Genomic DNA, 69,091 nt, shown 5'->3' with positions numbered 1-69,091 from the left:
TCCCTCCCATGACCCTGAGATCATGACCTGAGCCAAAATCATGAGTCAGACACTTAACCAACTGAACCACCCAGGCGCCCCAAGGCAGCTCTAATTTTTTAAAGCCAAATAATCAAGAACCCAATAGATTCATCTCCCATTTGGCCTAGAAGTGGCCGGTTCCCTTTCTGTTCCTCCGGGTGGTCCTCACAGCACAACTGGATACGATCAGAAGGGGATCAAAGGTGACAGGACCAAGCCCCACCTTCAAAGAGCACCTTATCACTTCTCGTGCCCAATCTGTGCCAACCCCGTGCATCAGGGTGAAGATGGTGATAAGAGTCGCTATCATGATGAAGAGACCAGTGGCCCAACAGGCACAGAACTGGCCACTGTGTGGGGTGTCCTGCCTGGGTGGGGACCAGTCTAGCAGGTGAGGGAAGAATTCACCCAAGGCAGAACTAAAGAGATAGAAGTTTTTTTTTTTTTAAGATATATTTTTATTTTTTCATTATTATTTTTTTTAAATTTTATTTATTTATTTGACAGACAGAGATCAGGAGTAGGCAGAGAGGCAGGCAGAGAGAGCGGGGAAGCAGGCTCCCTGCTGAGCAGAGAGCCGGATGTGGGGCTCGATCCCAAGACCCTGAGATCATGACCTGAGCTGAGCCACCCAGGCGCCCCAAGAGATACAAGTTTACTGAATTCGCTGCAAGGGAACAGGAGGCAGGACAGCAAAGGGGAGACGGCCACGGGTGGTGGGGACACAGTCACAGGGTGGAGGGAGGGAGTATGGGGATGTATGGAATTTTCCCTTTATTGGTAACTGTGCCTGCTCATCCATAGCATTGACCGGTTAGGACCTATGGCTTAATGCACCTGTTCGCATTCATCTCCGTGGTCACCTGTGCGCCTTTGCCTTGTTCAAGTTTCCACTGCTCAAGCCTGTTGCCTAAAAGCGACCTCTACAACAGGGTTTGGTGGGAGCTCTAATGGGGTGAGGTAAGACACACAGGAGGGAACTCTGAGGCCAGTCATGGGAGCAGTGAGCAGTGGGCAGAAACAGCATGCAGGGTGAGCCTGGGTCCTAACAAGCCCGAAGATGACGAGTTTGGCAGGTGTGAAAAACACCAGTCAGACAGCCCCAATGTCCCTGAAGGGCGTGAGTGCTCTTTGCCCTGGAGGGCTGGGTCAGACAAAGGGGTAGACTGGGTTGAACAAGGTGCTGCCCAGGGTGAAGCCGCCAAGGCAAGATGTACCATGACCGAGAGTGAAAACCGGAGGTCAACTCCAAGGGACAGTGCCACCTGGTCGATCTAAAGGGGCGGGTGTGAGTCTGTGCAGGAGATACAAGCCCAGGGGCCAGGCACCTAGAAGGCTGGTGTTACGGACTGGAGTGCATCGTGTCCTCTCCAGATTCCTCTGTTGAAGCCTTAAACCCCAGAGTGACTGTATTTCGAGACCTGGCCTTTTGGGAAGTAATTAAGGTTAAATAAGGTTGTAAGGGTGGGGCCCTAATCAGTTGGGGCTGGTTTCCTTATAAGAGGAAAAGACCGCAGAGAGCATTTCGTCTGTCCACAGGGCGCTTGAAAGTAAGAGGCCGTGTGAGGACAAAGTGGAAAGTGGCCCTCTACAAGCCGGGAAGAGAGCGCTCCCCAGAAACGGACTTTGCCAGCACCTTGATCTGGGACTTCCGACCTCGGTAACTATGAGAAACTCAATTACTGTTGTGTGAGCCGCCCAGCCTATAGTATTTTGTTATGGCAGCCCAAGCAGACTAGGCTGGTCCGGTTGGAAAGGAGATCTCAAGGGGAGGCAAGGAGAGGAGGAGAACCCGCTGCATAATGTGCAGGGCTTGATGCAAAATGTTAATGCAGACTTTTTTGAAAAATTACTGTGATTTGCAAGCCGGCAACAGCAGAGCATCAAACCATGCACAGGCTGTACACCCAGGAAGACAGGCCAGAAGACGGGTTAAGGTGGAGGCCTGCAACCAACACATGCACGGTGAGGGGGTCTGTCCCAACCCCATGCCGGGGTCCTCGCATGGGTTTGTGCGCAAAGACCAGCACACACGACCGACTCAGAATGCAAGTAAAGAAGGCGGTTGGACTTCAAACTGCACTGCCCAGGAAGGGCTGTCAACACACGCAGACAGAGATCAATTCTGCAGGAAGCTAAAGTTGAGAAAGGAGCACGCAGGCGGCCGGGACCCCTTTGCGGTGACGTCCACATCCCTTACTCCGCCCCTCCCCCCTCCAAGAGCAGGCCTGCGCAGCCCTGTCTGGACCACGTGACAGCACGCCTGGCCACACTGGATTGGAGCAGGGCCGATCACCTGACCCACGCCAGCCAATCAGAGCTCTCCCAGGGAAGGTGGCCCAGGTTGGGATTCTAGACGCTGTTACCCCGGGAGCTGGGGGTGGCCTTTCTCCCTGGCGAGGGGTCTGCAGAGCTTGGGGTGGCCTTTCTCCCTGGTGAGGGATCTGCAGAGCTTGGGGTGGCCTTTCTCCCTGGTGAGGGGTCTGCAGAGTGGGGGGAAGGGGGCGGGGCCACAGAGGGAAGCCATTAGGGTTCATGGCGGTCCCAGGTCCCTGATCCTTGTCGTTTGTGGACATCTGGCTGCCTTGGCGGGGCGCCTCGAGATGCAGAATGTGTTGGAGACGCCCCCCTCTTCGGCTTCAGCGAGCTTGAGTGGGATTCTGTTCCTTGCCGGGGTGGGACAAGGCTTCCCAGAGGAGGGGGAGGAAGCCGGGTTTCCAGGGATGAGCAGGAAATAGGAAGCGGATGACACGGTGTGAGAGCGGGGTTCCTGGTGGGTGCTCTGCCGAGAGCTTCCTTCACACTCCCTCGGGTTTGCTATTTTTACCCAGCGCGCTCCCAGTTCCCAAGTGAGAGGCAATGGTAAGAGGGAGTGGGAGAAGGCGGGATGGATTTATTAAAAGACTGGATATGAATCAAAGGGTTTCTCTTCATTTCTGAGGGGGAACATTTCCTTTCTGATCCTGAAGAAGTCCCTCTTCATTGGGTTTTCTCCTGTGCGTCCTTTTAGTCATCTGTTCATTCATCAACTCATTCCTCCTCCTCCTCCTCCTGTTTTTCCTCCTCCTCCTCACTGCTATTACTACTGCTACTACTCCGTAATCACTCGTTCGAATCCCACCGCAGCTACCTGCTAGTGGGTTTGCCCTTGGCCCCATTTCTTTCTTCCCCAACAAGCACCAAGCAGTATGATATGGGAACTTTCATGGTAGGAGTATTGGGAGTAGGGTTAGGGCTAGGGTTAGGAGTGTTGGGAGGCTTAAATGAGTCAAACTATATAAAACACTGAGAACTGGGGTACCTGGGTGGCTCCGTCGTTAAGCGTCTGCCTTCAGCTCAGGTCATGACCCAGGCTCCCCAATGAGCAGGGAGCCCCATGCAGGACTCTATCCCAGGATCCTAGGATCATGACCGGATCCAAAGGCGGACAATTAACCTACTGAGCCACCCAGGCGTCCCGTTGATTTTTAAAATATTGACAAAGCGCTAAGGGACTGAGAGATGTCTGAGAGATGGTACCTTCTCTTCAGCTTTCCAGCATCCCATAGAAACAGGCACAGAAAGAAATACGTCCAGGGTATTTGCTTGTCTCAGACAGTTAAGCCTTGGACTCTTGATTTCAGCTCAGGTTATGATCTCAGGGTCATGACATAGAGCCCTGTATCGGGCTCCATGCTGGACGTGGAGACTGCTTAAGAGTCTCTCTCTCCCTCTGCTCTCCCCGCCCAAAAAAGGAAGCAAGAAATACTTTCATGACAGACTTCATATGTTGTTACACTAAAAGGAAGGCCAAGTTCCTGTGGGAAAGGAGAATGACCTGTTGGAACAGTTCTGAAACGCATTGCAGGAGAGGGTTTTGAAGGATGAGGAGGAGTTTTATACAGAGGGAAGCATATAAAAAACATTCCAGGCAAAAGGAATTGCATTGAGCAAAAGCCTGGAGGGTAGAAAGGCTTGGTGTGTTTGGGGAATAGTAACGTATCTTGCTGAAGCTTAAAATGTATAGCCCTAAGGGACCGGGAGGGCTAGACAAGAAGTTGAAGATACAGGTGAGAAAAATACCGCAAAAATATCTGCCCTGATTTCTGGCTTCCCAAGACATTAAGAGAAAATATTTTGCCACCTCCCAGGCTAGAAAAAGAAGCAGAGTTTTAAGAATTACCTGGACGAAGAATCTTCAGTCATTCATTTCCCCCCTGTGAGAGTATCCAGGCCAACTCTACCCCAGGGGCCCTCGAGGGGGAGCGTGTGGCATGATTTCTGGAGCTAGCTGCCTTGCCCAAGTCCAGGTTCCATCCACCTCTGTTGTGCTGGGTCCCAAGGGGTGGGTAGGACAAAGGAGAGCCAAGATGGGTGTCAGAGCCTAGATTGTAGGCATCACAATTTAGCTGGACTTGTGCAGTGCTAACCCCCCTTCCAACCTGAGGTCCCCTAGCCCCCTCCCTGGGCTCATGCCCTTTTTCCTGCCAGGACCGTTCTGGCTCTGTGTTAGTTGCTTGCTTAGCACCGTGCCGCTGACACCACTTCCAAATGCTTTTCATGACTGCCCTGCCTCCTGCTGGTGCCTGTGAGGCCCTGACAGCTGTCCCTGGGCATTCTGGGGGAGGGCGGCCTCAGCTGTGACTTGGGCTCTGGGGAGAGGTCAGGAGGTGCTTTCCTGTGGTTCTTTTGCTTTATTTTTAGCAGGGGCTGTAGGCAGTGGTGCCACACTTTTTTGGTCTTACCCCAAATGTGCTGAGCCCAGGGAATTTCAGGCCTGGGGAAGTAGGGAAAGGATTTGGGGCCCAGGGTCATTTAAGACTTTCCTAAGGCCCCAGGTTCTCCTCCTGAAGGCCTCATCCCATAACACAGCACACGACATGTGTCCACGTGTCACGATGAAGAGGACTGATTCTTAATCACACCATACTGAAGTGCAGTTTACTAGTTGGCAAAATATTCCTGCATGATCAAATATTAACTTTGATTTTCTTTTCTTAGTTTGAAGGCAATAATTTCCCCAGTTTTTCGTGTTGTAGGCCCTTGCAAACTGGGTTGGAAGCACTGGGCTGTCTTTGAAGAGCCTCCCACAGAAGTACCCCAACCCCTTGGCCCTCTGGTGGCCTCCCGCTCTGAACCCCACAATGTCCCCTATCACAATCCCACCCTTTGTGATGAACCTCCCGCAAAATCAACGTTCTCGTTAGGTACGAGGGACTGGTCTCCCAGTCCAGCCCAGGCACACCGCAGGTGCTTAATAAATGGGCCTTGACTCTCTTCCCAGGGCCTGGAGATAGAGAGAGCCTAAGCCTGCAGGACAGACCTGACCTCGTGTCCCACCTTTCCCGGTGGCTAACCCCCATCTCACCGCTCTTCACAGCAAGACTGTGAGATAAAAAGGATGAAGAGTGCCCATTGTACAGGTGGGAAAACTGAGCTGCTTAGATGGGGTCCCTAGTGGTCCCTAGTGGCAAAAGGCAGAGGGAGCCCCAGGGGCTGGTTGCATTAGCAGCCAGACTAAGACTCAGACAAAGACTCAGACTCAGGCTGTGGTCAGGAGAAGGGTGCGGTGCCTGGGAGAGCACAGGCAGGGGTCAAGGGCAGGAGAAGTCAGGGGAAGGCCCAGGCCCAGGGAAGGAGGCCCTAGGGCTGGGTGGGTCAGCAGGCTGGAGCTTTGGAACTAAAGCCCAGGTATGGGTGCTGGGTGGCAGAAACTCCAGATCTGCCCCTCCCCCACTTACCCCTCTCATCCCAGCAGAAAATATTGCTCTGGATGTGCATTTAAGGCCTTGAGATAAAGTCCAGATCACCGGGACCCATGAGGCCCTGCATGGCCCCTCTCCACCTGCACAGCCCCATCTTGCTCCCTTCCCCTCTGCAAGTAAATATCACTCCCTTGGGAAATACTTACTGGGCACCTCCTAGTAAATATGGTGCTGGACATGCTGGGTTGATCAGGTCAGCCTGCCTCCCTGCTTTCATGGAGCTTATGGCGCAGTTTCCTCTGCTTGGAATGCCTTCTCCCACCGCTTCTGCCTAGCCCAATGCCTGGTCCTCTTTCAGGTCTTAGCTTAAAGGTCACCCCTTCCAGGAAGCCTTCTGGGAAGCCCTTCCCCCTCAGATTGGGCTAGTCATACTCCTTTGTGCTCCCACCACGCCCTGCACTCTGTCATCACATTGCTTGGTTACAAGTTAGCCTCCTCCGTCAGACTGTGGGCTTCGAGAGGGTAGGGCCTATCTCATTCATGGGCCCTAAGACCCGCCTTCATCTGAAAATGTACCTAAAATGCCAGCAGGTGAAAGGGGCAAAGGAGCCTTGAAATCAGCACCGGATCTGGTTTTCCCGTGGGCAGCAAAGTGGTGATAAGAGCCATCGCTCACAGAGCCACATTCCAGGTTCTCACCGGTCTGAGGAGGCGGCAGTTGCTTTGCAGTTTGGGCAAACTGAGGCATCGAGAAGGTAGGGAACTTACCCAAGCTCACGAAGTGACTCTGGTGCCCTGAACCACAGTCTGCTGCCTCTGAGGGTTGTGGAGAAGGTTCGAGGATGTCAGATACTTAGTGCAAAGTAGGCACGCGCTAGAAAGGGCCTACGGTGGTTTTCCCCGAGGAGAGGGGACTCTTGGGGCAGGAGTTGGGGCTCTGAGGTCCAAGAGAGTCAGCCTTTCCTTTGGGAATTAGAAGCAAGGATCTTAGCTGTTATTCCTGAGTTCTGGGCCTCGAGGGACGACACCCATGTCTTCACAGGTGATGGGCTGTAGAGTCTGGCCGGAAAGTGGGTGTGGGTGGCTTGAGGCAGGGTAATTCAAGGTAATCGAGTCACTGAGTGGGGAGGGGAGAAGGGCCCAGCCAGGCAATGTGTGGGGTGTCCCCGTGGAAAGACACCCTTAGGGACCACCTGGAACCAGCCATACCCAGTGCCGAGCTCTGTGCCCGGCACTCATGTTTCTGTTCTCCTTCGGTGGGGAGCTCGGTCCCTCTCTGGGATGCTTCCGATTTGGGGGACTCTGACCATGAGAAAGTTCTTGTTTATGCTGAGCTGACCTCTGCTTCCCAGCGTTCTTCTGACAGGTGGTGCTCAACGCCCACTTGGATCTCACCTCCCTTTTCTCCCTACCGCGCTTCCGGGAGCCGAGCAAGCCATCCAGACCTTTCTGGTTTTCAGCCAAGACTCCTACCTCTCTCCTCTTTGCCCCAACCCTGACATTCAAGGCCTCCAGGCCCTGCGTCCATCCCCTTCACGCCCCGCCCCCTGCCAGCTCCTGGCCCACGGCTTCCCTCCTTGGGCCAAGACCCCACCGGCCAGTTAGCAGGGTGCTGAGCACACCAGATGCTCCCGCTTTGGACCCTCCCCTGTGAGGTCCTCCCTTCTCTTCCCTGCGCGGTTCCAGGCTCCTGCCAAGTGTGGCCTTGGCTGGGAAGCGTCCTCTGACTTCCAGGTTAGGGCCTCTCTGCCCGCAGACTCCCAGGGCACTCTGCTCGGTGCTCTGGCCCGTCGGGGTTCATGCCATCTGTATGAGGTTCCCTCTGGAGGCTTGAGGGAGCGTCTCTTCCAGGCCTCTCTCCCAGCTTCGGGTGGTGACCAACCACCCTTGGCGTGCCTTGGCTTGGGCTCGTCTGCCCAGGGCCTTCTTCTCTCTGTGTCTCTGTGTCTGTGATCTTCCTCTCTCTTCTCTTGGAAGACCCCCAGCCACTGGATTTAGGGCTCCCTCAATATCCAAGGTGATCTCATCTTGAGATCCTTAATTATCTCAGCCAAGACCTGATTTCTTTTTTTTTTTTTTTAAGATTTTTTATTTATTTATTTGACAAGCAGAGATCACAAGTAGGCAGAGAGGCAGGCAGAGAAAGAGAGGAAGAAGCAGGCTCCCCGCTGAGCAGAGAGCCCGACGTGGGACTCGATCCCAGGACTCTGGGATCATGACCTGAGCCGAAGGCAGAGGCTTTAACCCACTGAACCACCCAGGCGCCCCAAGACCTGATTTCTAAATAAGGTTACATTCACAGGTACTGCAGGTTGAGACTCGGCCATATCTTTGTGGGGGGCCACAGTTCATCCGGCGACAACCCCCATCAGCCCAGGAGCATTCACGGGTCAGGAACAGCGTCTCCTCCTCCTCTCCATCACCACAGAAGATGCTTGTTGGGAGAAGACCATTGGCTGACACAGTGACTGAGAATCCAAACAGTGTGCGCAGGGCAGATGCCTGGGGAGGTATTGGGGGGAGGCTAGGGGGTGTGCGGATGGAATGGGGGGGGCCACAGACCCCATAGGCTAGCCTCCCTGCCTCCCCAGCACCAGCTTCTCTGGAGGGGGCTAGACCAGGGGTCCCTGCCGGCCTGCCCTCCGCCTGGACACTGAGGGGGGGCCATGAGGAAGGCACGTCCCCAGGGGCCTTGTGGGTAGAACCCAGGCTGGAGAAAAAAGGCTGAGCGTTTGCCACAGGGGGAGGGGAGGGGTGGGGTGGGTGCGGGGCTGATCGAACACCTGTTTTCACTTGAATGGAGGCAGCAACGTAGTTTGGCCTGAGGGTCTGAGGACACAGATGGGCCTAGGTGTCCCGTCCTGCCCTCCACAGGCCCCCGAGCCCCGTGTGGTCTCCCTCCTCCTACATAGGTGTTTTCTGGCAGCTGGGAATGCCAAAGACAGGGGCAGGAGTAATCCAAGGACATTCCCAGCCCGTGACCATGGGCCCTGAGAGCTGATGGGCGTGGGACGTGGGGAGGAGAGTCCCAGCCAACCTGGGCCTCTGAGCCACAGAGGCAGATGGACAGACACCCAACAGGAGAGAAGCGGTTGGCAGACAAGTCTCCCTGGGCACATCCTGGGCGGCTGGAAATCACCGCCCCCCCCCCAAGCCTGGCCTTACATCCAGAGCTGTAGCCTCCACTTGAATTCCCTCTGCCCTAATGCCAGTGGCAGCCCCCGCCCCCAGCCAAGGGCTCTGAGCTACCCATGACTGGGGCACACCGGGTGTCTTGTGGGTGCGGAGAGGCTGGGAGGGTTCCAACAGGGGAGCTGGGAGAATGAGTCCCTGCCCCCCCCAAAAGGCACTTGCATCCCCAGGCCCCCTCCAGGCTGCATCCCAGCCCCACATGCTGGAAGCGGCAGCTGGAGGAGCCCCTTCCCCACTGGGGTGTGGGGGAGGGAGGCACCCAGGGTCAGGCACGGTGGGTGCCCTCATGCGATGGTACAACGGGATCCCCAACTGGGCACAAAGGCAAGTTAAGCGGCTCCTTGGAGAGAGGGCGTTCAGGACTGGGGGCCTAGGCTCAGGGGCTCTACGTGGACGTGATTGCAGCTTCACTGGACTTGGGTTCTCTGTCAGCGACAAGAGTGAATTACAGCATCAACCTGCTGGGATTAACGAGATAATGAATATAAAGAGGGTTTGAAACCCGTCTGACAGATCGCAGCTGTTGTGGCCGTCGCTACTGGAATCCCTTCGTGTTTGGAGCTTTAGAAAATTCCTCCGTGTGTGTGACCAGAAAGAACTATGAACACGGGAGGGTCCAGTCGCTCCTTCCTACCTTCCTGGCTCTGGATCTCAAGGGGGTGGGGACGGGGGGAGGAGGGGGATTGGAGAAGCCGGCGGGGGGGGGGGGGGCGGGGGCGGGCTGGATTTCACTGGGAAGCTGGGAAGCTCACGCCTGGAGAGAGATAGCATCTCCCAAGAGGGGGCATGAGGACAGGCTGTGGGAGAGCCCCAACAGAATGCTCAGGCAGCTGGAGCCAGGTAAAATCTGGGAAACAGCAGGCAAGGGTAGGAGAAAACAGGAGGAAAGGGATTTTGCTGAGCATTATGAATGTGCTTCTTTGGCATTTTCTGGAGAGGCTTCTGGAAAAATGTAAATAACTTTTCAGCCATTTCAGATGCCAGACTAGTGTTTCTTTAAATGTGTAAGACAGCGTCTCCAAGTAGCATATATTATCAAAAAAGAGCATCACAAAACCTCCCCTAGGCAAGCTTGTTCTGGAACTACGCTCTAGTTTACGAGCCTCACGGATGGCATCACAGGAACGATAGTGTCTCCTCTTCTTAACTGGTTGTTGTGCCCCCAAGAGAGACCCTAAATCTATCTATCCCTCTTCCTGGTAAAACTCTGTTCCAAGCTCTCACCTGCTCTACCTGAATCCTGCGAGAGCTTCCAAACTCTCCTCCGTCCCTCTTCCACAGAGTGGCCAGAAAAGGAATCACGAAAACTGACCTCAGTGGTGGTCCCTGCTCCTGTCACCCCAGATCTGCCACGGCGCATCTTGCTGATCCGTCTCTCCTCACCACTGCCTAAAGCCACCGGGTTCTCGCCTGCACAGCTCACCACGCTCCCTGCTGCCTCAGGGCCTTGACACTGGCTGTTCCCTCTGCTTGGACTGCCCCTGAGTCCTACCATGGGAGGTGTAGCTCAAATGTCGCCTCCTTAGAAGCCTTCCTTGCCCACATAGCCCCTCTCTGTCGTGTCACCCTGCTTTATGGTCTCCATTAGAGTTACCAAAGTCTGTAAGCATCTCATTTCTTTATTGGTTTGCTTGTTTATCTCCTGTCTTCACCACCAGAGCGTAAGCCCAGGGCCCCATCTGCCTCCTTCATGGTTATGTCTGCCTCTTGGGACAGGAAGACCCTTGACTGGCTCTGTCCTTCCGCGGTCCACGAAGGCGGCAAGTAGAGGAGAAGGCGGGGAGCCCCCGGCCAGGGCACAGGCCACACTCATCTGTCACTATGCTGAGCAACACGATCCCAGGGTGGCCAGGTATGGAAGCATCAGAAATGAGGTTTCCGTCTTCCCGCTCCAAGATCTCCAGCTGCAAGCCGATGAGGAAGGAGGTAGACAAGAAAGAGGCCAGGCCTGGGGTCCCGGCCGCCCCAGAAAAGTATGTGTTGCAGGGAGAGGCCCGCAGCATCTTGGGGACTGATTCACACCGGAGCCAGCCCTCCTCCCAGACTCCTCCCCAGAGAGCATTGTGCCCCCATCCCCCACCCCTCTTTCTGGCCTTCCTGAAGCTGTTTACTGAAGACCCACCTGGGTGCTTTAGTTTCCTGATGCTGCTATGACAAATTACCACAGAATCGGGGCTGAAATTTATTCTCTTCCGGTTCTCGAGGTCAGGAACCTGAAATGAGTCTTACAGGGTGAGAATCAAGACCTCGGCAGGGTCGGTTCCTTCTGGAAGCTTGAGGGGAGAATCCATTTCCTTGCTTTTCCCCTGATGCTAGAGGCTGTCCTCATTCCTTGGCTCATGGCCCCGCATCCCGTGGTCTTTTGTCACTCCACTAGTCTCCAGCGTTGGCCCTCCCGCCTCCCCCGTGAAGACCCTTGTGATTACCCTGGGCTCACGGTGATAATCACGGACGCTGTCATCACAAGCCCCTTGACTTAATCACACAGGCAACATGTGCTTCCCTTTTACGGTGTGAGGAACCACTCATGGCCTGGGGTTGAGGATGTGGACATGTTTGGAGGGTCATTATTCAGCTGCAACCTGGGCACCCCAAAACACGGACCTCAATGGGTGGAACCTCACACTCTGTTTCCCAGAGCCCCAGCACTGGGGGGAAGTCCTGGCTTCAAGGGGAATGGATCCCTTTGATTTGTTTCATAGAGTAAAGAAAGACAGGATTTGGGGCATAAAGTTAGCAAATCACCAGAATGGCTGTGAGAGCCTTAGGACTCAACCTCCCACTTCAGGGGCCCGGCCTCCCCCTGCTGTTCCGCACCCCTCCCCTCCGCCAGCTCTGCCTCCTCCTCAGTTGCTTACTCTGCACACCTCCCATCCCCCAACGTCCTGGCCACTGTCTGTGTTGGCACCCACCCCCAGACCCAGGGGCTACTGGCGCTGAGGGGTCAAGGGGTCCGGGTCCAAGCACAGTGCTGACCGGGTCCCCGCACACCTCACCCAGCTCTGGGGGCTTGGGGTCCCTGCTGGTCTCCCCAGGTTCCCTTCTTCCCTTAGACCAGCCCCGTAGTTGGTCACAGCAAAGGTGAGGTTGAGATTGAAGAGGCCAGAGAAGGAAGAGAGTGTGGCCAAGAGGGAACCAGGGGTGGGTAGCCTGGGAAACGGTGTGAGGTATGCCAGGCACCCTAAAGGGCCTGAGCTTTGCAAGGTGGGGTGGGGACAGAGGGTGCCACATACCCCACCCGCTGTTCACTCACGGCGTGACTCCTCTCCTGCTCTCTGAGCCTGTTTCCCCATCTGCCTTGGGGTATGACAGAGTGAATAAGAAAATAGGAGGCATGAATCCGGCCAGCCAATTTGGGGGCTCTGGCAGGGAACCCAGCACCTCGCTCCCAAACCCTGGCTGGCTGATCTGTGCCCTTCGTTTGAGACCTGTTACCTCCGAGGGCCCAATGCCCCTGGGCGTGAGCTCTGAGGACAGGCAGATGTGAACCTAAATTCCCATCACGGGTGAGCAGCTTCCCTTCTCCGAGCTCAGTGTCTTCATCTATAAATTGGGGACGAACCTCACAAGGCTGGGGGGGGCATTAGAGGAGCACATGCACGACATGCAGCAAGCCTTCAGCAAACGGGAGCAGCTGCCACCACCTGCCCCTGCATTTTCTTTGAAATAATAACACAGAACCGGAATTCATATACTACTTGACATCGTGCAAAGTGTTTTCTTGGCTGTTACACCATGAAATCCTCCCAACAGTTGGTGATATTGGGGCAAATGATCCCAGTTTACGGAAGGGAGTGGGATAACTGAGACCGAGCCCAGAGAACTTTCCAGAACTCACAGGTAGAACTGGAAGGTTCTTCTGCGGTGGTCTTGGCTTCTAGAGTGGGGTGGGAAGGAGTCTGAAGAGCTCTGATTTACTCACATGAAGCCTCAACTTCTGCTTTTTGCTTCTCCCGTGGAAGCCCACAGCAGCGTTGCCCGTTTACGTGCTGATGGCGCTTACTGAGTACCTACGATGTGCCACGCACGGTCCCAGATAGGCTATAAGGATGAAGACAGGCAGAATTGTCCAAGCGGAGAATTAAAGCAGAGACTCTGGAGCCAGGCTGCCTGGGTTCAAACCCCGGCTTTGCTGCCTTCCAGCTGTGTGACCATGAGCAAGTTACATAACCTCTCTGAGCCCCAGCTGCCTCAATTGTAAAATTGGCCTAAGAATAGTATCTCCCCATGGGGTTGGGATGAGGACTCAATGCCTTAATATAATGTTAGAAGAGCGTTTGGCAAAAAGTAAGTGTGCCGTGTGTGTGTGCGATTATTAGTCTAGTGGGGGATGCAGAAAATTAACTGTAAACACATATATAAAATAATTGCGGATTATGGCTGGTGTTTTCAGGGAAATAAAGGACATGCTGTGGGGTGGAGAACTCCCTGTGGGGTTGTCAGGAGGGCCTCTCGGTGACTGCTTTAGGGCAATGTTTAGGGGATAGAGGAAGCAGCCTTGGCAAGAGCAAGAAAAGTGCTTTCCAGGCAGAGGGACCAGCAAGCGAGACTCCCTGAAGTGGAAAATGGTTTGGCAGGTGTCAGGAACACCAGAAGGCCTGAGACGTGGGAGATCAGTGGGTGAGGAGGAGGACGGCACGACAGGTCAACAGAGGCCAGCAAGGCCGTATGGACCACAGAAAGAAGTTTGGCTTTTTTTTCCAGGATGGTGGGCAGTCAAAGGAAGTACTTCTGTTTTTGTGCACAGAAGTGGATGGTGTGTGCAGAAACTCACACAATCTAAGCTTCCAGTGCTGGGAAGTTTCACAAAGTGAACACACCCAGGAGCCAACACCGAGGTCAAAGCCAGGATAGGAGAAGCACCCCAGATACCCCCTGGTCTCTTCCAGCCACGACCCCTGTGGTAACCGCCATCCCGACTGCTCACAACGGAGTAGTTTTGCCTGTTTTTGTTTTTTTTTTTTAAACTTTCTATAAATGGAATCATTCGGCTGTGTTTTCTGTGTCTGGCTTCTTTTGCTCGACATTATAAGCACCATTCGGCATCACCTGCCGGTGAAATTCACCCACCTCGTTGCAGGTGCCCAAAGTTTTTCTTTCCCTTTGCTGTGCACCTGCCACGTGACTATGCCCCCAGGCAATTACACACCTGGCTTTTGACAGGCACTCACAGACCCTGACATCAGAGCACAGTGAGTGTTCCCGCTCTTGTGTTCAGGGAGGAGCTTTCCCGCATGAAACCTGCAAGAGCTCCTTCCAAGCTCACTCCAGTTCCCGCATCAGCCCCCAGAACCCAACGAGCCTCAACTTCTGCTTTTTGCTTCTCCCATAAAAGCCCACATCAGGTGCTCGCTTCGGCAGCACACATACTAAAAAAAAAAGCCCACGTCAGCATTGCCCGTTTATGTGCTGATCACTCCCTCCCAAACCAGGAACCCTGTCATTCCCTCAGGCTTTGATGTCCTAAGAAGATACTATTCTTAGGCTGATGATGTTCCAGGGAAAATGGGCTCAATCATTCCAAAGCTGCAGGTGGCTGTGAAGAGTCAGTTAAACGAGAAATGGGGGCGCCTGGGTGGCTCAATGGGTTAAAGCCTCTGCCTTCCGCTCGGGTCATGATCCCAGAGTCCTGGGATCGAGCCCCGCATCGGGCTCTCTGCTCAGCAGGGAGCCTGCTTTCTCCTCTCTACCTGCCTCTCTGCCTACTTGTAATCTTTGTCTGTCAGATAAATAAATAAAATCTTAAAAAAAAAAAAAAAGAGAGAGAAATCGCAGTGAAAGCCCACAGTCCGGGCCCCAGGTCCTACCCAGAAAGCGAGCGGAAAACAAGGGCGCCTCCTGTGGGTACCGGTGAAGCTGCATCCCTGATTCCTCAGGGTCCTGCTTTCTAGGCTAAGTCCCCTCCCCACAAAGCCAACACAGACCCAGCTGCTGCTGCAGCTTCTTCTTTTTTAAAAGATTTTATTTATTTATTTGACAGAGAGAGATCACAAGTAGGCAGAGAGGCAGGCTGGGGGGGGGGGGGAAGCAGGCAACCTGCCGAGCAGAGATCCTGATGTCGGACTTGATCCCAGGATCTGAGATCATGACCTGAGCTGAAGGCAGAGGCTTAACTCACTGAACCCACCCCAGGGCCCTAGCACAGACCCGCCTTCTACTGAGCGGTCAGTGCCCACAGGTTACTCTCAGCCCCAAAGGCCCAGAGGATAGATGATCTGGGAACCACTGCTGCCTTTACACACCTATTTCCCACTGAGATCTTCTCCCCTCTTCTTCACCTTATACCACATCCTCCAGGTCTCCTGCAGGATTTCCCAGGTGCCCACCAGGCCTGCTCTCTTGGTCACTGTGCCCATGGCAGGTGGCATCTTCCCACACACACCCAGGCCCCTCCTGACGCGTGCGTGCCTCCCTGCCAGACTGCGAGGGTAGGGTGGGGACCTGTCCCCTGTTCTGGGAACAAGGAAGATCGCCCACACCTGGCACTCTGCCTAGAGTCCGGCGGGGGCGTCATAAATAGCTCCTGAATGATTCATTCATCCCTTTGGGAGGAAAGCACGACCTCTAAGAGGTTAAGATCATGGGCTTTGAAGTCACACAGATGTAGGTTCAAGTCTTGGCTCTGACCTTTGGCTCTGTGACCTTGGGAAGGTCACTGCACCTCTTTGAAGCTTGTCGGCTCATGTAAAAAATGGTGTGACCACGACCCCATTAGGTCACTGGGAGCACGGAGACGATGCTGGCCTGCCCCAAAGCCCAGTTACCTCCCGCTGTTGCACCTGTTTTCTCACCGGTGTCTAGGAGGCGCGCAATATCAGGCCGGTTTTACGGAAAAAGAAACTGAGGCCCAGAAAGGGAATAGGATAACCTGGGGCGCCGCAGGCTGGGGCTGGAACCCGGGCCTGCCCACTCTGCGTCCCGTACTCCGCCTGCCTCTCAAAGCCACTGGAAAGCGCATCCCCCACGCCACCCTCGTCCCCCGACCTGGGAAGTGAGGGGCTGCGCTCGGCCTCGGGCGACCTCCCGGGACTGCCGGGTGCGCTTGGGGATCTTGGGCTCAGACCCCGGAAGCGGCGCGTGGCTCCCGGGAGCGGAGAGAGCGCTCGGGGTTGTCACTTTAAATTAAAGAGGGAGCGGGAGGGGGGCGGGCGAGCGCGAGGGAGCGCGCGGCGGGCTCCTGGGAGCGTGCCCGGACTGCGGCGCAGCTCCCGTCCGCCGCCCCGGCCCGGCTGAGCCCCCGGCCCGCGCCGCGCTCCTCCGAGGGGGCCGCCGGGCGACACTGCAGGGGTGGCGTGGCGGGCGACGGCCGGGCCTGGCGCCGGTGCGTGCGCGCTGCAGGAGGCCGGCCGGGAGCCGGGAGCCGGGAGTCGGGAGCCGGGAGCAAGGAGCCCGAGCGGGAGCCGAGAGGCGGCCCCTCCGCGGAGCCGGGGTGAGTAGCACCCGGCCGCCCCCGCGCACCACCGGGAACCCGTCCGGCGCGGGGACGCACGCGGCGCCCCCTGCCAGCGCCGCGGACCCCGGCCTCCGCGCACTCTGCACACCCGCGCCGCGCCGCGCTTGCACACGCACGCCGGGCACAGAGCGCGCCGGGCGCCCTTCCCCGGCCCGGCCACTCCGCGCACTGCGCATCACATCGCGCCCGCACGCCCGTCCCGCGTATGCACACACGCGACTCACCCGGGCATTTACACGCCTCCCCGGCGCCCGCGCTGCGCGAGCGCCCCTCACTTTCACACTCAGCGTCCTGACTGGCCCCACTGCCCCCTGCCCCACCTCACACCCTCTCCCGACTCTGCCGGCTCAGTCCCCGGCTCTCGGGCCCCCGTATACCCTGGGGGGGTTCCCGCGGCAGGGGTGCTGGGTCTTCAGGAAACGCTCTGATCCGGAGAGGCAGGTCGCACCGCGTCGCCGGGAGGCCCGGGGAGCTCGGGAGAGGATCCTCAACCTCGTCCCGTGTCAACGGCCTGGGTCTGGGGCTTTCCGGGGGCGCTTGGGAACCTCTGATACCGCTGCTCTTTGCAAGAGGAAGCTTGCCGCGTCTCAGGGCCTCGGACTGTAGATTTGGCTGCTGAGGGGTGGGAGTGGGGCCCAGCCTGGGGACCTGGAGCCAGGCCTGTGGGTGGAGAGCCCTGAGCCAGCCCTCCTGGTGATTCCTCTTCCAGGACTGCATGACAGCGTGCCCCCCTCCCCCGTCAGTGGGGCCACCCCAGAGCGACTGGCAAACCTTCACCCAGGAATGTCCGCTCCTTCTCCAAGCTAGGGAGGGGGGCAGGTTTGGAGGGCAGCTTCTATTGTGCTTCTTACTAGAAATGGGGAAACTGAGGCTCAAAACAGACAGGCGTTCCAGCCAAGTTAACCCAGCCAGTCTGGAGAAGGGTCAAGACAAGCACCTAAGTTCCCTGCCTTCCCACTCTGAAATCCAGAACCTTCCTCTAGCTTGGGAGAGAGCAGGTTCCCAGTCTAGGGTTCAAGCTTGGATTCTGCGTCTTGTCGGCTCTGGTGACGCTGGGAAAGTCATTTCCCGCGGGTCAGTTTTCTTAGCAGTACAATGGGCAGAGTAGCACCCCCTCAGAGGGCAGCGGGGAGGGACTTGCTGAAATAAAACACCGTGAGTCTTGGTACGGTGCCTAGCACGTAGTAGGTACCCGGTAGATGCCAGCAGCTGCCAGCCTAGCCAGTCTGCCCTGCGGTTTCAGTAGGCTTTAGGGGGATGGTAGCAGGATGTGGTTATTTTGGGGGCGGGGGGGAGGGAAGCACTTGAAAAAGATTTCAAACCTAAAGATCCTAAAGAGGTTTACAGCCTGGGAGGCGAGGACTGCCCTGTGCCCACATCGGAATCCTTCCTAATGTCTGATGACCGCAGGGGTGGGGGTGGGGGGACAGGCAACACCTTGTGAGCCACAAATGTGATGTGGGGACACAGTGAGCAAGGAAATGGGGTGGGGGGAGCAGAGACACGGGGGCCCCTTTCCCCTGGAGAGGCACAAAATTCCTGGAAAGCCATTCCTCCGACAAGCCCAGGAGGGGGCCTCGAGTGTGGTCAGATTCCAGTAAGGCCGGTGACAGTTCCTCCCACCCACCTCCAACCCCCGAAAGGCCTGGTCAGGAAGTGGCATCACGGCCAAGAGCCCAGGCCCGGATCCATCACACTTTGGCGCCAGTCCCAGTGTTGCTACTCAAATGCTGAGTGACCTGGGGCCCCCCGCTTCCTCATCTTTAAAACAGGGACCCGTTCATCCAGCCAAGCATCATGGCTGTATCGCGAGCCTCGGCCAGGCCAGGCTCTGTGCTGAGCATTTCGCAGATACGATGTCCAGCCCTTGCGGCAGTCGGGAGCCATTGCCACGTAGGTCTGATTAAGTCTGGATTTGAACCCAGAGCTGCTTCCAGTGAGCAAGCCCCATGCAGTTTTGGATTCGGGGGCGGGGGGGGGGCTGGGACCAGAATGAGTAGAATGGATGCATGGGAAAGGGTGCCAGGAAGGGGACATGGGTCTGAGGAGGTCGGGTGTGAGTTTGGGGCAGCTCTGGCTCATCCCTGGTGTGCCCCATTTCCTCTGTATCGGAAGCTCCGGGGAGTGCTATCATAGGCTGCCCCGGCTTCCTGACGTGCCTTGTCAGCAGACGGCCAAAGCCGCAGCCCCTCTGCCCAGAGGACCTCCAGCCAGGCGGCGGTGGGTGCCTGCCTGCCGAGGCTGTAGTCGGTGAGACGGGGTGGGGGAAGGCCTTGCAGAAGGGCACTCGCTGCACAGTTAGCTTCAGCTCAGTCTCTGCTCCCTGCTTCCTGGTTGGGTGACTTTGGACAAATTTACCGCCCTTCTCTGAGCCTCATCTTCCTCCTCTGTGGAACGAGGTTCATGATAGGATATCCCGTAGGGGTCTTGCGGGAGGTGTTGGGGAAGACACCTGAGAAGTCCTTGGGGGCTGTGGCTACTAGTGGAAGAGGCACCGGATGGGGCGGCAGGCGTGGGTGCCCGGGACCAGCTCTCCCACTGCTGGCTGTGTGGCTTTGGGCAAATCCCTGAACCTTTCTGAACCTCTCATCGTTCGTCCGAAAGCCTGCTTACCAGGCTCATGAATGGAGATGCGCTCCAGGGGCCAGCAGGTTCTGGAAGTAAATGGAGGGATGGGAGGGGCCGGGCTTGAAGAACAAATGCCCCGTCCCAAGGGGCAGAGCCTACTCCATTCCAGCTTTGGCATTTTTGCAGGGGTCAGGGGAGACCGACCCACCGGCCCCCAGATCTCCCCATTTTTAAAGGGAAGCTGTAAATCGAGCTTACTGCCCACACGATTCTACTACTCAAACGAGGGCTTAGTTAGGGGGCCTTTGGGACGATTGTCAGGCTGATAACCATAGCAGCTAATAATGTTTACCAAGCCAGACTATACTTCTTAGTCTGCCCTCCTAGCACCCTGATAAGGCAGTCATGAGCCCCATTTTACAGATGGGACGACTGAGGCTCAGAGCTAGTCAGGCGGCAGATCTGAGATTCAGAACTGTGCTCAGGCTGCCCACCTCCTCCCCCAGCCCAGCTTTCTCCTCCTTCCCTCCCTCTGTCTAGGCAGATTCAGTCAGACTTCTGCCACCTCTCTGGGGACCACTGCAGAAACTTGGGGCTTGGGTGTGCCTCGAATCATCCACATGTTCACTGAAACTACATCTCCTGGGCAAGGCGTGTGGGAAGAGTGGGCAGTGTGATAGTCGAGGGTCGGAGCTGGACCAGCCTCGGAGGGCTGGGGGCCCCTCCACGGCTCTAGGTCTGGTACAGCCGATACGGGGTTCTGTCCCATACCAGGTGGTACTTGCCACGGGGGTGTACCCCGTCCACGCTAGCCTGCTGCTAGCACTGGCTATCCCCGTGAGGCCTCACTCTGGATGTCAGCTTGTGCCAAGTAAGCAGGAAAGAAAGCTGATGGCATTATTAGATTCCCAGCAAGGCTGGGACAGGTGTGTACCCCTTAACATATGTGTGTTGGTGTGTCCAGACCCCATTCTGCCAGGAACTAGGGCCACCTTGGACTTGTCCACAGGGCCCGGTTTGGCCTGCATGTTCTCAGGAAAGTTTTGAAACCATATGCCTGTCTGCAGTAAGGCCCGGCGGTTGGGAGTGTGGGGCCAGAGGACCTGGGTGGACTGGTTTCTTAGCCGTGTGGTCTGGGGCAAATGATTTTCCCCTCGGGCCTCAGGACTCTTCCTCTGCAAACTGGAGATGATAATAGTATCTACCTCCTGGGGTGGTTAGAGGATTAAATGAGGTAATATATAAGCAAAATGCTTAGAATCATGCTCTTGGGCCTACGGCGTGCTCAGCGAGGCTAACTGTCATCCAGGTCTACAGTCCAGGGTCCCAGGCGTGAGCTCCCTGTTCGGGTCAGCATAGGTGAAGCCTTCCCGGATAAGCCTCCCTTCTACCACCGTGAAAGACCCACATCTCACTGGATCACCATCCGCAGAGCTGGGAGCAAGGAGCTGTCCCCGTACCTGACAGAGCTTTGCCCCAGGGCTCTGTCCTACCCTGTTTCTCCAGGCCTCCTGCCCTGGGGATTCGGGCACTCCCACAGGTGCTAGATGACCCTGTCCGAACCAGACTTCTGGGCTGTAGAGCCACAGACTGGGGAGAACCCCAGGATTCAAGAAAATGCTTACCTTCTGATTGGACTCCAATCCCCAAGGGAACCCACAGAATCCTTCCAGGGGTTGCAAAGAGGGTAGCCAAGCCACAGCCCGGGAGCCTTTTACCCTGTGGCTGAACAGGATTCACATTTTTTTGTGAATTGGTTACAACATTTAAAAAAATCAAGAAACTGCACATTAAAAAAATCCAGGTATCTGGCTTTTCTTTTTTTTTTTTTTTTAAGATTTCATTTATTTATTTGACAGACAGAGAGATCACAAGTAGGCAGAGAGGCAGGCCGAGAGAGAGGGGGAAGCAGGCTCCCTGCTGAGCAGAGAGCCCGATGCGGGGCTCGATCCCAGGACCCTGGGATCCTGACCCGAGCCGAAAGCAGAGGCTTCACAACCCACTGAGCCACCCAGGTGCCCCTGCCTGGCTTTTCTTGAAAAAGCCAGAAGATAGATAGATAGATAGAATAAAATAAAACGCCCAGAGATTGGGGCTCCTGGCTGCCTCAGCCAGTAGAGTCTGCAGCTCTAGATCTCAGGGTTGTAAGTTCGAGCCCCACATTGGGCGTAGAGATTGCTTAAAAATAAAATATTTTATAAAATAAAATAAAGTCATGAAAAGCCAGAAGATCCAGCAGTGCTAGGTTGGCATTCCTGCGGGAACAGAAAAACAGTGGCCTTTGGTGGGGTGGGGGTAGGCGAGCAACACCCTGACCTATTTGCAGCCACCTCTGCCGGGGCGGGGCTGTCCTGTCTTCCCGTAGCCCTTGGAGCTGAGGCTGATAGGGTTATCCCAGCCTCCCTTGTCCATTCCCTTAGCTCATGTCTGTGAGACAAAAGTACTTCTCAGCAAGAGCAGTAATAAAATTATGAGCAGTCACCGGGGTTCAGGTAATGGCTTGTATGACTCCCAGACTTTTCTAGAACAACTGAGTCAGACCTTCAGCATTCATAAAACTTGGAATTGGAGGGTAGGGTGGGGAGGAAACCATCCTGAGCAGTGAAAGGACTGATAATAGAATATTACAGAAATGCAGCCTTGCCTTTCCAGTGGAAACAAAAGCTTTTGAAGTAAGCCTTAGCAAACACCCTAAAAGCCCACGCTATAAGTAGCAAAGAATCAAAGAACAGTTGCGGGTAGGATGTTGGTTGGATGGGGTTGGTAGGATGGAAATGAGGTAGCGGTGCCAGATTTAGTGAATATAAATGCAGGATACCCAGGAAATTTTGAGTTTCAGATAAACAATGAATAATTTTTTTTTAGTATAAGTATGTCCCATACAATATTGGTACATACTTATACTAAAAATGAATCAAATTCAAATGTCACTGGGCATCTTGCATTTTATCTTGTAATCCGGAAATTAAGGTGGTCTTAGAGTGGTTGAAAAGAGCTTTAAACGCCATTTTTTTAAAAAAAGATTTTATTTATTTATTTGACAGAAGGAGAAATCACATGTAGGCAGAGAGGCAGGCAGAGAGAGAAGGGGAAGCAGGCTCCCCGCTGAGCAGACAGCCCAATGCGGGGCTCGATCCCAGGACCTTGAGATCATGACCTGAGCCAAAGGCAGAGGGTTAACCCACTGAGCCACCCAGGCGCCCTAAACACCATTTTTTAAAGATTTTATTTATTTATTTATTTATTTATTTATTTGACACAGAGAGAGAGCGCGCGCACGCGAGAGAGAGAGAGAGAGAGAGAGAGAGAGGAAACACAAGCAGCGGGAGTGGGAGAGGGAGAAGCAGGCTTCCCACCGAGCAGGGAGCCCGATGCGGGGCTCCATCACAGGACCCTGGGATCACGTCCAGAGACGAAGGCAGATGCTTAATGACTGAGCCTCCCAGGCGCCCTCTAAACACCATTTTTTAAAAATGCCATTCAGTGGGTGCCTGCGTTAAGCGTTTGCTTTTGGCTCATTCTCAGGCCATTCTATCCCTGTTCCTGGGATTGAGCAGGGAGCTCGCTTATCCCTCTGCCCCTTCTCCCCACCCCGCACCCCCATGCTCTCTCTTGCAAAAATAAATAAATAAAATCTTTTTTAAAAATTAAATTTAAAAAATTAATTAAAAAAAATGAAAATGCCATTTAAAAGCCACCTCCCTTTGGCTGAGCTCTCCTCACAGGTGTATGTGGGCTCCGGACAGGCCCACGGGCCTCAGGGAGGTCAAGGCGTAGGATTGGGGTTCGTGGCCCTCCAAATCCCCCTCTGCTGACTGTCTTTCCCCTTGCAGGCCCGGCTGCTGCAGCAGGCATCACCATGGCCATGGACGTGGCTGAATACCACCTGAGCGGTGAGTCCCAGCAGAAGCTGTCACCTCACCGGGCCCTCCCACGAGGCCCGGGGTGGGGGTGTCAGTGGGATGCCAGTAATGGCCCTATTTTACCAGTAAGGAGAGGGACTTGCCCAAGGTCACACAGCCTTGGGGACACTGGGCTAGGACCTGGCATGGCCTTGGACGAGTGACAAAAACCTCTCTGAGCCTCTACTTACTCATCTGCAAAATGGGGGCAGTGAGGCCTCCCTCAAGGACCGCTGGGAAGAGTCAGTGACCGAGCTTAGTGCCAACTCAGGCCTTTGCATGTGCCCTTCCCTTTGCCCAGAGTCCTTCCCGGCCTCCGCCTGGCTAAACCCGCGAGACTGGTGTGGACGTCCCAGGAGCAGATCTAGTGCCAGACTGGCAGGCCGCCAACACCTCCTCAGCCCCTCAGCTCCTGGGGTCTCAGTGGCTAATCTACAAGCACGTGCTGGACAGGGGCCTGGCAAATAGTCGACAGTCAAGGAAGCTTTAATTACCTGCCACTCCGCGGCTGCTGCCTCCTCCTCATTTCTGGTCCCAGCAGAGCGCTCGCTTCCCTTGGGAATTCTCCCCATACCCCCGAGGCTGGCAGGCAATAAAATGAATAAATAAATTCGCATTAATAGGCATCATTTTGTGTCCTGGGGCTTTTCCTCTCCTGCCCCCCTTTTCTGCCAAGCAGGACTCTGGCTTCAGGCCCTCAGCCCCTCTGGGATCCTTCCTCTCAGGGGAGCCTGGCTCTGCTGTGCACGTGGCCTTGCCCATCATCCACGGGGACCTCAGACTTCAGTGCCCACCTGCTCGCCCGCCCCCACGACCACCCAGGCCCTGCTGGGAGCCGTCCCTGGAGCCTCCCGGGTTTCTCACGTGTGCCCTCACTCGCCAGTTCACCAGGCCCATTCCTAGGCCATCCCTTATTCCCCAGACTCCCAGAACTTTCCTGGCTCGGCAGGGCTCGCCTGGGGCCCTCTGTAGATCTCTGTTGTGGTTTTGGTTAGCCCACAAATGCTATTCTGTCAACAGAGGTCAGAACTCCGGGTTTGCTCACAGCTCCTCCGTCCTGCTCTCCTGCCCCTCTCATCTGTCCCTGGTCCCGCCCAGCCCTTGTCCATAGGCTGTGTGATGTTTACGTCAAAACTGTGTGGTTGGACCATGTCGTGAATTCATCTTTTTTTCTTCTGACAATGCATGACATGTCTTCCTGCTTTGCCACAGTGACATCCTAATGACTTCCATTCTCAAAGGCCAGTGGTATTTCCCTCCCTAGTTAGCACCACCCGGCCCCAGTGACCCCAGCAGGCTGTTTCCAGATTTCTGCGGTTATAAATACAGCCTCGATGATTCACACCAGATATAAAACTTCCTGGGATTTTTTTTCCGCAAGACAAATTCCCCAGGGCGGGACCGTCTGCTTGGGCTGGGGGTGGGGGGGGGTGGCGGCAGGGTGGTCATCTCCATTCTCTGGGTGGGAAGGCTCCAGCTCAGACTGGCGAGGCTCTGTGTTTCCTACCCTGGGGCCTTGGGCGGGTGGCTGGGCAGGCTCTCAGCCTCTCCCAGCCTCAGCTCTCCTCCTCTAGCAGGTGGAGGTCGGGAGCTCATAGGATGTGCGTGCCGGATAAATGCCGAGGCTACAGGCCGGCCCTGTTCTTCTCTGGAGCGCGTTGGTGTTATGGCTTCTGGCTAGAGTTGGCGGGTCTCAGGAGAGCAGGGGTAGGCTGAGGCCTCCCACTGCCAGAGGGACTGCTGCTGCTTCGTGGCAGCACAGGACAGCCTGGCTTCAGGGAAGGGGTAGCAAGGAACTCCCCAGCCCCAAATGCCCCACTCTCTCTCCCCCACTGGACACTCTGAATGCTCTGGGCTTTGGACACCCCCCTCCTCTTCTCGTCCTAAACTCCCAGTCCCTGGCACCTTGGCCTGGCACGTTTCTTGCTCCTCCCTCGTATCTCAGCCTGGATGTCTCTCCTCCAGGAAGCCCTCCTGGATTGTCCTCATCACTCTGTTTTGTCTGTTTATTTGCCTACTTATCTTACCCCTAGATTGTAAGCTACTTAATGACAGGGACTGAGCCTGGGGCTGACTCCCTCCAGGGTGTTCGCACACAGTAGGTGCTCAACGGACGTTGCAGTGATAAATCTCCACCCATGAAATGCCCTCCCCAATTCTTTCTGCCCTGCTGCTTCGGAGCTGTGCTGGGTCAAGGCTGGGTGGGGCAGTGGTGACTCCTGCTTGCTCTCAAGTCTGACTGGCAGAGTTGAAGTCCCAGGACCACCCCCTCCTGGCTCTGTGACCTTGGGCAATTTCTTTATCGTTTGCGTACCTCAGTTTCCCCATTTGAACTGAGCATAGAAGCAATGGTGCAGAGAATTATATTTGCCGGTAGAAGCTCACTTCTGATAGGTGAGAGCTCACCCAACACAGGTGAGGGGCGGTTTGTTACTATGTCTGGGGCCAGTGAGGCTCAGACAGGGGAAGTTCTTTACTTATCAGCGGAGAGAGAGCATTAAGTGTCTGGATTTGTCCCCAAGCCCTGCACAGCCGAAAAGCTACATCTCACTTTTAGCTGAGCCTTTTTTTTTTTTTTTGGTAACAGCTTTATTGAGATAAAATTCACATACAATTTACCCACTTAAGGCGTACAACTCAGTGGATTTAACATATTTTATACCCATCAACACTTTTAACTTTGAGAATCTGCTTATCATTCTCCAAAGCAACCCTGTATTCTGCATTGCCCCCTCGTCCCCCTAGACAATCACTAACCAACTTTCTGTCTGTAGGCATTTACCTATTCCAGACATTTCATGTAAATAGAATCCTACAACATGTGTTTTTTGGTGACTGGCTTCTTTCGCCTAGCATGACGTTTTCATGGGTCATGTATGTTGCAAGATGTATGTTGCAACCAAGACCTTTGTGTTTCTACATTGTATTCCGTTGTGTGGATGGAGATTTTATTTATCCGTCTATCAGTTGATAGACATTGGGTTGTTCTACATGAGGGTGAGGCAAAAACGGGGTCTTTCTTCTTCTCCCCAAACCCTTTCCCTCTTCCCTCAGACCTCAAAAGGCGGCTTTGATTACGTAGCAGCAAGAGGTCTTTTGAAGGCTCTAAGGTCAGAGAACTCAAAAGAGGGGAAAATAACCCTATTTGTTCAAAGCCTAGGGAATGTTTAACCATCGTTCACAGCTCTTCATCTGATCTAGCCAAACTAGTCCCCACCCCCCATCCTGTTCTGGTAGAAATGGATGCTTTTGTAGAAAAGGACACGGAGGCAGAAATCACAGCGTACATATATGTCTTATTCAATCCTGGATCCCCTGGCACCTAGCACGGAGCCTGGCGCATAGCAGCGGCTCAGTAAATATTTGTGCAGTGAATAAGGAAGTCAGTGCTGAACTCCCTGCTCCTTGGGTGGGAGTCTGTAAGCACCGGGGAACCCCAGAGCCTACTAATGAGAGGCTGCCCTTGCCTTGCAGTCATCAAGAGCCCCCCTGGCTGGGAGGTGGGTGTCTACACTGCTGGGGCCCTGGCACTGCTGGGAATTGCAGCTGTGAGCCTGTGGAAACTCTGGACATCGGGGAGCTTCCCCAGCCCCTCCCCATTCCCAAACTACGACTACAGGTACCTTCAGCAGAAGTACGGGGAGACCTACGCGGAGGCCAAGCAGAAGGTGAGGTTTCCGCTCTCTCGAGACGGCGGCCCTTCTCTCCCCACTCCCTTGTTCTCTCCTGGTTAACTTCCTCCTGTGACCAGGGACCCCTGTCCCCCTCCGTGTCTCTACCATAGTCCAGTGATGCGAAACCAGGGGACACTTGGTGAGGGAATGAATGCTTTCAATTTTAAAAACCATCCTGGGGGCGCCTGGATGGCTCAGTGGGTTAAAGCCTCTGCCTTCGGCTCAGGTCATGATCTCAGGGTCCTGGGATCGAGCCCCGCGTCGGGCTCTCTGCTCAGCGGGGAGCCTGCTTCCCCCTCTCTCTCTGCCTGCCTCTCTGCCTACTTGTGATCTCTCTCTCCGTCAAATAAATAAATAAATAAATAAATCTTTAAAAAAAAAAAACATCCTGTGTGGGGCACCTGGGTGGCTCAGTCATTTGGGTGTCTGCGTTCTGCTCAGGTCATGATCCCTGGGTCTGGGGATCGAGCCCCATATCGGGTTCCCTGCTCAGTGGGGTCCTGCTTCCCCTTCTCCCTCTGCCTGCTGACCCCCCTGCTCTGCTCTCCCTCTCTCTCTCTCCCTCTGTCAAATAAATAAATAAATCTTTTTTAAAAAACAAAATAATAAAATAAAGTAAAATAAAAACCATCCTGTGAAAACTACAGGAAAATACAAATAAGAAAAGCCTCTCCCCGCAGGCTACCACCCAGGGACAAATAACTGTGAGCTGTATTTTAACCACTAACATTTTGATTTCATTCCAGGACTTTTAATCTACCCTCCAGTCTTTTTTCCATGCATAGTTTTTATACAGTGGGTGTCATTTCTACATAAAATTTTATACCCTGCTCTTTTTATCTCACAGCTAAAGCATTTTCCTATATTGTTGAGCCCCCGTCATAAACCATCACTTTTTAAAAAGATTTATTAATTTATTTTAGAGAGAGAGCAGGGGGGAGGGGCGGATGGAGAGAGAGAGTCTTAAGCAGACTCTGCACGACCCTGAGCTCATGACCTGAGCCAAAACCGAGAGTCGGACGCTTAACCAACTAAGCCACCCAGGAGTCCCGTAAACATCATTTTAATGGCTGGTTCAGGTTCCTTTTTATGTATGTGCCATGATTTCCTAAGTGCTATTATAAATAATGCAGTGAATGTTTTATATATAAAACTTTGTCTTCATTTGGGATTATGTACTTTGAGTGGATGCCCAGATGTGGAATTCCTATGTCAGGGAGGACAAACATTTTTTAGGGCTCTCAGTGTATATTGCTGAATGTTTCATCATTAGACACTTGGCAGAGAATTTTTCTAACCTCATGTTGAGTTCCAGAGAACATAGCCAGAATCTGTTACTGGATAGGGGCCCCGCACGCTCATTCATTTGGGGTGCGAGGGGACTATCTCCCATTCTGCTGGGGGGGGGACTGTACCTTGGCACAACTTTTCCAAGAAGCATTTTGGCAACATAGGTCAACTGCTCGCAAAAGGACCGTGTCCTCTGAGCTAGGATTTTAAGAAAGCTATTTGATGCTGCGTTATCTCTCTTCATGAAAAATAAGCAACAACGTAAATGTCCAGCAGTGGGGGACAGTAAAGTAAATCACAGCTATCCACTCAATGACAGGTTGGGGGCCCGTTAAAAATTATGATAATGAAGACTCTGCAGCAGTTTGGGAGATGCTGATGGCACAAAGGCTTTTGTGTTCTCAAATCCCAAGGTCAATTTAGAGAAAAGAAAATTTTGAACAGGCGAACATTACCCAACTTGGAAGACTTCCCCTTTTGTAGGCAATTTGGTAAACATCCTTTGAGGCTGCTCGATCATCTGTTGAACAGCTCTGCCCTCGTATTCTTACCTGTTGCCCTTGCACTGGAAACTTAGATTGCGAACTACTCTCCCTCTCCATAAACATCACTGCAGTGAACATCTTTATGTACGGAACTCAGTCCACGTCACTAAACATTTTGAGAAAAAGCTTTCTTCCTCGTGGTTAGGGAAAGAAAACGGAGTGACACAAAAAAGCATTAAGCAAGGACTTTCCTGGGGCGCCTGGGGGGCTCCGTCAGTTGAGCATCGGACTCTTGGTTTCGGTCCAGGTCCTGATCACATGGGTTGTGAGATCGAGCCCCGCCCCAGGCCCCGTGTTCAGTGGGGGTCTGCGTGGATGTTCCCTCCCTCTGCTTCCCCCCCACTGCTTGCGCTCTTCTCTCTCTCTCTTTCTCTCCACCCTCAAATAAGTAAGTAAATCTTTAAAAACACCTGACTAAGGCATGCATCGTTCCTGCAAAAGGGGAACTAGAGGTGCCTCGAATAGACCAGGCTCACAGGACCACGCCTTTGCATTTGTGACGCTCCCGTGTCCCTTTCTCTCACCCCCAGAGAGTGCCTGCCTGGAACGCCCCACGGGCCAGCACGCGGGGACCTCCCAGCCGCAAAGGCAGCCTCAGCATCGAGGACACCTTTGAGAGCATCAGCGAGCTGGGGCCGCTGGAGCTGATGGGCCGGGAGCTGGACCTGGCCCCCTACGGGCCCCTCCACAAGTCGCAGTCGGCTGACTCGCTGAACTCCATCTCCTCCGTGAGCAACACCTTCGGGCAGGACTTCACGCTGGGCCAGGTGGAGGTGAGGATGGACTACGACTCGGCCTCGCACGCCCTCCACGTGGCCGTGCTGCAGGGCAAGGACCTCCTGGAGCGGGAAGAAGCCGGCTTTGAGTCCTGCTTCATGCGCGTCAGCCTGCTGCCCGACGAGCAGATCGTGGGCATCTCCCGGGTAAGTGGGGTGCGCTCTGGGCTCTCGGGGGTCCTCCCTGGGCAGGCGGGTCTGCAGGGCCGGGCTGGATGTGAGGAGGGTGCCACAGGGCAGCTTTAGATGCTAATCCCAGAGCTGAAGGACCTGAGGACCAGGCGCGGTTCTCAGCAGTCCTACCCCAGCAGCCCAGTGTGTGGTAATTGTCCGGTTCCGCTCCTGTCCCCTGGGTCAGCTTTGGGTCCTGGCAGAAGAGGGATGACATGTGCAAGTTGGCTCATTTGCGGAGAGCTCAATAACAGGACTGTTAACGATCGTGTCGGGGAGGGGCGCCTGGGCGGCTGAGTTGGTTAAGCTTCCGACTTTTGATTTAGGCTCAGGTCATGATCTCAGGGTCGTGGAATCGAGCCCCATGTCAGGCTCCACGCTCAGTGGGGAGTCTGCTTGGGATTCTGTCTCTCTCTCTTCCTCTGCTCCTCTGTCTTCCTCCCTGCCCCCGTTCCCTAAAATAAATAAATAACTCTTTAAAACATACACACACACACACACACACACACACACAAAACAATGGGGTGGGTGGGGTAGAGGGCGACCTCAAAGATGGAGTGGCTCCCTCTTCTGAAGGGATAAGGGGAAGGGGGGCTACTGGCCCCAAAGGAAGAAAGGCACGTGGAGGGGGCCACATTGCTAGGCTCCGTGCCCTTTGGTCAAGGGACACACGTGGTCAGACCACAGCAGTACTGCAGAGAAGGACCTAGGGAATAAGCACCCCCAGCTCCCTCTGACCTCTGATTTCCCTTGAGTGACCCCCACTGTCTGACTCCACCAGGAGCCAGAGGCTAAGGGAGCCCGTCGATCAGCCCATGGAGGTCAGTTCCTGGGGTCGAGAGCAGGGTAGGGAGAGTGGGGGGAGACACTCAGCACCCTCCCACACCAGCCTACCCCTCAAGAGTCCCTCTGTTTTGCCAGGAGGGAGCAAAGCCTTCATGAGACACACTCCCCTCCAGGCTGGATTAGGGGTAAAAGGGCTCCAGACGCCGTGGCTGGGAGTCCTCTGAGGTGGGCAAGGCAGACGACCCGTGGCCTCTAACTGGAGTAGGAGGAACCTGCGGGCCTGCGGAACCAAGTGGTTTCTGACTCCTCAGAAACCCGCCTGTGTCCAGTCACTCTTACCACGCTGAAGTTGACTGTCCCTCCGCGGTGGACACTGTCATCCCTCTCCCACCCCCACGCTGCCCCCCCCCCACAGCCCAATACGTGTGGGACCCAAGAGAGGCAGTCCAGTGGGTAGTGAGGAGCAGGACCCTAAAAGCTCACTGTCTGGGTTCCAGTAGCAGTTTTCCACTTCCTAGCAGCAAGACCTTGGATAAGTCATATAAGCTCTCTGTGACACGGTTTCCCCATCTCTCAAATGGGGACTGTAATCCTTGAGGAGGGGATACAATAGATTGTATCTCAGGACCGTGGAGTGTCCCTGCTGAGCCTGGATCCAGGCTGCCGATGGCCTGGACTGCCTAGAAGATCCTGGGTGGTTCCGGACACCTTCCTTGAGGGGGGACATTGGTGGACAGGAACCACCACAGCCTGGCGTGTGCTGAGAATCTGGTTCACCGAGTCCCTACATCCGTGACTCTCTCATTAGCCCCAGTGGGATGGACCGAGGGCATCTTACAGATGAAGAGGTTCAAGAGAGTGCTTTGCCCAACACAACGCCAGCAAGTGAGCCGGAGATCCCGGACTTGGCCCTGGAGTTCCCATTTTCCTCCCCCCATGTGCTCATAAAGCACAACACACAGAGAATGCATGGTCAGGGAACCCGAGCCCCTGTACGCAGGGGACAGCAAAGTGGCTCATTTGGCAGGAGGAGGGAGATCATGAAGAGCCTGGATGCCAAGATCAAGATCAGGGGTGGACTCTATCCCACAGGGGAAGGAGTCTGTGAGGAACCCTCAACCAGGGAACTGGCTGGGGAACGTGGCTCCCAGGGAGCAGTGGCAGGGGAACCTTCCCACAACCCAGGCAGCGACCAAAGAGTATGCTTCAGTGCACCTGGAGCTGTTGGCGGATTTATTCCCAAGAAGGCAGGCTTCTCAGCATTGCAGCCCAGCCAGTCCCAGCAAGTAGGTGGCTGCCCCCAGGCTGGGCAACCCCCCAGCTTCAGGCAAGTTTCCAGGGATGAGAGCTCCTCCCTGAATATTGCCAGGCAGTGACTAAGGCAGCCCCCAATGGACAGGGGAGCTGTGCCCGCTAGGGCACCTTCCCAGGGGGCCTGCCCACGGCTTCCTGGGAGGAGGCCAAAGGCACCCACCAGGCAGGACTGGACTTGGAAGCAGAGTCTGCCCAGCCTCGCCTCGTCACTGCAGCCATTCATCCATCCACCTATCCATCCATCCATCCCACAACGTTCAGGCCATCCAGGGCCAGGCTCTGAAGGGCTGGGACGTCAGTGGTTCTCAGCTCCACGATTTTCTGTACTTACTGCACACCCCGGCCCAGAGCTGGACCTGAACAGGTGTAAGAAAGAGGAGACCAGTTCAGCCAGGACATCACAAGGGTTTCATGGAGCTGTGGGCACTGAGTGTGGGAATTCGTTGGTGTTAGATTATGGAAGCTTCGAATGCCAGGCTATCAGATTGGCCACCACAGAGAGGAAGAGGAAGCGACCCTTTAAATCCCCAAGGCTGGGGTGCCTGACTACCTCAGTCAGTAGAGCACACGACTCTTAATCTCAGGGTCATGAGTTCAAGCCCCACAGTGGGCATGGAGCCCGCCTTAAAAAAAAAAAAAAAATCCTCAGGGCTAAACCCCCAAAGGAAGAATTAGCATTGAGGCCGGGCAGGGGGGTGGTGTGAAGCAGAGCCAGGGCACTTGCCCAGGCCTCTGGACTCTCTGTCCGGTGCTCTCTCCCCACCATGGCTTCACAGGCCCCTGGCTGCCACCCCCTCCCCAGAGTCAGAGCTCCCTCCGTGTCCCTTTCTCTCTGCAGATCCAGAGGAATGCCTACTCCATCTTCTTCGATGAGAAGTTCTCCATCCCCCTGGACCCTGCCGCCCTGGAGGAGAAGAGCCTGCGGTTCTCTGTGTTCGGCATCGATGAGGACGAGCGGAAGGTCAGCACGGGCGTGGTCGAGCTGAAGCTCTCCGTCCTCGACCTCCCCCTGCAGCCCTTCAGCGGCTGGCTCTACCTCCAGGACCAGAACAAGGTCAGTCTGCCCGTGGAGAGCGGGTCACACACGCCTCTTGCAGCGGGGAGACCCCGCCGTCCACAACAGCCCCCACCCCGCCGTTCTTTGGGGGATGGGAGAAAGAGGCCTGTGCCGCATTCAGGAAAACTCTGTTTACTGCATGAAATGAAGATGCTCTCACCGCTGTTCACTGCACCAACCACCAAAAATCAGACACTCTCCTCCTAGAGGGTGTCTGCTGGGGAGGTGCTCTGGTGCTAAAGGGGGTCCTTGCAGACAGAGGCTGAGCTGCAGTTTACCTTTATAAGCATAGGATGGCTTGGGGACCACCACTGTTACTCAAGCAAATGGTGGTCTACCCGTCCTGGTCCACTGGGACCTCTGTGTGCTACTCCACGGAATGTTTTCCATGGGCTGGAAGGAGCGACCCTACCTGCACTGGGTGGCCACATTTGACAGGTGCCCTCTGGCCCTCCTTCCAAGGCAGGACCCACCCCCTGTAGGAGGGAGGGATGGTGCACCCTTCATGGGATGGGGGATTGGGTCCCTTTCTCGATCCCACTGGCCCAGTGCCTGGTGGAAGGGCAGGAGCGACAAGTTCTCAGTGGGGAAGGAAGCTTCTGCCTTGCCCTGGGCCCCACAAGTCACTCACGTGTCCTCCAGGCTGCTGACGCTGTGGGTGAGATCTTGCTGTCCCTGAGCTACCTCCCAACAGCTGAGCGTCTCACGGTTGTGGTGGTGAAAGCCAAGAATCTCATCTGGACCAATGACAAGACCACAGCAGGTAGGGCCTGGCCGGCTGCCCGGCTCCTTCGTGTGGGCTGGTGGGAGCGGTGGCCCAGCTGCTAAGCAGGGGGCCCCCGGGAGCATCAGCAGGTGTGGGGGTACAGCGCCTGGCCCCTCCACCGCCTGGTGTTGGCTAAGCTCAGGAGCCGTGCACAGCGGGGAAAGCAGTCTGGCTGCGGAAGGCTGAGAGCAGCGAGGGGGGCAGGGAACCCCCGCGAGGGACAGACGGGAGTCTGAGCAGGAGGCTGGGGCATGGGGAAGAAACCAAGGTGGATGCCCACTTTCCAGAACTAGAATTCATGACGGAGGCTCTGTTTGCAGGAGCTGGGCTGCATCCCAGATCCCAGACAGGACCCAGGGCCCCCAGGATGGTCTGGGTGCCGGGTAGGACCTGCTGCCCCCCACCATCTGCAGGAACAGAACTGGAAACAGAGGCCTGGGGGGTCGGGAGCCCGACCTGCTGGGAGCTGGCAGGGAGGGGGAATCCAGGGTCCAGGCAGGTACAGCAAGGACACCCAGTGGGTGGAGGGTGACAAGCAGTGAGTGACTTGTTATTTCAAAGTCAGGCTCCACAGAACGGGTGCGGGGTGACTCAGGGCTGACGTCTGTGCTCATTATAGAATGAGAAGCGGTGGGTCTGCAGAGTCTGCGGAGCGCCACGGGCGAGGAGCGCGTGTGGGGGCCGGGAGGCGGGCTGCCTGAGCCCCAAGCCCGGCTCTTCTCCGGACTCGTGCATGAGCCTCAGTTTTCTCATCTGTAAAATAGGAAAGAACTAAAGGCCCAATGGCAGGATGGCAGGGGATGGTGGCAGCCCTGAAGGTTTGGCTCTGTGGAGCCAGTGGGCCACTAGGACTGGGCAGGCCTATGCCAAGGGAGTGTGGCCCTGACCCCCGCCTCTCGCTTGCCCACAGACCCCTTCGTGAAGGTGTACCTGCTTCAGGATGGGAGGAAGATGAGCAAAAAGAAGACGGCTGTGAAGAGGGATGACCCCAACCCGGTGTTCAACGAAGCCATGATCTTCTCGGTGCCAGCCATCGTGCTCCAGGTGAGGGGGGCACCGGCTCAGGCGTGGGGGCCCAGGCCTGGTCACCCTGGGGCTCTGGGGCCACTCCAGCCACTCCGACCTTGCGTCTCAGGGCTCACGCAGATGCCGATGGTTTGCCTCAAGCCCTCACCTTTCTAGTGGTGAGGCATTTATGGAGCACCCACCAGGTACCGGCCCTATGGTGGGTGCTGGGGACACAGGCGCTGCTTCCTTGGTGCTCACTAGGGACAGGCAGGAAGTCCCCAGACAATCTTAATCCTCCAAGAGCATGCCAGACTTTGGTGGTCAGGGGAGGCTTTTGCAGGGGGGAGGTAAGCTAAGATAGTTTCCGGTAGGAGCAACAAAGGCCTTGGAGATGAGCCAGGGCTAAGCCAAGGGCCCGCAGTGCTGGCCCTAACTCTCTGGAGGCTACCAGCAGAGGCCCCGCTGAGCCCGCCCCCCACTTCCGTGGCTTTCAGAAGGTCATTTGATCCAAGGAGACCACGACCTCTCCCTCCATACAGACACCACAGACCAAACCTGGGGGGTTACAGAAAATATGGTCTATGCCTCACCAGTGGCCCTGCTGGCATGCCTCCGAGCATGGGGAGCTTACCACCTCCCCTCACTATGTCCTTCTGTCCCTGGGCATCCCTGACAGTGAGAATGGCCTTTTGTGCCTTGAGCCGAAACCTGCCCCTTATCCAAGGGGCTGTGGGAACCCGCCTACTCTGACCACCCACCCCCGAATTTGAAAGCCCAGAAGTCGGCCTCACTCCCAGAGTCCCCAAGCCAGGCAAACATCCCAGCATCTCTGGTTGGCACCGGTGTTGCCTTCCTGCCACCCTCATGGGACAGACTGTCCACCTGTCCCCCTCTTCTCCCACCCCCAGTGGCCGCAGTGTCCCTACTCCACAGCCTCCAAGGGTGGGAGACCTCTCGGGACCAGGGGGGGAGGTGGGGGAGGAGGAACAGGAGGAGGAGGAGGAGGAGGAGGAGGAGGAGGTCAGGCTGGGTTTTAGTTTCAAGCTCAACCGCTTTGATCTCAAGCACATTCTTTTCCTTCCTTAGCTCTGAGTCCAACATGTGATTATATTAAGAATAATGAGACATCTAAAACGCTCCATGTGCAGGCTGTTCTAAGCACTTGACACATTTTAACCTTTTTTTTCCCCTAGAACAGGTAGGAACTAATAGGATTACCATTTCACAGATGGGCAGCTAAGGTAGGAAGAGCCTAAGTCACCGCCCAAGGTCACATAGCAAGGCGTGTGGGGAGGCCAGCATTTGAACCTGGTAGTCCAGCACTACCGCTGTGTAGGGAGACACCAACAGAAGCCTGGGGGCTACACAGATCGGGGGTAGGGATTCAGGGAGCCACACCTGGCCCCCTGCTGGGGCCTGGCACCTGTCCCCAGCACCCATGTCACTTCCTCCCCAGGACCTGTCTCTCCGTGTGACAGTGGCTGAGAGCAGCAGCGATGGCCGAGGGGACAACGTGGGCCATGTCATCATTGGGCCGTCTGCCAGCGGCATGGGCACCACGCACTGGAACCAGATGCTGGCCACTCTGCGCAGGCCCGTGTCCATGTGGCACCCCGTTCGGCGAAACTAGCAGCTGGCAAGACGGGCCGGGGTGGGCACCGAGCTGCCCGGGGCCTGGCCCATGCTCAGCTCTGATGCCCCTCCCTAGTCCAGCGGGAGCCATGAATGTTGGGGTCCCCTGCCGGAGCCCCCATGAGCCATCTTGGTCCTTCTGTTCAGACTGTAGTGGAGGAGCCGGCCCGGCCAGGTGTCTAGGGACCCAAGGTTTTCTCCCACAGAGGGCCTACTGGGGCTGGGCCACGACCCACGGAAGGCAGCCTGGCACGGGCCCATCGTGCTCCCAGTTTGAGATCCCCACCCAGCCTGTCCCTCGGCCTGGGGCATTGGGGCTCGGTCCCTCAGGGCTCTCCACATCCCACCCTGCTGGGAGACCAGTGCTAAGCGGGGTCATGTACGGGGAAACACGTGAGTCTCGGGGGCCAGATGCTGTGCTAGACACCAACAGACATGACATGAAGAGGACACGGCCCTTAGGATGTCCGGAAGACAAGACGCCCCGGTCCTGGGGATCTGCTCAGTGCTGAATGCCACCGTGGCAGAGCTCTGGGGGCTGTGAGGACAGGATGGGAGCCATGCCCTGAGGGGCAGGAGAAGAACGGAATGTGTCCCAGGCAGGCAGCCAGCCCCAGCAAGGCAGGGACAGGAACTTCCCTGTCACTAACTGTCCTCAGCCTACTGGAGTGGACACGGCGACCTTTCTCTGGGCAGGAGAAGTGACCAGGAGACCAGGCTGACTCCGGAATCACACTCCGTGAAATCTGCTCCCTCCATCCATAACCCTGGCAAGGCCCAGAGGTCCCGAGAGGCCCAGAGCCAGGTCCCTGCGTTTGGTCCCCACTGGATTAGGCATTGGCTCTATACCTCCAGGCCAGGCCCTATTGGGAAGAGAGATGCCTCAGCCTGTGGGTAGCCAGTGGGTAGTGGGGCCAGAAGACAGACTGCAGGAGTGGGAGGAAAGGGGTGGCCTGAGCAGGAGCAGGGAGGGGAAGTCAAGGGGCATCCAGATTGGGGGGGGGGGTGAGAAGGAAGGGTTTGAATGCCAGACTGGGAAGGAGGGGGCACTGGGTGTCCTAAGTCAGGTTCCAGAAGCGGACCCTGAGATTCTTAGGCAAGGGGTTAGTTAGAAGGAGAGCCTTACTCTATCTGGAGAAAGGAGAGTAAGGGAGCCTTACTCTATCTGGAGAAAACTGGAGGGAAGAGAGGAGAGCCTTGAGCAGGGCCAGACACCAAGCACGTCGTGGCTTCCAGAGTGTCCAGCCTGATGGCCTGAGGAGCCCTGTTGTGTGATTGGCCCCCTGGAGGGATCCTGACCAGAAGAAAAGGGGCTGGACTGTTTCGCCCCCAACCAGGGCTTCGGCCACCACCCACCCCAGCTGGGGGAGGAGAGCGCACACTCTCCAACTGTCACTGGCTGAGGCAGCCGAGGGGTTGGGGTGGGGAGGGTGGCCTGCAGCAGCATCCGCTCCCCGGGGCCACCCACAGGTCAGCGCAGGGGCTCTCAGGCTGCCACTGGCCCTGGTGAGCTATGGAGACCCAGGCCCAACCTGTCACTCCCAGTGCTGCTGGGAGAGCCCAGTCATGGGACTGGAGGCAGAACTGTGGCCCAGCCCTGTGGCCGGCACCGGAAGGTCTGCATGGCCCGCCACAGAGGCCAGGGGCACAGCGGGGGAAACCCAGATCGTTTCTGCCCCAGGGGCTTGGCAGCACAGGCCTTTACACCCACTTTCTCTTCCCCTCTTTCCCTCCCTCTAACTGCATGAAATGTGGACCGTGGACCCGGGACGGGCACGGTGGGGACCGAGTCTGCTGACTAGAATGATTCCAGAACCAAAATAAAGCTGGGGCAGGAAGGAGGGGGCTTCCGGGGAGCCTTGCTCGGCCCCAAATCACCTTTGTCTCTACCCCAGGAATCGGGACTTGGGTCTCTGTGTGGGTTACTCTGAGCAGACTGCCCTGCTGCTGTGTACCCAGAGGGGAAGGAGGCCTCTGTCTGGCTAGGAGACTAGCACAAGGAGCAATGCCATCAGACTGCTTGGGAGGCTCTAATACGGGGCCCTAAGCCAGGCATGGCGGGGAGGATGGCAGTAGGGAATACCACGGAGGGCTTCCTGGTGGTGTCACTGAGCCGTCTTCAGGGAAAGAAGAACCGTAGGGTTGAAAAAGGTAGGACAAGGCCCAAAAAGCATTTCTGGAATAGGGAACAAGACACAAAAGGGCAGGAGTGGGCAAAAAGTGGGCCAATTAGTCAACCTTGCTAGAGCAAATTTGGGGGAGGCTGAGGACAAGGGAGCCAAAAGAAAGGCTTAGAGGGGAGAAGGGCCACACACGTTCAGTGAGTGCAGGTGCCGGTGGGCCACCCTGCAACCCTCGCTACCCGGAGGGAGGTTCAGTTACCATCCCGTTTTGAAGAACCGGAAACGGAAGCTTAAAGAAGTTAGTAACTAGTCCAAGATCACGCAGCCCCAGAAAGTCTCAAAGCTGGGGTTCAAGCTCCAGCTGTCTCATTCCAAAGTTCATGCTCTTAACCCCCAGGCCACACTGCCCCCTTCCCCGACTCTCCCAGGCTGCTCTAGTCTCTCCCCTGCCCTAGAAGACCATACCAAGGATAAAAGGATGACCTAGGTGGGAATTACCGGCAGCCCCGGGGAGGCCTGCCTCCTACAGAGCCCGACTGTGCAGGCTTCTGTGGACCTCCCCCCACGTCTCCCACCAACACTGGACAGACAGAGGACACCGGTGAGATAGGAGCCCATCAAAGGTGGAAGGGAAGGGAAGGGTTTCCTGGAGGATGTGGAAGCAGGAGCACTAGCCTGGCAGTGTAGGGAGGACTGTGAGAATGGAGGAGGGAGAGGTGCCTATGGGTATGGGAACTCCTTGGTGTCCTTTGTGATACCTGAGGCCGGAGAGGCCAGATGAGGCTGAGCTGGGGAGGTTTCACGGCTCCAGAGTGAAGCCAAAGGTCCTGGTCTGGCTGGCCATGAGGAGCCATGGAGGGGTCCCGGGCTGGGTCAGAGGCGCAGGTCAGGGGAGGGAGGCGGGGGACCTTCTGAACAGCTTTGGAAGTGATGAGGAGGGGACGTGAGCCAGCACCGCTCCTGGTCAGTGAGAGCCGGTCTGAGCTGTCCCGAGGTCTCAGGCTCCTTCAGCATCCCCCCGCACCGCACCACCGGCATCTCTTCCTGCCTGTTCCTCCTCCCTCAGTTCCTCCTCCCAGCCCTAGGCCCATGGGCCAGCCTCGAGGGTCCCAGACCCCCTTTGTCCGGGAGACTTCAGGGATAGGCGGTGCTGCATCCAAGAGGACAGGTATGGAGGTCCCTGACCTGACCACAGTGGGCCACGCCTACATGGGGGGCGGGGCTGAGCCCTGGACCGCGCACAACCCACAGCCGCTCAGACCTTCGCTTCCTCTCCCCTGCCCCAGCCGTCTATGCCTGCACATGCCCAAAGTGACAACCCGAAAGGCTAAATAAACCTAAGACTGGGCCACAAGGCCCCCTCGCTCTCTGCCCCTCCCACCCCATTATCAACCTTCCAACTCCACCCACCAGGATCCGTAGAGCAAGGTCCGGGGAGAGGAGGCGAGGACAGGAGGCCTGCATTCCCAGCCCTGAGCTCCGTGGTGGCTGGAGTGGAATGGATCGGACGGAGCCCAGACAGACGGAAATGGGAGAAGAGGCCCTTCCAGCCTCCATCTGCCGCAGACTGGGCCTGCAGCTTTCTCGCTGTGCGACAGGTCCCTTCCTCTTGAGAGCTTCAGTTTCCCTGCCTGAAGAATAAATGTGTTGGTCAGGAAGGCCTCTAAAGGCCCCCACACCCCTGACTTTCAGGAATTCTGTGCGTAGCAGCCCCAAATGCCTGGGTTAGAATCCCAGCTCATCCACTCACCAGCTGTGGGATTTGGGCAAATCATCTGTTCTCTCGGGGCCTCAGTTTCATTACTTGTCAAAGGAGGATGAGAATTATACGTAATAGGAAGGGAATAAAGCGATACATGCCAAGCGTCCAGGACTCAGGAGATGCTCCGTAAACAGGAGGTCCGGGCTTTGGGTGGAAGGGTTCTGGCCAAAGACAGACCTCCTGGGACCTGGTGTTCGAGATGAAAGGGAGGGGAGGGCACATAGGGAAGCATGAGGAGCAAAGGGCCTGTGTACCCTGCCAAGCCACTCCAAGGGGCATGACTGGACCTCTGAAGTTCCACTTCACCCCCTGTACCCACTTCCCCCATCTGTCAACCACTCATGAGCACCCCACACCCCAAGCCAGGAGCTCCCAGCCACTGGGCAAGCCGCCGTGGGAATGGTGCAGGGAGAAGAGCAGCCACACGGCGGCAGCAGAGACCCGGCTGGGGCAGCAGGGGACTCCCGGGCTCGGGGAGGGCGGGGTGGGGTCAGGGGTCTAAGATGCTGCCAAGGGGCCAAGGCCAGGGGTCCTTGGAGCGGATGGAAACCGGAGGGCGGTCCCCTGCCTGCTGCCCCTGCCACTGGGTCACGCGCCGTAATCTCACCTGGGCCGTCGTTTGTTCCTTTCTCGTTTCTTCGGTTTGTTTATTCTTTTGAGTCAACCAACCTTCCTTCCTCTCGTCCCTGCTCCATTTCCCTTCCTTTGCCCTCTTTGTCCAGCCAGGCAGTCAGTCGGACCTACCGTCCTGAGCCTCAGCTCCCAGATCAGTAGAACGACGGATGCAGATCACTTGCGGGGCTCACAACGGAGTCTCACGGCTGAAGGAAATGATACATACGAGGTGTGATGTCAGGAGAGAGCCCTGCTGTGTGGCCAGACCTGGGTTCAAACTCAAGTTCTGCCTCTTCCTAGCTTCGGGTCTTAGACAAGAATTTAACCTCTCTGCCCCCCGCCCCCGCCCAGGGTTCCTCATCTGTAAAATGGGGCTAACAATTCCCACCTGCTAGGGGACAGAGCCGGCACACAGTGAGCTAGCCATTAATGGGCGCTGTTATTCTCAGAAATGTTCAGTGAAACTGTAAGGCATGACAGACGTCAAGGATGTCATTATAATGATTATCCCTATAGCAACCAAGGCCAAACGCCTCTGCCTGACTCTCAGCTCCCTCCACCTCCAGTCTGGCCCCACCTGCCTCCTAGCCTCCTCACCCAAGGCCTGATGACAGCAGCAGTGGAGAGAATAGAGGATGACAAAGCTGACAGCTGATCGCTCGGGGACCGGGCCCCTCCCACCACTCCTTGGGGCGGGGAGCCCTGCTTGGTGGCTGTACACACCCAGCTCAGTGCCAAGTCACTGCTCAGCCCTTTGGCAGTTTCGGGGAGGAAAGAGCATCTGAAGGGTGGGGATGTCACGAGATGCTCCCTCCATCCAGATGATTCCTCCTGCGGACTGTGGCCCTGGCTGAGCTTGAGTCAGGGGTCTGGGCTCTGCCTCCTTGCAGTGGGGACAGTGACTCCTGCCCCAGCTGCCTCTTTGGTCCACAGTGAGGTTCAACGCGCGTTGAGGGTGCTTTTCCACCTGCCCAGCTTTGAACTCCACACGGGATGACGTCATGACCTGCATGGGGAACCCAAAGATTCTACCGTCTATTCCTTTGAGCGTCACTGAAAACACTCAGTCCAGGATCCGGGGAGAACCTTGTGCCCATTTTCAAAAAGATTTCAATTCACTTCAGTTCTGTATTTATTCCCAGCACCCAAAATGCTCCGCTATCCAAGCCCTGTTGGAATGTCAGCCTCTCCTGGCACCAGCTCCCCAACCCGACCTCACCTTCCATCACAGAGAAGGACCACAGCACCCCCTCAAAGTACCCCCTCTCTCGCCTCCATACTTTGCCTGGGCTTCCCTCAGTTTGGACCACCTTCCCCCACCCCCCGCCCATTTGACTGTTTCACTTTTTCTTCAAGACTCTGGCCCCTCTCCTCAGAAGGGTTTTCTGATCCACCCCCCCCCCCCAGGTAAAGAACCACCCTCTCTTCCCTACTTCCGTCCCACTGCCTGTCCCCACTTCTGTTGTAGCTCCTACCACACCAATGCGCTACCTGTCTCCCATTCTAGACGTGAGCTTCTCAAGATAGGGACTTCATCTTGAAGGGTTCAGGGTCCCCAGGCCCTTAGGCATCAGTATTGGTTAAATAGTAGGGATCACTAACACATGGACCAACCATGCACCAGACCCTGCTCTCATCACTTTATTGGTGGAAGGTTCCCTCAATTTCTTTAGATGATGTCCCAGCCAGAGGTGAGCAGATGGTTACTGACCTACCTGCATGGAAACTTCCTGGTGCTGGCTGGGGCAGGGCAGGTCAGGCTGGCAGTGCCGGGAACTGACCCATAAGGGCATGCCCGGCTCATCCCCTTCCCACCTGGCCTTACACATCTGGAGGGAGGACCGTGGTGGGCGCTGATTCCAGAGCCCTGGGGAAACGCATATTCGTCCCTTCAGGCATCCATTCATTCACCCAGTCACCGGCTCTTGTGGCTCTTGTTCGGGCAGACCGGCGCTGGGCACCAGGGACCCAGTTCTTGTCCCTACAAAGCCGGTAGGCTCCCCTGGCTGCCCCTCACCCCCCACCCCGCCTCCTTCCTCCCAGGGGAAGTGGGCCAGGGGCCTCCTCTTCCCCTGTCCACCCTCCCCCGACACACAGTCATCGTCCGGCCCCTTGTCTTCTCCCCATCCGACCCGGGTGGGCCTCCCGAGGACGCAGGCCGAGCGCGGGACCCCTTCCCGTGTCCCCCGGCGCGCCCGCCCGCAGTAGCGGCTCCCCAAGGGTTTCCCCAGGGGCGGGCCCCGCCGCTCGCCACGCCCCCGGGCTCTCACCTGGCCCCGCGCCCCCGCCCCCGCCCCCGCCCCCGGCCGCCCCGCGCGCACTTCCTCCCGCCGCCCCGCCCCTTCCACATTCCTGCCCCGCCGGCCGCCCCGCCGGCCACCCCGCGCCGCTGCCCGCCCGCCCCGCCGGCCGCCCCGCGCCGCCGCCCGCCCGCTCCCGATGAAGGCGGCCCAGGCCGCGGGCGCCGAGGCGCCGCCGGGCGCTCGGTCCGTCAAGGTGGTCCTGGTCGGCGACGGCGGCTGCGGGAAGACGTCGCTGCTCATGGTCTTCGCCGAGGGGGCCTTCCCCGAGGTGAGTCCCGGCCCCCTCCGGGCCCCGCGCCCCGGACCCTGCCTCGCGCGCTTGGCCGCCGGGTCGGGTTCCGCGCGCGCTCCCCGGGGCGCCCACCAGGTCTCCCAAGGGGTCTCCCAGCGGAGTGTGTGCTCGGAGGCAGTTCTCGCTCCGCCATCGGGAGCGAGGGCCTCAGTGGTATCATCTGTAAAGTGGCAAGAACGGCACTTCCCCGGGAGAGGTGTCACGGGGACTGGCTTAGGCAACCTGGGTACCCCCCAGATCCTGAGAGCGCACTTGGCGGCCCAGCATGGCTAGGAAGGACTGAGGACACTGGAGCCAGACTTGCCCGGGTTCGAATCATGGCTTTGCCACTCAAAGCTGTGTACCCTTGGGCAAGTCCCCTATCCTCTCTGTGCCTGTTTTCTTGACCACATAATAGGAATAAGATTGGTGCCCACCTTCCAGGGTCTCTCTGAAGAGTGAATTAATACAGGTCAAGGGCTCGGCTCAGAGCCTGCAGCAGGAAGGACTCACGGCATTTGGCAAACATCTCTTCTCCACCAGCTCTTGCTTGTGCAGGGACCTCTGGCTGGCTGTGTCCTGGAGGTCAGAGCACACCAGACTCAAGTCAGATAGCTTGGTTGGCACCTCAGCTCTCCCCTGACAAACTGCATGGCCCTTGGTACCTTGTTTAGCCTCTCTGAGCCTCCATTTCCTCACACAACCTCGAGGGCCGGAGACCCAGTGAGGTGGAACTAGGGCAAAGCTAAGAGACAGCCCATGTGTACCAGGCACGTCCGGGACGCTCTGGGCGCCTTGGCTGTCGGTCCTTCGCTAGCGCACTCAGACTGTCCAGGCGGGCTCCCAGGCACCAGGACAGGGGCTCGGCCCACTCACCCTGGCACCTCTCAGCCCAGTTCTGGGAGTCTGTGAGTTTGCTTCCAGCATCTCGTCTCCCTCCTGCCTGTCCCATCATCCTCCAAACCCCTGGGCTGTTGCAGGCCCTGGGGAGTCTGATGGGGGAGGCTGGAGAAGCCAGGGCTGGTGACAGGGTCAGACCTTCCATTCCACCATGGCAGCATCGAGCCAACTCTTGCTTTGTGGTTTGTGAAGCTGACGTCACCTCCTCTGGGCAATCACATTTTTTTTAAGTTGGGTGGGACAAGTTTCTGGGCCCCCAGATGCTACCCAAGGGAACCCAACAATTATGGCATGGTAGGGAGAGGGGCCAGGCCAGCCAGGGTCCAGGAGACTGGCTGGGAGGGGTGTCCTGGGCTCTGAGACATCCCTGATGGCAAGGCTCATCCTGATTCCAGAGAGGTTGCAGCTTGGAAGTGGGCATCTGGAAGTTGATGGAATGTGTGTTTTGAAGGGCATGCTGGGGCTGGCCAGGGGAAGGGAGGACCTGCTTGCCCCCAGGGAGATGGACCTGTCCTTGTCTAAGCTCCTCATCTGTTTGAGGACCCCTCTACCTCCAGGCACAAGGAAGAGCTCTTCTTTTAAAAGAACAGCAAGCAATGGAAAGGCCATTTTACAGGTGGGGAAACTGAAGCTAGAGAGAGAGTCTTGCCTTGGGGAGCAGGGCCCAGCAGTGACAGTGCACGTCGGGAGCCCAGATTTCCCCGCCGCTGACCAGGGCACTCTCCACAGTCCCCAGTGCTCTGCCTGCCAGACCAGCCTTCTGCTCTGGCCCCGAGACTCCTCCTCCTGGCAGGCCTCCAAACTCAGGGAACCAGAAGCTATAAGACCTGGAGTCCCCCGACAGTAGGCTGGGATTCGAACCTCAGGGCCCCTGGTCTGGCTGTGGCCCAGCCTTGGGTTCAGAGCAAGGGGGCAGAGTAGAGAAAGCTCCTGAGGTAGAGGGAAGTCCAGGCACCAGCCTCTGCCCAGTCCTGGCTAACCTTTGGATCGGCAACCATTCCAAAGCCCAGGGGTCCCACAGAAAGATGGGATGGGGAGGGGGGAGGGAGGACCAGCCCTGCCTTCCAGAACCAGCTCAGTCCCTCCTGGTCCACACGGGGACTCTCATGGGTGTGAAACCCCTGACTCTCCTTTCTTGAACTGTGTTCCCCCATCCTGTAATGCTCCACCTGTCTTGTCTGTGAGCCCTATCAGGGCAGACCCAAGCCTGAGTCACCTCTGCCCTGGTCTGGCTCAGACCTGGCCCTCCCTTTCTGGCTAAGGACAGCTCAATAGATAAGATTAGGCATTTACTGGTCAGCGTGACCCTGCCTGGTGGTTCAAAGAACACAACAGAAGGTGTAGACAAAGTCTCTAGAGTTGGGGGGAGGATTGTGCCATTACAAGCCGCAGGAGCAACCCAGCCAGGCAGCCTGGGATGGGGCTTGCCTGCCCACTGGGGATACCCAGGGCTCAAGAGTCAGTGACCTCAGGACAGGCCAGTGGCCTGGGACAGAGCCTGGCCTCTTGAGCCACAAAGACCTGGCTTCATCCTTCCCGGCTCTGTCCTCATGAGGAAAATGGGGATAGTGCTAACTTCCCGAGGTTGTGGGGATCCCTCTCTGGTGGGGGACCATGCACATTAGATCCCTAGAAAACGTGGATGATGATGTCATCTCCGCAGGTGTTTGCTAAGTAGTGACACATGTCTCCCCAGGGCTTCGTGGCCGGCTGCCCTCCACCTCAGATCAGGAGGGGTCCCGCCACAGGTGAGTGGGTGCGTAGAAGCCCAGCAGGTGTCAGTCCCTTCCTCGGTGACAGGCTGGGGAACGGCACATCACCTGGAGGGATGGACGGCAGCTGGCATGGACACTGCTGCTGGCGCCCCGCTTTCTAAGCAGGGGGCATCTATGCCGGGCCTCCCCTGCCAGCCAGTCTCCCTTATCCCACTGTAAAGGGACACTCTTCTCCTTTAACCAGTGAGGGGACGAGCTCAAGGTCACGCAGCTGGTGAAGGCCAGAGCCAGTCTGAAGCCAGGAACATCTGAGACCAAAGCCACTGCTCTAGCCACCATGTCACACTGTCTCCTGCCAGGCAAGGGACCTGAGGGGAGGGAGCCTGGGCAGGGCTGGGTGCTGGAGGGCGGGAGGGGGGGGTAGGTGGAGTTCTTGTCTGTACCTACTGGTAGAGGGAGTGACAGGTGGCTAGAGTCCAGGGCAAATTAAACCCCTATCCCTGGGCCGTCCTCACCTTCTTCATTGGCCCACCCTCCCCCTGTACCTTCCCAAGTGGCCTGGAGGACCACACTGACCCACCGCTAAGGGGCTGCCCCTCCCAGCAGCCCAGAGCCTGACTCAGAGCCTGCGGGCAGGCGGGCAGGCTTGAAGTCGGCCGGAGTTGAGGCAGGCGCAGGCCCTATCTGGCCTAGGAAGTGCGGAGGCCAGGAAGCCAGGGTCTCCCCATGCTATGGCCCCACCCACCAGCCTTGAGCAAGTGAGTGCCTTGGGGACCCTAGCACGCCACTCCCGCAAAGGGCTTGTATTGTCGAGCTTTGGAAGCCTCCTCACCTGTTGCTCAGACCGCATCTGTACACGTTCCCCCTTCTCATTCCTGCGCAGTGTCTGTGTACCAAACCCGTCCTGTTTCCATTCATCCAGCCTTCATGGAGAGGGAGTGCCCTCAGCCTCTAGGCCTGGGTGGAGGGGCCTGTGGCCCGAGTGACTTCCTCCTGATGCCAGACGGGGCTAATAAGAAAGGCAGACACAGACAGGATGTGGGAAGCAATCCAGAAGGGCTTCCTGGGGGAAGTGGCATGGGGCAGGGGGCTTGGTTGGATTATGAGAGGTTGAGAGGCAAAGCAGGGACCCCCCCCCAAAAAAAGCTACAGGCTCCCCAGAGCAGACAGTGAGTCTTGTTTATGACTTGCTCCCCAGCATCCAGGACTAGAGAAGGTGCCAGTGTTTACTGAATGTATATATGAGGGAGTGAATGAATGGATGATCAATCAAACAAACAAATGTAGGTTCATGTCATTCCAGGAGGAGGGGACAACACGAAGGAAGACTCAGAAATGGGACAGTCCCCCATCCAGGGGGACAAAGATAAAAATAACGGTAGCTGGCATGTGGGGGGTGCTCGGTGTGCGTCAGGCTCCGCACAGAGCCAGCCTCTCACGGAATCCTTAGGGCAACACATGTGGGAGGCACTTTCCATATTCCCGCTTTACGGGTGGGAAGGCCTTACAGGTGGGAAGGCCGGGGAGGTTCGTGCCTCACTGGGGCCCACAGCCAGGAGGTGGCAGTGCTAGGCCTCACCACCTCGGGCCGCCTACCTCGCAGAGACCCTCCCTCAGACTGTTAGGCTCCCAAAGAGGGGGGCGGTGCTGCAGGCAAATCCGGGCTCTGGCCGGGACACCCGGGCACACCCTGCTACAGAAGCGGTCCTCACAGCCTCTGCCTTGCCCCCTTCTTCCTCAGAGCTACACCCCCACTGTGTTTGAGCGGCTCACCATTAACCTGCAAGTGAAGGGGAAACCCCTGAACCTCCAAATCTGGGACACGGCAGGTGGGTGTGCAGGCTGCAGGAGGGACGAGGGAGGAGGAGGCCCCCCATGCCCAGAAGCCCAGCCCTGCTCCCTTCCTTCTGAACCAGAGAAGCCCAGCCAATCTCATCAATCTCCAAGGGGGGGTGTTGGCCACGATTAGGGTCCCCAGGAACCTGACCCTTCTTTGCTCCTGCACCTACGTCCGCTGCCGCCCCCCACAGAGGGTAGCCAGCTGCATCCCGGAGACAAGGGGGGGGGTCCATAGCTCTTTTCTCTCAAGGAAGTGAGCTATTCCTGGCCTCCTAAGCATTCCATCCTGGCTCTAGCTTCTGTAAGATCTGCCTGACCTTGACCTCTGTCTCCCAGCTTCCTGACCTTACGCACATAGGGTTCAGTCAAATCCACACCAGAGCTGAAAGCTCACCCCAGGGTATCCCTGCAGCCCCCTGGCCATTCAGGGGTTAAGGGGCCTTTGTCCAGGGTCCTACCCGCTTCCTACTCCTCACCTCCCAAGCTCAGGGCAAAGCAGACTTCGGACCGATGGGCCCAGTCCCTGCCGGCTGGGCCTCTGCCTGGTCCCTCCTTCCAGAACAGGGCTTTCTTGGCAAGTGGTCTCACCTAGACCGGGGCTAACACAGCCCGTGGGCAAGCTGGGGGGGTCACCGCCGGGAGGGAAATGTCCGTGTGCTGTGGCCATCTAGGCACCACCTGTGTATCAGACCACGAGGCACACAACCAGGCCCTGATCCCGGCTCCCCCGTCTGCTGGGATGACCTCCCTGATGTTGGGGGAGATCTGAAGGGAATGCCCACCCCCACTCTCCCCAGGGCAAGTTGACTATGACCGCCTGCGGCCCCTCTTCTACCCCGACGCCAGTGTCCTGCTCCTCTGCTTCGATGTCACCAGCCCGCACAGCTTTGACAACATCTTTAACCGGGTAGGTACTGGGGGGTGGAGGAGGTACAGCCCTCCGTAGCCAGGCCACTCTGCTCTGGCCCCACCCTTGACTCCACAGCCTGTCAGAACGTGGCAGGCCCCAGATGACTCAAACCCAGCGCCTTTGGTGTATACATGGGGAAGCTGAGGCCCAGAGCAGGGGCAGCGACTTGCCAGAGGTCCCACAGGGATTTGGTAGCAGGGTCTGGACCTAGAAAGCTGGGAGACCCAGAGGCCCCCGCAGCTCCCCAGCCTGGGCCTGTCCAAGGCTGCACGCACTGGCAGCCTCCAGCAGCTCTCGGCCCCCTCCTGTGCGACCGCTGGCTTTCAGCAGCCTCCCACGATGCCCCCCAGCCGTGTCAGGGCTTCCCAAGGCTGCTCACTGCCCACAGGTGTCATTGATGTGGTCCCTTGAGTTGTTCTGCTCTTGTACCCCCTGCTGCCAGGGCCTCCACGTGAATGGCATGCAAACAGCGTGCTCTAGGGTTCCTCAGAGCACAGCTGGTGACAGCATGAGTCACACTGACCGCAACAATGATGGTAATAGTTACTGAGAACTTACCCCGTGCCAAGCACCGTTCTGGGCACTTCTGCCCATTCACTCATCTCCTCCCCTTGACAGCCTGATGGAGCCAGTAGTACTGTCCCCAGGTTGGGAGTGGGAGAGAGGTTTGGACCAGAGCAAATAGAAGGCGGCCTTGCCATGTCCCAAGACGGGAAGGAACAAGTAGGGGGTAGGGAGGTGGGAGATGGGGGCCTGTTGGACATCGCAGTGGGGGGCCAGGTAGACATGGGGGTCTGAGTCTGCAGCTCCCAGGGCTGGGCAGATCCATTTCGGCACTGCCAGTGGGGAAGAGCCTTGCACACGGGAAGGTCACCTGGAGAGAAGCGAGAGAGCAGGGTCCCAGAGCGAAGTACCAACCAGACAGTAGGGGAGGGAGAGATGGCAGCCTGGTGCCAGGGCTCAGGCAGGACCGAGGCCGAGGATTCAGTGTTGGATTTAGCAAGGCGAAGGCACGGGGGAGACCACGGTCAGACACAGGTCTGTGGAGGGGCTGGAGTATGGGAAGTCAGCCCAGGACCCCCCCCCGGGCCCCGTCTGGCTCCAGCAGCCAGACGGTTTGATGCCAGTTTTTTCTGAACAGACGAACTGAGCAGGCGCGCACTCCTGGAGATCTAAATCCCCTGCCTCCAGATTTCTAGACTCCCCAGCTGTCCGGGCTGAAATAACCAGGCCCTGGAGCCTCACATTCCAAAGAGCAGCTGACACAGAATAGGAGCGTTCCCTCCAGCAGGCAAACAGCTGCTGCGACCATTTTGTGAGCTGCTTTATTTTTAAAGGCTGACTTATTTCTTTATATATTTTACCCAGTTGGGAGGCAGTCCTGGGGGCCCTTACCTTGCAGAGTGGCAGGATTCTAGACCAGGCAGGAGCAGGGCTCTGGGCCCCAACCCTGGGCTCAGATCCTGCCGCTTCCCGTTGTGTAACCAAAGCCACGTTCCGTAGGATCTCTGAGCCTCAGTTACTGCATCTGTACAATGGGATTGACGACAGAACTTGCTTCACGGGGACTTAGGGGATCGAAGTGTTCACACATGTGAAGTCTTAGAGCCTAGGACAGAGTAATTCTCCCTAAATGTTGGCTGCACTGATTATCCTTGCTGGAGTCCACCCGGGGAGCGCGAGTTGGAGGACATGGCTAACACACGCACCCGTGCTGCCACCCTCCCCACAGTGGTACCCAGAGGTGAGCCACTTCTGCAAGGAGGTGCCCATCGTTGTCGTGGGCTGCAAGACTGACCTGCGCAAGGACAAGTCGCTGGTGAAGAAGCTGCGGAAAAATAGGTTGGAGCCTGTGACCTACCACAGGGTAGGAAACCCAGCCCGAGGGTGGGGGGGACGGGTCCTGGGAAGGGGGGGGCTTCAGGGTATGCTGACCCCCGCCCAGCCTCTCAGCAGCATGAGGCATCCAGCACAACCAGGGTGTAGGTCAAGGTAGGGGTCATCTTGGAACGGTCTGGGCTTAGAATCGATACCTAGAATACTCTAGAAGCTTTTGCCTATGGAAGGGGAGCGAGTGGTCTGCCCATTCAGATAATCCTGCGCACCCGCTTCACAGATAGGGAAGCTGAGGCCTGGAGAGGAACCCCAGCCGTTCAGACCACAGGCCCCTCTCTGCTACACACCTAGGAAGTGGGTTAGTTCGTCCCGTGAGAGGCAGAGACCCAACCCGGAGCTGAGGCAGAAAACCCAAAGAAGCCATGAGAGTGCTCGGTCAAGCCGGGGGGCCGGAGCTGTGGCTCCTGGAAAAACTCACCTTCCTCTTTTGTCCTGGAGACTCCCTAGGATGGCCGAGAGCGCTGTGAAGCCGTGAGGAGGCCGAACGCAAGGCCCTCCGGAGGCCTCCCCCTCAAGGCAGCCCTCTCCCCTCTCTCTGTTAGGGCCAGGAGATGGCCAGGTCCGTGGGCGCAGTGGCCTACCTGGAGTGCTCAGCCCTGCTCCAAGAAAACGTCCACGCGGTCTTCCAGGAGGCAGCCGAGGTGGCCCTCAGCAGCCGCGGTCGCAACTTCTGGAGGAGGGTCACCCAGAGCTATTGCGTGGTGACCTGACGTCTTGAGTCCCTCCCTGCCCCAACCGCCCCAGCAGCACCGGAAGGAGCTGGGCACTGCGGTGCCCAGTCGGCTGGGCTGGACCCAGTCCCCTAGGCTGTGATCACCGAACTGCACCTCACACGGCTGGACCCCGCCAAGGCCGGGCCCCTGAGCTGGGGCTGCTAACCCTGGACTAGAGCGTCACCCCCTCACCCCGAGGCCTGAAGAAGGGGCTTCTGGAGCCCACCCGCCCTGTGGAGGGCTACTCCTGGAGTCCCCTAAAATGACTGCCGGTCTCCCAGCTCCCAGCCTGGACCACACATCCGGAAGCAGCCTATTTAGCCTGGCACCACCTCACGGCTGCCCCCAGGGCTGCCCCTTCGGGCCCGGGCGCTCCCAGAACGCTGGGCCACACAAGTCACACCCTCCCTCATCCCCCGTCCCCTGCCCACCCAGTGGTAACTAACAACTAAAACCACATTGCTCGCCAGCTAGGTCACGTGTCTTTTTTTTTTTTTTTTTAAAGATTTTATTTATTTATTTGACAGACAGAGATCACAAGTAGGCAGAGAGGCAGGCAGGGGCGGGGGGGGGGGCGGGGGGGCAGGGGGGGAAGCAAAGCAAGCTCCCTGCTGAGCAGAGAGCCCGATGCGGGGCTCGATCCCAGGACCCTGAGATCATGACCTGAGCTGAAGGCAGAGGCTTAACCCACTGAGCCACCCAGGCGCCCCGAGGTCACGTGTCTTGCTTTACACACACACACTCCGTAGCAGAAAAGGACCCACCACTCGTAGGCACTGGAGTGGGACTGCCCGCATCCAAACCGGGATCCAAACCGAGCTCTATCACTTCGGGACCTTGGGCAAATTACTTGAACCCTCTGCGCCTCAGTATCCTCATCAGTGAAATGGGACCAATCCCAGATGATGGCATGGAGCCTTTAGATGAGGAAGAGCATCTGAGACGCACGCAAAGAGCTTGGCAGGTGGCTGGCATCCACAAAAGGTTCGCAAGAGGGTTTTTTAGTTGTTGTTTATGATAAATACATAATATTGCTGAGATATATGTAATATACTCACAAATATTATAGTGGGGTTTTCCAGAGAAACAGAACCATATAGAACCAATAGTGTGTATGTGTATGTGTGGAGAGAGGGAGAGAAATTGTAAGGAGCTGACTCACAGGATCACAGGGGCTGGCAAGTCTGAAAGCTGTAGGGCAGGCTGGAGATTCAGGTAAGTTGGTGTTGCAGTCCTGAGTCTGAATTCTGCAGGGCAGCCGGCTGGATGCTCAGGCAGGCTTTCTGTGCTGCAGAATTCTTTCCTCAAGAAACCTGTCATTTCTCTTAAGGTCTTCACCTCATTGGGTGAGGCCCACCCACATAGAACCAGCCACAAACATGCACTGCTTGGGTTTCATTAGAAACAGCTCAAGGGCAGGGGGGTGGGGAGGCAGCGACTGCATGGCTCAGTCCATTAAGCGGCTGCCTTCCACTCATGTCCTGATCCCGGGGTCCTGGGATAGAGACCTGCATCGGGCTCCCTGCTCAGCGGGAAGTCTGCTTCTCCGTTTCCCTCTGCCCTCCCCCCCTCTCTCAAATAAATAAATGAGATCTTTAGTTTTAAAGATCTTATTATTTATTTGTTGGAGGGAGAGAGAGAGCGCACAAGCAGGGGGAGGGGCAGAGGGAGAAGCAGGCTTCCCGCTGATCAAGGAGCCCAACATGGGACTCGATCTCAGGACCCTGAGATCATGACCTGAGCCGAAGGCAGAGGCTTAACCAACTGAACGACCCAGGTGTCCCAGTAAATAAAATCTTTAAGAAAAAAAAAAGGGTGCTTGGGTGGCTCAGTTGAGTCCAAATGTTGGTTTTGGCTCCGGTCATGGTCTCAGGGTCGTGGGATCATGCCCAGCGCCAAGCTCCGTGCGTGCTCAGTGTGGAGTCTGCTAGAGATTCTCTCCCGCTCCCTCCCTCTGCTCCTCCCCACACTCGCTCCCAGTCTCTCTCTCATAACATTTTTTAAAAAAGAAACTCAAGGGAGGGACCACTTCATGGGCACATGGCAGACACAGCCGGTTGAGTGTGCAACTTGATTCTCAGGGTTGTGAGTTCAAGCCACACGTTGAGTGTAGAGATTACTTAAAAATAAATCTTTTTTTTTTTTTTAAAGATTTTATTTATTTATTTGTCAGAGAGAGAGAGAGCGCGCGAGCGAGCGAGCGAGCGAGCACAGGCAGACAGAGTGGCAGAGGGAGAAGCAGGCTCCCTGCGGAGCAAGGAGCCCGATGTGGGACTCGATCCCAGGACGCTGGGATCATGACCCGAGCCGAAGGCAGCCGCTTAACCAACTGAGCCACCCAGGCGTCCCAAAAATAAATCTTTAAGAAAAAAAAAAACCTTAAAAAAAGAAAGGAGAAAAAGAACAACGACAAATAGCTCAAGGGAAGGACTACTTGTGCAAGAGGAGGTCTCGTGGCTTGGGATACAGAGCTGAACTGAGGCAAGGGAAATGATGTTATTGGCCTGCTCCAGAAACCCCACGTGAATTACAGGCTTCACTCCAGGAATGAATGGGAAATAACGTTTCCTGGCCTAGATTTCTAGCCTGATTGCTCCTTCCTGCCAAGCATACCCCATGCCCAGAATATTCCTTATTCTCCCCTTCCTGCCCTCCCCAAGCCCAGCTCAGACAGCCCTCCTGTCTAATTTCCCCAAATACATGTTCCTGGAGCCATGATAGGTTGCTACAAAGCTTTTCACGCTAACTTCTTGCACATCTGTTTGTTGTTTTTTTTTTAAAGATATTTATTTATTTATTTGACAGAGAGAGAGAGAGAAACAGTGAAAGCAAGAACACAAGCAGGGGGAGTGGGAGAGGGAAAGCAGGCTTCCTGCCAAGCAGGGAGCCCGATGTACGGCTGGATCCCAGGACCCTGGGATCGTGACCTGAGCCGAAGGCAGACACCTAACAACTGTGCCACCCAGGCGGCCTGCACCCCTCTCTTCTTGCACTAGATCTCAGCTTCCATGAAATCAGGACCCTTGTTTGATTTGTCTCTTTGTCCCCAGCCCCTAGCTGAGGATGTGGCTTGGCCTGTTGGCACTGATGAGTGTCCCATCTCTGGAGTCAGTAGCAGATCTGGGTTCGAATGTCAGTGCTGCCATTTTCCTTAGCTATGTGGTTTTATGAGAGTTACACTCTTTGAGCCTCAATATCCCATCTGGCAAAGGGGAAGGAAGCGACAAAATGCTTGTCAGGTGCCTAGCACAGTGCTGGCCACAAAGGAAGAAGCAGGAAGCAGAGAACACATTGCAAGAAGCTGGTCTGGACGGGATGTCCTATACTCGAGGGCAAGGTGCTGAACAAGAGGTCGAGAGACACAGGTGCTAGCATGGGCTCCTTCCCTGAGATAACCAGGGACTCCGTCATCTGTCCCTTCAACAACCTGGTGTCTCAGGAGCTCTCTGGTATGCCCCACACTAGGACAAGGGCTAGGAATATGACCACAGGTGAGTATGGGGTATGACGTGTCCCATCGTGATGACCCGAGAGCCTGAGTGTGCGTGTGTGTGAAGTCTTGCAAGGCAGATGGGACAAAAGGATGTGGGCCAAGGGGGCCATAGGATTAACAAGAAGGTAGAAGGAGTGATGTGCTTGGTCCCAGGAGGGTCTCTGTCTTCGAATAAGTTCTGCTTCCTTGCTTCTTATCTCTTGGCAGTATTCTATCTGGAATGAGATGATTAGATAAATAAGCAGCTTTGATGGTTAAATTTATGTGTCAACTTGATTAGGTGACAGTGCCCAGTTGTTTGGTCAAACACCAGCCTAGATGCTGCCCCTAAAGGGATTTTTTAGAGGTCAGGAACTTTTGCATCAGTAGGCTTGGAGTAAAGCGGAGATCTTGCATCATGTAGGTGGGCCTTGTCCAATCAGTGGACGGCCTTGAAGGACAGGTTTCCTGAGGAAGAGGGTCACGTGACCAGGGGCAGGCCTGACGTTTAACTCAACCGTCACCGCTTTTCACCCCGGGACACATGCTAGGAGGTCAAGGTCAGAGAAGAGCTGCTCTGGGCAGAGGTGAAGTCAGATGGGGTCAGGGAGACAGAGGATACTGTGGTATGCAGGGAAGGGGCTTCTGGGGCCGCTGCACGGAGAGGCCTGAGCCCAGCCTCATGGGGTCCCCGCAGGGGAGCTGCTGAGTCAGAAAGACACATCCACTCGCTCTCCGCCTCGCCGCGCCCTTGGAGGCTCTCCTTTACTTTCCTCCAGAGCTCATCACCGTGTGGGACGGTCTTGTGTGGCTCCCCGCGGATTACCAGCTCCTCGAGAGAACGGACTGGGCTTGTCGGATTCCCCTGTACCTCCCAACAGTGCCCAGCATATAGGAAGCTCTAAAGAAATACCCGCGGGATGAATGGAGGCTCCCACTCGGTCCTGCCTCAGTTACCACGTAGATCTCCCCGCCCTCGCCCTCCTCCTCCTCCTCCTCCTCCTCCTCCCCAAGCTCCGCCCCTCCTCCCCCACCCCCGCCGCCCGCCAGCACAGCCACTCTCCCCAGCAGGGATCCAGTCACGTCAGCTGGATCCTTCAGGAAGGTCATCCGACTGGGGTAGCCGGGGACTTGAACTCTCCTGTAAATGGCTGCCTGGCTGCCGCCCGCCTTCCCTACCTCATGCGGAGACACCTGACTGTTCAAGTCCCCCCTCCATCCCCAAATCCTTCAAAGGCAGATCAGACACCACCTTGCCCAGGAAACCCGTGGACCTGTCAACCTATTCACTCCCCCTCATGGCATGCACCCCCCAGGGTCCCTTGTCTTTGCACAGGCCCCTTGGGAACTGGGCTTTGCTTTCCGGCAGTGGGAACGGCCAGACTGGGCTCCTGAAGATGACAGTCTGGTGGCGGACGGGGCAGGATGGCTGGGAGGGCGGGGCAGGAGCCCGCTTGGGCAGCCGCAGACGTCCGGACTCGACCAGAGAAACAAGCCTGCACAGGTCAAGGCCGGGTGACTTCTAGGCTTGGAAGGCGAGGTGGTGGCCCCGGGTGGACTGCGGGAAGGGTGGGGACGCTGAGAGTGAGGGAAGAATGCAGGCCTCTCCCCTGCGTGAGAAACTTGGAGAAGGCGAGCCCCTTCCCCGCTGGCGGCACCAAGAGAGGCGGATCTGGCCAGGCCGTCCCCCCACAGCCCATCCCAGGTGTCACGGGAGGGCACAGTGAGTGGCAGCCCTCGGAGCCGCCTGGCCGAGGAGCCAGGGTTGTTATTATGGGTTGTTGTTCTCCTCCTCACCCGCCAAGCCCCCCTTCCAATTCCTTACAACCCTGTCTGGCAGGGTGGCGGCCAGACGAGTGGGAGCCAGGGGAAGGCACAGCCCAGAGGCCAGCTGGGGCCAGAAGCCACAGACCGCAGTGTCTTCAGTTCTCCACACCGCCTCCGCCAGCCTTGGGGTTGTCTGCCGGGAAGGCAAGGGGTGGGGGTGGGGACCCCAAGTCACCTCCTCCAAAACAGGCCACTCCCTGGCATCCTTGGGTGGGAGGGTGGGGCACACTCCGTGAGTCACGAAGCTTCCCTGTAACTCTGCCTGTACGCGCGCGTGCCGAGCCCCACATCTGGGAGCAGGGAGGGGAGGGTGGCTGCCAGATCACCCCACTTTGGGCCACTCTCTTTGTTTTCTCTGGCCTCCTTTTGGAAGATGAGAATTCACAGGCTCCCAGGAAGTCATCCCGAAGCCACTGGCGAGGGAACCAACAAAGCCCGAGAGCGGGGTAAGGGGCCGCGAGATCCGAGATCCGTGAGCCGTGATCCAGGAGAGAGCAGGATGGCTGACGGGCCACCCTGCATTCTAGGGCTTGATCTCCAGCTAAATGCTTCCGTTTAACAGGTCGGATTTGGCCCAACCCTCGGAGCGGAGGCAGGAGGATGGGCTGAAATTGCCCGTGGGGCTCACGTCTGCAGAGACACCAAGCCTGGCCCACGACTAATCTCAGGGCAGACACTCGAAGTGTTTGTTTAGGAAAGACGTCTTGGTTGCCTACCATGTGCGGTCCCTGCTCCAGACGCTGGGATGTCTGGGAGGTGTGCAAGGGAGCAGGATGTGGCTCCTGCCTTGAAAGCCTCCATCCTCCACCCTCCGTGAGAGTCCCATTGTGGACACAACCCGCGGGGGAGGGAGCGTCCAACATATCATCTGGAGCCTGCTTCTACCCTTGAGATAAATAAGCGGGGAGACGGGGGAGGTCCCCCCTCACACCCACAAATCTGAAACAGGGTTGTTTCTAGGATCTGTGCTCCCGTCTGCCCTCCGGAAGAGCATTACTAGAATTGTCTGGCCAGACGCCGTAGGTGACATTCTGCAAACCTCCCTCATTCAGTCCTCATAATATCCTCACGTCAGAGACGAGGAAAGCGCTTCAGAAAGCTAAAGAGTGGGACCAAAAGCTGGGGTCGTGCACGCAGGATGGGACTCCCAGCCCAGGCTCCTGACCTCCCCTGGGCACCGGCCAGGTGGCTGGACCTCCACCAGCAGAGGGCAGCAGGGTCCAAGGAGAGGAAACTCCCCAGGGGAGGCCGGCGGGCAGGCCAGGAGAGGACACCTGTCCCATCGCCCCCACCTGGGGCACTGTGGGCCGCCACACCATGCCCACCAGCCGCCACCCACCAGCCGTGCCCATCCCAACATTTTATCGAAGAAAAAGCAGGCTCAGAGTGGCCAAGGACTTGACCATTCAGCGAGTCTGGGCGGACTTAGAATGAAAATCGTGCTGGGGTTCTATCGTCAGAATCTGGGACTAGAATCCCAGCGCAGCGTTTCCGCCTGGCGGGATCACAGGGAAGTGCGGGGGCTGGAGCGAGATCAAAGGAGGCGGCTCGCTGCAAGCACTTTTCACGGGGCCACGGGACCCAGACTCGCTTCATTTCCTCAGGGCGACACCTGGGGAGGCAGACGGTGTCTCGGCCCCTGACTCACTCTCCCTTGACTCCACCCCCGAATTTAGAACATGGTTGTAGGAGATGATCCAAATACTTTAGGACATCAGGGAACCCCAAGGGAGCACACCCAGAAAGTAAGGCACTGTGGGTGGGCATCTGGGAGCATGCCCACGTGGCCGGAACTATCCTGAAGGGCTGGCGGGAGGAGGGAAGGGAAGAAGGGGAGCATCTGGAGGACCTTGGGGTCCTTCCTGCTGGAGAACTAGGCCATGCGGAGCCCCAGACCTGTGATGGGGGAGGGAGGGTGCTGGGAAAGGTGAGCCTCTCCGGCCGAAGGCTTACTCGTGTGACCAAGGGCTGCCTTCCACAGTAGGGGAGACGTCCTGCAGGGCTCCCCGCTGCCCATCCCCTAACTTCGAACATCTCGGGCTCTCCAGAACATCTCGGGCTCTCCAACTCTTCGCTTCCCCACCCCAGCTCTTCCCCCGAAATGAGAGAGAGTGCTTTACGCTGCTGTCACCGGTTGGGTGCCTAGACTCATGGCGTGCAACTTCCCATTCACTCCACCTTTATCCCTGCCCCTACCCCAGGCCGGGGACCCCCCTGACCACAGGGTGGAGGGGCAGATCTAAATGCCCCATGATCCCAGTGGCGACCTGCGGGACATGGCATGAAGAGCTGCTTTTTCTGGTCTCACTGCCCCACCTCCCTCCTCCTGCTTCCTGGGCTCTCCTAACTAGCTTTTCTGTTCCTTCTAGTTGTTTCATTTGTTTTTCTTGTCCATTCATTCATGCACTGGACCCTTCTTTCCTGAGCACCACCCAGCCCAGTCCCTGGACCACCCCCTGGCTTCTTGATTCTCTGTGCAGCCTTACTGGGAGGCAGCACGCCTTCCTCTATGGAAGCTGGGCCACCCACTGGACCCTCACTCTGTCCTTAACGTGTCGCTAGGACATCACCAATATCGACTCCTCTTGCTGGGTCTCCCACACTTAAGACTTTTAATCTGGACGAGGAGACAAAGAGGAACGTTTAAATTCGTCTTAGTGACATGGGCAATATTTTTTTTTTCTACCTTCCAGACTCATTCAGTCTTCATAACCACCGTACAAAGTAGGTCCAGTTGTCAGCAGCTCCATTTTACAGATGGGAAAACTGAGGGGCAGAGAGCTTAGGAAACTTATCCAACTTGTACAAGCCAACGAGTGACAGGTCTAGAGTTTGAACTAGGGCTGTATCTGTGCATGGTCCAGGCACTGGGTGGGGGTGGCCTGCCCAGGAAAAGTGCTCAGTGGCTGTCACCTGGCCCATGGGGACCTGTTCCCCTGCTTTCACACTGATTGAGAGTGATCAGACAGCCTTTCCATAGGCCTTTTCTGCAGAAATTAACCAGCCCCTTCCAAGGTCCAAAGCCTCTGAAGAGCTCTGAGTGTTGAGATCGTATATCAAGGGAAAATTGGAAAACAGGATTCAAATTACTCTGTGTCATGGTCAACCAAAAACAGCTGTTGATAATTTGCATATCTTCTTTTCCTCTTTTTTTCTATGAAAATGCTTTTGCATAGTTGTAATCACACCATTGACCAATTTTGAATTCTGCTTTTTTTTTTTTCAAAATTTTAGCCTAAAACAAAAACAAAACCCAATTTTTAGTCTAAGCATTCTTATATTCCGAACAGTTTGTGAATATCCTTAAAAATTATTTTTGGAATAATCTCAGATTTAAACAGGAATTACAAAAATACTACATCAAGTCCCCATAAACTCTTCACCTGGCTTCCCCTAATGTTAACACTCATTTATCAAAACTAAGAAATTAACATTAACACGGTTCACTCTGGACCTTACTCGGGTCTCACTAGCTTTTTCACAAACGTCTCTTCCCTGTTCCAAGATCCAATCCAGGGTATCATGATGCATTTAGGTGAATATCATTTTTAGTGGCTGCATGTTATTTCCTCTAGTGAATATTCTAATAAGTTTTTAAAAGCCTCTCCGCTGCTGCACATTTTTTGCATTGTTCCTAGTTTTACTTTGGAAAACTTATTTCATAAGAAATGAAAATAAGAACGCTTACTTAAAAACAAGTGCTGGTTCACACCTGGGGTTTGGGCACCAAATGAAACAAAACAAAAAACAAGTTCTATTTAAGTAGGAGCCCCGCTGACCAGTAGTGTAACTACTCAGTGGCCCCACGCCTCCCCCACGCACACCACCCCCCGATGCTCAGGTAAGGAGAAATGTTAGGGGACTGACCCAAGATCACACAGGGCTGGCCGGATGGGACAAAAAAAGACCTTGAACCCCAAGGTGGTCTTGCCCCTAAACCGTACGCTGTTGTCTAGATGAAACTCTATCAAAGTGCCAGTATGGCATCTATTGCGACTTGGTAAGGGGAGCCCAGGAATCAGTAAATTAAAGAAGAAAGGTTTTCGAGAAGGAAAAACTCTGGCTTGCTCCCTGCCGTTTTTGGTTTTAGATACATTTATTTTTTTATCAGATTAAGATCAGTAATCAGTGGGTGGGACCTCGGCTTCCTCTTCTGTAAAGCGGTGGTAGGACCTCCCTCCCTCGCTGCCTAGACGGCTGCCAAGAGATCCTGCACCGAAGGACTTAACACAGCACCTAGTGAGTGCCTGGAGAATGGGAGCCCAGCCGGTGTTCAGGGAAGCCACTTGGTCATTAGTGATGGTACTTCTGCTGCAGACCTTGCAGGGGCTGCTGAAGGGCCTTGGGGGCAGGGGAAGAGACAGAGGGGAACGTTGCTCCTCACCTCCCACCACCCCAGTCAGACAGGACTTTTTAGGACTCACTTCAAGCACCCCTTTGGTGGGTCTGTTCTCTACAGCTTAACTAATAATCCCAACAGCCCTAACAAGGTGGGTGCTCTTAACATAGATGCAGAAAATAAGATTTGAACCCAGGAAATCCATGTCTCAATCGCTACACCTCACTGGTCCTCTCCTGTCCCCAGAGACCCTCCAGTTCCCCCCCAGGAGCCCCAGGCCACTGAGCACCCCGCCCCTCGACTCCTTAGCTCTGATGGCCAGGTCTAGTCTTCTACAAGCCAACAGAGAAATAGAGGAAGTGTTTGGGCCAGGCAAAGCAGGTGCACCCCAGAAGAAAAAGAAAAGGTGAAGGCAATAAAGAGAGCTGGGGCAGAGGGAGGGGAGAAAAAAATGAACAGTTTTGGACATAAATTTAATTTTTATATTCAAGATTAATCAAAACACTTTACCATTGTGATCCTTCCTAAACCCTATGTTTATTTATTTATTTTACAGATTTTATTTGTTTAATTTTTTTTAATTTTTATTTTTTAATTTTTTTATTTTTTTAAAGATTTTATTTATTTATTTGAGAGAGAGACAGTGAGAGAGAGCATGAGCGAGGAGAAGGTCAGAGGGAGAAGCAGACTCCCTGTGGAGCCGAGAGCCTGATGCAGGACTCGATTCCCAGAGTCCGGGATCATGACCTGAGCCGAAGGCAGTCGTCCAACCAACTGAGCCATCCAGGCGTCCCTGGTTTTTTTTTGTTGTTTTTTTTTTTAATTAAAGATCTTATTTATTTGTCAGAGAGAGAGAGAGCACAAGCAGGAGGAGAGGGAGGCAGAGGGAGAAGCAGGCTCCCCACTGAGTAAGGAGCCCGATGTGGGATGTACGACTCCATCCCAGGACCCTGGGATCATGACCTGAGCTGAAGGCAGGTGCTTAACCGACTGAGCCACCCAGGCACCCCTAAAGATTTTATTCATTTGATAGAGAGTAAGAGAGCACAAGCAGGGGGGAGCAGGCTCCCCACTGAGCAGGGAGCCTGAAGCAGGGCTTGATCCCAGGACCCCGGGATCATGACCTGAGCAGAGGGCAGATGCTTAACCAACTGAGCCACCCAGGTGCCCCTTTTGTTTTTTGGGTTTTTTTTTTAATATTTTATTTTTGAGTAATCTCTATGCCCATTGTGGGACTCAAACCCACAACCCTGAGATTAGAGTCACCCGCTCCACTGCCTGAGCCCCTATTTAATTAGGAGAAAAACTACAGACAAACCCCTGCTGAGGGACATTCTACAAACTACCTGGCAGGTCCTTCTCAAAACTGTCAAGGTCATCAAAAACACTGGAAATCTAAGAAACTGTCACAGCCAGAGGTGCCTCAGGAGACGTGACCACCAAATGTAGTGTCTCGTGTCCTGGAAGGGATCCCGGGACCAAAAGAACATTAGGAAAAAAGTAAGGAACTCTGCAGAAGGCATAAACTTTAGTTAATAATGTATCGATATTGGCTTATTACTAGGGGTGTCTGGCTGGCTCAGTCGGCAGAGCATGCGACTCTCGATCTCGAGGTCCTGAGTTCAAGCCCCATGGAGCCTACTTAAAAAAATAAATACTAAAACAAAACAAAAGAAACATTGGTTCATTACTTGTAACAAATGTACCAGGCGAATATAAGATACCAGTACTAGGGAAACCTGGGTGCAGGGAAACATAGAAACTGTACTAATACTTTTTTTTTTTAAATATGAATCTAAAACTTCCAAAATAAAAACATTACTTAAGGGGCATCTGAGTGGCTCAGTCGGTCATGGGATCGAGCCCTACAGCAGGCTCCCTGCTCAGTGGGGAGTCTGCCTCTCCCTTTCTTTCTGTTTCTCTCCTGGCTCATTCTCTCTCTCTCTCTCTCAAATAAATAAAATCTTTTTAAAACATTATTTGAATCCAAGTAAGCACCGGGAGAAATCTTGTGTTGATCGGACATCCTATTATCTATGCTGGGGAAGGACCCCATGATCCTTCAGTTGAGAACCTCTAAGGACAACTGTCAAAGCTGAAACCGTGTACCGTGACCAGTGTCAGGATGGCAAAAAGGCTGAGGGCAGGTTCCCGAGGCTTAGCGACGTGCCCCGGGGCCTCCCTTGGAGGCCTTTAATGTTCATTAAATGCACGTGGGCTCTCAAAGCCTGAACGGCCCCACCTCGGGGCAAGACTGATAACTGCGCGCGATTCGTGCTGACTTGTGAAATTCAAGTTCTGAGCCGAAGCCGAGACCCAAAAGAGCCAGGGGAGACCTCCTGGGGTTTAAACAAACAGACGCCGGCCTCTGACAATAGAAGTGTAAACAGCCCCTGATGGGCTCACTCACACGTTGTCACTCTCGGGGACGCGTCTGCCCAAGCCCAAATTCACTGACCCTCGGAGTCCCGGGAAGCCGGGACACAGCAGTCAGTTACCCCGTTTCAAACCAGATCTAAGTACTCTGGCCCAGACGAACTCAGTTCGGAGTCCCCGGGCATGACCCTGCCCCTGGGCTGACTGCCTGTCCTAGGGACCCCGGGTTGGGATGGTCCAAGACGGGCCTCCTGAGGTCTTCGGGGTGTGGGCAGAACAGCCCCCCGGCCCTCTCCAAGCTCACCCGCCCCGCTTCCCGCCCCTCCGCTGGGCAGCCAGCAGAAGGGATTATGGCAGGGATTAAAAGCCTGCGGGGCGGGGCGGAGATTACAGGGCCTGTGTCCTGGAGGCCAAGGCAGCTGGGGCACGAGGCACAGCTGTGCACTGGTCAGCGGGGGCCCCCCTGAACCCCTCTACTCACCTGGCCCGAGCCTCTCGAAGCCTCTGACCCAAGTTCTACCCGGCCCAGCCTCACAGGGCGGTGGTCTGTGGTCACCTGCGTGTGGGGCGGGGCCTCGGAATAGAGGGTCGTGGTGGAGGTAGGGGAAGAATCTGGAGCTAAACCAGGCAGGGGGACCCTGGAGAATTTTTGCCTCTGGGCTGAGGGTAGAGCAGGCAGAGAATCACAGGCAGGATGGAGAATGCCGCGGTGCATGTCCGGGCTGAAAACTAGTCAGGGCCGGGACTGAGACCCTTCCCCTAAGGAGCAAAGACCCACCTCCAGCTTGGGGGTCACCCTGGCCCTCTTCCCCTGAAGCTGCTCTGTCAGCTCCCACCAAGTACCCGATGGACGCCTAGGACATCACCATCACTCCGAGCTACGGGCAAGACTCAGGACAAATCTCCCTTTGGGAAGGGGCCCAAGGCCCACAGCCATGTACCCACTCTCTAGAGGACACTCCGCCCCAGTCCCACAAAGCTGCCCGGACTCCCGCGGGGTAGCCCGCCTTGCCTGCCGCGCTCCCTCCTCTCCCACCCTGGAGAGAGCAGCGTCCGCCTGTGTCTTCGGAGCTCCGGGAGGAGCCTGCAGGCATCCGGGGGAGACTGGGGGTCACTGCACCTGTGAGCACGGAGTGGCCTTCCCGTGCTGGGGCCGAGCTCTGCTGTCTGCGCTCGGCAGCAGCCCCTGCCAGCCTCTGGCCCACCTGGGCACAGCTGCTGAGGGCGCTACAGAAAAGGCACCTTAGGGGCGTCTCCTGACTCAGTGGGTGGAGCCTTGACTCTTGATCTCAGGGTCCTGAGTTCGAGCCCCACATTGGGTGTAGAGATTGTTTGAAAACAAAATCTTTAAAGGGGCGCCTGGGTGGCTCAGTCGGTTAAGCGGCTGCTTTTGGATCCGGTCATAATCCCAGGGACCCGGGATTGAGCCCCGCATCGGGCTCCCTGCACAGCGGAGAGCCTGCTTCTCCCTCTCCCTCTGCCTGCTGCTCTGCCTGCTTGTGATCTCTCTCTCTGTCAAATAAATAAATAAATAAAATCTAAAAAAAAAAAAAAAAGAGAGAGAGAGAGACAGTTAAAGACAAAATCTTTAAAAAGAAGAAAGGAAAGAAGCAAGGAAGGGGAAGGGAAGGGAGGAAGGAAGGGAAAACACTCGAGCCTCTGGCTGGGACTCTTTCAGAAGTGAGCAGAATTTCAATTTAACACACTTGTCGCACACCTTAGGGAATCTTGAGACAAAATAAAGCGTGAGTTGTGTGCTCCGAAGTCTCTCCAGAAGGGCCCCTGTAAGGAGCAGCTCTTTAACTGGAACATCACTCAGGACCCCAAGAGCCACGGCGTCAACCCCGAGCACAGCCACGCTGTGACAGCTCAGGGCTTTGTCCAAGAGGATCGCAGTCCGTCCCAGGACTACGAGCCCCATCTGGGCCCCTGAGACCACATGGGGGCCGCTGCTGCCTGAGACTCAGTATCCTTACATAAACATAGGTCAAAGAGGACAATGGACATGGGTTATTTTCTGGCTGATAATTCTAGTGCTGTAGCACAGCACAACTAGAAGCTGCTGAACCCTGCCAGGAGAGAGGAAGGGGCGGGAGTGGTGGGCAGGCAGGACTGTAGGGCATGGGGGAGGCAGGTGCCCTGGGGCTTGGGCGTGGGGCAGATCGGAGGGCTGGCAGGAGGCAGGAGTGTGTGGGAGTGAGGGTGCGGGAGCAGGGCTTCCCTTCCCACGGCAGGATCAGACCATAGGACTCTGCTTCCCGCATCCGCCTCCACTCCCAGGCTGCTGCCACACCCTGCCCCAGCAGCGGTCACCTCCCTCCATCGTTTATTGTGGCCTTTCTCATCTCCTCCCTGGCCTGCGCTTCTGCTCAAGAGAAAGGGCCATGTCTTCCTCACCCTTTGCAAACCTTAGTGCTCCCCCGCACCTGACACAGTGGCTCCCATCTTGGGCCCCTCTGCTTGGCAGGTGCACCTGTCTCATCGCCTGGCCTGCCACAGCGCCTGCCCCTCTCCCACCTTGCCATGCCCCCAGCTGGTGACACCCAGGGAAAGTTCTTCCTCGCCGTGTTCCTGCCCTTCACCCAGGCCTGCCCGTCCAGTTCACTTTGCTGGGAGAGTCCCCTGCAGCCCTCGGAGAGTCTCATTCACACTCGTCACGGAACACACGCAGCCTTCTGGGTATTCATAGAGCAGGAACACAACCTCACCTGTATTTTTTTGTTCAATGTATTTATTTAAGTAATCTCTACACTCAGTGTGGGGCTTGAACTCACGACCCCGAGATCAAAAGTCGCATGCTCTACCGACAGAACCAGCCAGGCACCCCAATAAAAGTTTAAAGGGCATCTCTGGCCGCCAGTGGAGGCCAGGGAGGCAGGTGAGATGCTGCTGCCTGGCGAGGAGGGTTGGGGGGTGGTCCTCCGCTCTCCAGCCTCCTTCCTCCCACCTCTAAGCCAAGCAGGCTACCTCTGATCAGGATGCCTCCTCCTGGGGTGGGACCTTGGCACGGCGGGTTCTCTTTCCAGCTGGCCTTCCTTTTCCACACCGGCAAGTTCACGTTCAGAACCCATCAGGCCTAGAGAGCCTTAGTGAAGAATGTCACTTGGGTCTGAGGACATTTTCTCTCTGGAACTGACGGCTCTCCTCTGATGCCCACCATCCCCTCTGCGTCCCAGCTCTCTCAGAGAACCCAGAGAACCCTCCCTTCCCCCCACTGCACTGCACAGCCCTGGAAGTGGTGGCCCGCCCAGGGCTCCTCAGGAGCCACATTCTATGTCTCTACCCGAGGGCTGCGTAAGCTGCTAACTCGGTGAAAGGGCTGGGGAGCTCGTGGCCTCTGGAGGCCACCGTCCACCAATGACAGATGGCAGTTGGTGGCTAGATGAAACTGTGAGGCTTCTTCTGCACCGTCTCCCAGAGGCCCCAGCCGGGCCGAGCTCCTGTGGCTCACTGGGGTAGCTGTTTGATGACGCACCTTCTGTTGGGCTTCTTCTCTTCCTTCTCTAACCCCCCCCCCACTCCCCCTCGGTGCTCCCTGGGACCCCTTCCCTCATCTACTTGCACTTGAACCCTTGTTCTGAGTTTTGCTGCTGGGTAAACTCAAGTGAAGACACACTCACCGGCCTACGTTAAGACCAGAGCCTGTCACATTTGTCTTTCCCTCCACCCCGCACCCCTGCCCCCGTCGCTGGTGCACAGTACCTGACTCCTAGGAAACGAAAATCACGAACCAACCTGCGGTTCTTCTGAATTCTTCCTTGGACCCCACATCCGTGTCGGAATCCGACAGCATCCTCAGCCTTCGGTCGGCAGAGATGGAGTTCTCAGATTGAGTCAGAGTTCTTAGTGGCAAGCAACGGAAAGGGACTCCGACTAACCAAAGGGGAGAGGAATTTGACCTAAGTGTGCGAGTCTGCGCAGGGGCGGAGCTGGCCCCAGAACTGACTGGGGGCTGAGGGGCGACATTTGGGTTGGTGGGAAGCCAGGGAGCTTCACCTGGCTCAGGATCCACATCCTGAAAGAGAGGGTCTGCCGGGTCACACCTAAGTCACAAGCCACCCCCAGCCCCCCAAGATGAGGTGAGCAGGGCTGGCGCCTTCAGCGTCCGTGGAAGGGAGACGCCACTCCTCTCCCTTGAGACGACCCGTGAGGCCTCTCCAACCCTTTTGAATGGAGTTGGGTGAGGACCACCAAGAAACGCAGCGTTCACCAGCCTCTCCTCAGGCTTTCCTCCCACTCACAGGGCGAAGCTCAGCCTGTGTGAGTCACCGCCACCCTCCTCATTCCATGCCCTCTGCCAAACACCGGTCCTTCTCGCCTGCTCTCCGCTCTTCCCATTCCTCCGTCACCGCCTCAGTCTAGTCTGTGGCCACCAACCCTCCCCACTCCCGGCTTCCAGCAACTGCTGACATGGCGCCCAGCTGGTGGCCACAGGTGCCCTATCTCTTGCCCTGAGTATAGGCTACAGCCCTTTCTAGAGCCTTGCACAGCTGCCGGCAACCAACCTGCCCCCAGGCTAAACTCTGCCAGCAGCTCTTCTCCTCAGGCCCCTGGCTGCTGCTTCCTCTCCCACCGCCTCCTTCCAAGGCTGGGCCTTCGAAGTCACTCAATGGCCTCTTCCATCGTTTCATCCTGTCTGAGTCGTCACTCTGATGCCAATACCTGGTGCCTGTGATGTCGTCTTCTGAGAGTTACCTCACAAGTGCCACATCTTTCCTCACAGGCCCTCTCGCTGGTTCCTGTGCCTTTGGCCCCTACCCAGTGGCCTCCTCTCAGTTCATTACCTTCACGAGCATTAGTGAGGAAACGGCTTTTTTTGAGGGCTGATTCCAGACGCATTGGAGGAGACCATGACACGGAAGCCCCAGTCTTTAGGGGGCTTATCCAGGAGGGAGAACGAGACACACTCACTGGAGATTTTCTTTTTCTTTCTTTCTTTCTTTTTTTTTTTTTAAATATTTTATTTATTTATTTATTTGACAGAGAGATCACAAGTAGGCAGAGAGGCAGGCGGAGAGAGAGGGGGAAGCAGGCTCCCTGCTGAGCGGAGAGCCAGATGCGGGGCTCGATCCCAGGACCCTGAGACCATGACCTGAGCCAAAGGCTGGGGCTCAACCCACTGAGCCAACGAGGTGCCCCTCACTGGAGATTTTCAAAACCCAAAAGATCATGCAGTAAATGCCAAACTGGGTGGGTGGTTTCCAGCGCGCTGTCGGAATCTACAGGGGACAGCCGGGAAGGCCTGGGGCACGTGACTGAGGACAGAGGAGGGCCCTGGAGGAGGGAGCATAGCCTGAGCCAGTCTGGAGGGAAGGAGCATGAGGAGACCTCGTTCCTCACAGGGGAGTCCAGGGAAACTCCAACGGCGAGGTTGCTGGCCAGATGGTGTGGGAAGGTCAGGGCTGCAGCAGCAGCGGGAGTCACCCCCATGAGATGACATTCAAAGTTAGGAGAATAAATGAGAACTTGGAGAGAAGGACGAGCTGAAAGCTGAACGCCGGGCCCTGCAGAAAGTCCGGGGGCAATGGTGGGAGAGAAGCAGAGCTCGGCCTGAGGGAGGCAGAAGCACCTGCTTTTTGGTCTGCTGGAGCCATCGTGGCCTGCTTTGGACCCTTCCAAGCTCTCCTTCCTCACTGACCCCTGGCATGACCAGTGGTCACAGGAGGCAGGGCTCCCGCAAGGACCCCTTGCTTCCCGAATCCACGCCCTTCTCCCTCCAAGGAAGTTCGGAGCCATAAGACGTGGCTTCTGTCAGAGAGGAAGGGACTGGAGCTCCAAAGTCTACCACACTGTCTTCTCCATCCCCAAAACAAGCTCGTTTCTTTCCCATCCCAACCCCCACTCCCCATCCTGTCTTCCCTCTGCTCTTGTCTCCAGAGCAGAGTTCTATGAGGGAAGGAGATACACTTGACATCTTTTCTTCCCATTCGATCTCGGCTTGTCGCGTTCTGACCCCACCCCTCCCACCCCCATCTGCGCTGACACGGGTGTCGAAGGTGATGTCATAAGGGTTCCCCACCCTGGGGTGGTCTTCCAGCTGCATAGGACCCCTCCACTCCTCCCTCCTGCTTGACACTCTCCTCTATGCTGCTTTCCTTCTTTGGGTCCTACCTCTGTGGTCTTTCCTTCTCAGCTGTTTTCACGGGCTCCTCTTCCTTTGCTGGCCACTTCCTACATTGATTCACTCTTCA

General features: G+C 56.2%; 2 protein-coding genes across 3 annotated transcripts; both read left to right on the top strand.

Annotated features, from left to right (window-relative positions):
- Nucleotides 1-28,880: 28,880 nt before the first annotated feature.
- On the top strand, nt 28,881-37,742 carry SYT12 (synaptotagmin 12). The gene is made up of 5 exons (XM_080815184.1): nt 28,881-29,252; nt 32,215-32,430; nt 33,076-33,196; nt 34,110-34,243; nt 35,664-37,742. Exons 1-5 carry the CDS (start codon nt 28,977-28,979, stop codon nt 35,835-35,837), a joined length of 921 nt encoding a protein of 306 aa, XP_080671310.1. The 5' UTR covers nt 28,881-28,976; the 3' UTR covers nt 35,838-37,742.
- A 4,969-nt stretch (nt 37,743-42,711) lies between these two features.
- RHOD (ras homolog family member D) lies at nt 42,712-51,360 on the top strand. Of its 2 annotated transcripts, none has more exons than XM_080817592.1 (5): nt 42,712-42,910; nt 47,270-47,357; nt 48,165-48,274; nt 50,010-50,144; nt 50,716-51,360. In XM_080817592.1, exons 1-5 carry the CDS (start codon nt 42,779-42,781, stop codon nt 50,881-50,883), a joined length of 633 nt encoding a protein of 210 aa, XP_080673718.1. In that variant the 5' UTR covers nt 42,712-42,778; the 3' UTR covers nt 50,884-51,360. The 2 variants fall into 2 exon arrangements, with proteins under 2 accessions (XP_080673718.1, XP_080673719.1); XM_080817593.1 differs by having other exon boundaries at nt 50,010-50,119; nt 50,716-51,358.
- Nucleotides 51,361-69,091: the final 17,731 nt, after the last annotated feature.

Source organism: Martes martes (genome assembly GCF_963455335.1).
Source record: "Martes martes genome assembly, chromosome: 10".
Taxonomy (NCBI): domain Eukaryota; kingdom Metazoa; phylum Chordata; class Mammalia; order Carnivora; family Mustelidae; genus Martes; species Martes martes.
This window is presented reverse-complemented; position numbering and strand designations above follow the sequence as displayed.

What these genes read in the sequence shown, in the direction of transcription:
- SYT12 (XM_080815184.1), top strand. Translation starts at nt 28,977, where the DNA reads ATGGGCCGGGAGCTGGACCTGGCCCCCTACGGGCCCCTCCACAAGTCG. An exon ending in AGATCGTGGGCATCTCCCGG is followed by an intron (nt 29,253 to 32,214) that starts GTAAGTGGGGTG and finishes TTCTCTCTGCAG; the next exon opens with ATCCAGAGGAATGCCTACTC. An exon ending in CAATGACAAGACCACAGCAG is followed by an intron (nt 33,197 to 34,109) that starts GTAGGGCCTGGC and finishes GCTTGCCCACAG; the next exon opens with ACCCCTTCGTGAAGGTGTAC.
- RHOD (XM_080817592.1), top strand. Translation starts at nt 42,779, where the DNA reads ATGAAGGCGGCCCAGGCCGCGGGCGCCGAGGCGCCGCCGGGCGCTCGG. An exon ending in CCGAGGGGGCCTTCCCCGAG is followed by an intron (nt 42,911 to 47,269) that starts GTGAGTCCCGGC and finishes CTTCTTCCTCAG; the next exon opens with AGCTACACCCCCACTGTGTT. An exon ending in CCAAATCTGGGACACGGCAG is followed by an intron (nt 47,358 to 48,164) that starts GTGGGTGTGCAG and finishes CACTCTCCCCAG; the next exon opens with GGCAAGTTGACTATGACCGC.